The sequence below is a fragment of the Arachis ipaensis genome, chromosome B4 (genome assembly GCF_059453495.1).
Source record: "Arachis ipaensis isolate K30076 ecotype BB chromosome B4, ASM5945349v1, whole genome shotgun sequence".
NCBI classification, from domain to species: domain Eukaryota; kingdom Viridiplantae; phylum Streptophyta; class Magnoliopsida; order Fabales; family Fabaceae; genus Arachis; species Arachis ipaensis.
The window spans coordinates 38079129-38151217 of NC_142439.1; the positions used below are offsets into that span (position 1 = coordinate 38079129).

The 72089-nt window shown below is 38.0% G+C and overlaps 1 protein-coding gene and 1 non-coding gene across 2 annotated transcripts; both read left to right on the forward strand.

Moving 5' to 3' along the window:
• The first annotated feature begins 6094 nt into the window (after positions 1-6094).
• Positions 6095-6202, forward strand: LOC148567228 (small nucleolar RNA R71). Its single transcript, XR_015882240.1, has one exon. It is a non-coding gene; the product is annotated as a small nucleolar RNA R71 (small nucleolar RNA).
• Positions 6203-48317: 42115 nt separating this feature from the next.
• Positions 48318-59544, forward strand: LOC107636403 (small ribosomal subunit protein eS17x-like). The gene is made up of 3 exons (XM_021120170.2): positions 48318-48504; positions 50006-50086; positions 59378-59544. Exons 1-3 carry the CDS (start codon positions 48318-48320, stop codon positions 59542-59544), a joined length of 435 nt encoding a protein of 144 aa, XP_020975829.1.
• Positions 59545-72089: the final 12545 nt, after the last annotated feature.

The following is a 72089-nucleotide window of genomic DNA, read 5'->3' on the forward strand; positions in this document are numbered from 1 at the left end:
GCCAAAAAATATAATGCCAAAGTCAAGCCTAGAAGTTTCTGAGATGGAGACCTAGTTTTGTGGCAGGTTGATGCCGACACATCAGGAACTCAAGGAAAGTTGGCTCCAACATGGAAAGGCCCTTTCATTATTAAGAAAAATCTAAGGAAAGGAGCTTACAAGTTAGAAAATATGGATGGTACCGAGGTTCCTAGGTCATGGAATGCAATCCATTTAAAAAGGTACTACCTTTAGATAAAGCATTTCTCAGGGCTTTTTGCTTTAAGTATTCTTCGAATAAGGGGCACTATTTTACTATCAGTATAGGTTTTTAATGAGACCCCGACATGAGCTCATTGTATGAAATGAAAAAAGTTCATAATAAAATTACAATTGCCTTTAATTTCTTATTCAACCCATTTACAAATGAGAAAGTTGGCTTGACGGAAAGTTGATTAAATTCTTATCTAACTCATTTTACAACTGAGAAAGTTGTCTTAATGGAAAGCTGATTAGTATAAACTCAGCAAATGGTAAAAGCCTTAAATAACGTAGCAAAAAGCTTTGAAAGTTCAAAAAGTAACAAAGACTAAAGTTGCTTAAAACAAACGAGCATAAATAAAATGCTATCTAAGAGAGTTTCGGCCTAACTATGAGGAAATACTTAAACATTTTTACAAAGAAAAATCAAATTATGTCAATGATCTTCCCATCTACCACCTTCTTAAAGACCCTGACATTGGAGAAGTCCTAGTCGGGAGCCATAAGTTTGATTTGGTCCAGCATATTCTTCTCAATATCAAAAGCTTCACTGATGCACGAAATTATGATCATCAATGGCGCCAACAGCTTGGTACGCACAATTGTAATCTCAACTCTTTATCACAACTCCGCACAACTAACCAGCAAGTGCACTGGGTCGTCCAAGTAATACCTTACATGAGTAAGGGTCGATCCCACGGAGATTGTCGGCTTGAAGCAAGCTATGGTCACCTTGTAAATCTCAATCAGGCGGATTCAAATGGTTATGGAGGATTGATAATTAAAATATGAATAAAACATAAAATAAATATAGAGATACTTATGTAATTCATTGGTAGGAATTTCAGATAAGCGTATGAAGATGCTTTGTTCCTTCTGAACCTCTGCTTTCCTATTCCCTTCTTCCAATCATTCATACTCCTTTCCATGGCAAGATTTATGTTGGGCATCACCGTTGTCAATGGCAACTTCCCTTCCTCTCAGTGAAAATGTTCCAAATGCGCTGTCACCACACGGCTAATCATCTGTCGGTTCTCGATCATGTTAGAATAGGATCCATTGATCCTTTTGCGTCTGTCACACACCCAACACTCGCGAGTTTGAAGCTCGTCACAATCATCCCTTCCCAGATCCTACTCGGAATACCACAGACAAGGTTTAGACTTTTCGGATCTCAAGAATGACTGCCAATAATTCTAGCCTATACCACGAAGGTTCCAATCTTAGATTAGAAACCCAAGAGATACGCATTCAAGCCATTGCTAGTAGAACAGAGGTGGTTGTCAGGCACATGTTCATAGGTGAGAATGATGATGAGTGTCACGGATCATCACATTTATCAAGTTGAAGAACGAATGAATATCTTAGAGAAGAAGTAGGCGTGAATTGAATAGAAAAACAGTAGTACTTTGCATTAATTCATGAAGAACAGCAGAGCTCCACACCTTAATCTATGGTGTGTAGAAACTCCACCGTTGAAAATACATAAGAACAAGGTCTAGGCATGGCCGAATGGCCAGCCCCCAAATGTAAACATAAAGATCAAAAGGTATGTGAAAGTATGAAAATACAATAGCAAAAGGTCCTATTTATAGAAAACTAGTAGCCTAGGGTTACAGAAATAGGTAATTAATGCAGAAATATTCTTCCGGGCCCACTTGGTATGTGCTTGGGCTGAGCATTGAAGCTTCCATGTGTAGAGACTTTTCTTGGAGTTAAACGCCAGCTTTTGTGCCAGTTTGGGCGTTTAACTCCAGCTTTTATGCCAGTTCTGGCGTTTTGACGCCAGAATTTCTATGCTGACTTGGAATGCCGGTTTGGGCCATCAAATCTTGGTCAAAGTATAGACTATTATATATTGCTGGAAAGCCCAGGATGTCTACTTTCCAACGCAATTAAGAGCGCGCCGATTGGGTTTCTGTAGCTCCAGAAAATCTACTTCGAGTGCAGAGAGGTCAGAATCCAACAGCATCTGCAGTCCTTTTTCAGCCTCTGAATCAGATTTTGCTCAGGTCCCTCAATTTTAGTCAGAAAATACCTGAAATCACAGAAAAATACACAAACTCATAGTAAAGTCTAGAAATATGATTTTTATTTAAAAACTAATAAAAACATAATAAAAACTAACTAAAATATACTAAAAACATACTAAAAACAATACCAAAAAGCGTATAAATTATCCGATCATCACAACACCAAACTTAAATTGTTGCTTGTCCCCAAGCAACTGAAAATCATATAGGATAAAAAGAATAGAATGTACAATGAATTCCAAAAACATCTATGAAGATCAGTATTATAAGATGACGGGGCTTTTAGCTTTTTGCTTCTGAACAATTTTGGCATCTCACTTTATCCTTTGAAGTTCAGAATGATTGGCTTCTATAGGAACTTAGAATCCAGATAGTGTTATTGATTCTCCTAGTTAAGTATGTTGATTCTTGAACATAGCTACTTTATGAGTCTTGGCCGTGACCCTAAGCATTTTGTTTTCCAGTATTACCACCGGATACATAAATGCCATAGACACATAACTGTGTGAACCTTTTCAGATTGTGACTCAGCTTTGCTAAAGTCCCCAATTAGAGGTGTCCAGAGCTCTTAAGCACACTTTTTTTTTGCTTTGGACCACGACTTTAACCGCTCAGTCTCAAGTTTTCACTTGACACCTTCACGCCATAAGCACATGGTTAGGGACAACTTTGTTTAGCCGCTTAGGCCAGGATTTTATTCCTATGGGCTCTACTATCCACTAATGCTCAAAGCCTTGGATCCTTTTTATTTTTACCCTTGCCTTTTGGTTTAAAGGGCTATTGGCTTTTTCTGCTTGCTTTTTCTTTTTCTTTCTCTTTTTTTTTTGCCAAAATTTTTTTCTTTTTTCGCAATTTTTTTCCGCATATTTTTTTCTGCAAGCTTTTCACTGCTTTTTCTTGCTTGAAGAATTAATTTTATGATTTTTCAGATTATCAAATAATATTTCTCCTTTTCCATCATTCTTTCAAGAGCCAACAATTTTAACATCCATGAACAACAAATTCAAAAAAATATGCACTGTTCAAGCATTCATTCAGAAAGACAAAAGTATTGCCACCACATCAAAATAACTAAACTGTTTTAAAATTCAAAATTCATGCACTTCTTTTTTTTTTTCAATTAAAAACATTTTCCATTTAAGGTGATGGATTCATTTTCATAGCTTTAAGGCATAGATACTTAGACACTAGTGATCATGTAATAAAGACACAAACATAAATAAACATAAAGCATAAGAATTCAAAAAACAAAAAATAAAGAACAAGGAGATTAAAGAACGGGTCCACCTTAGTGATGGCGGCTTGTTCTTCCTCTTGAAGATCTTATGGAGTGCTTGAGCTTCTCAATGTCTCTTCCTTGCCTTTGTTGCTCCTCTCTCATGATTCTTTGATCTTCTCTAATTTCATGAAGGAGGATGGAATGCTCTTGGTGCTCCATCCTTAAGTGTCCCATATTGGAACTTAATTCTCCTAGGAGGTGTTGATTTGCTCCCAATAATTTTGTGGAGGAAAATGCATCTCTTGAGGCATCTCAGGGATTTCATGATGAGAAATTTCCTCATGCTCTTGTCCATGAGTGGGATCTCTTATTTGCTCCATCCTTTTCTTAGTGATGGGCTTGTCCTCATCAATGAGGATGTCTTGACCACAACTTCATAGAAGTGTCTTGATGGACCTTTGAGATGAATCTCTCCATCTCCCATGACTAGAAGGTGGAAGAAATTGCCTTTCCTTTCCTCTTTCTAGAGGTTTTTTCGGCCTTAGGTGCCATAAATGGTTATGGAAAAATAAAAAAGCTGAGCTTTTCCACACCAAACTTAAAAGGTTTGCTCGTCCTCGAGCAAAAGAATAAAGAAAGGGGGAGAAGAAGAAGAGATGGAGGAGATGGAGGTGTGTGAATTGTTCGGCCAAAGGGGGTTTTAGGTGGTTATGATGTGGAAAAGAAAGGAGTGATGGTTTGATTTTGAGTGGGTGGGTGTAGGTGGTTTGTATGATGATTTTGGAGGAGTAATGGAGGTGATTGGTGGAGGTTATTTGGGAAAGAGTATTATGAAAAGGTGTGAAGAAGTGAGAAAGAGTGAATTGAGGTTGGTGGGGATCCTGTGGGGTCCACAGATCCTGAGGTGTCAAGGATTTCTCATCCCTGCACCAATTAGGCATGCAAAATGCCCTTAGAGTGCAATTCTGGCGTTAAACGCCAGCTATGTGCCCCTTTCTGGCGTTAAACGCCAGTCTGGTGCCCATTTCTGGCGTTAAACGCCCAGAATGGTGCCAGACTGGGCGTTTAACGCCCATTCTGCTACCTTACTGGCGTTTAAACGCCAATAAGCTTCTCTTCTAGGGTGTGCTATTTTTAATACTATTTTTTATTCTGTTTTTGCTTTTTCAGTTATTTTTGTGACTTCACATGATCATCAACCTACAGAAAACATAAAATGACAATGAAGAACAAATAGATATAATTAAATAAAATTGGGTTGCCTCCCAACAAGCGCTTCTTTAATGTCAATAGCTTGACAGTGAGCTCTCATGGAGCCTCACAGATAATCAGAGCAGGGTTGGGACCTCTCAACACCAAACTTAGAGTTTAGTTGTGGCCTCTCAACACCAAACTTAGAGTTTGGTTGTGGCCTCCCAACACCAAACTTAGAGTTTGAATGTGGGGGTTTTGTTTGACTCTGTATTGAGAGAAGCTTTTCATGCTTCCTCTCCATAGTTACAAAAGGAGATCCTTGAGCCTTAAACACAAGGTAGTCCCCATTCAATTGAAGGACCAATTCTCCTCTATCAACATCAATCACAGCTTTTGCTGTGGCTAGGAAGGGTCTTCCAAGGTACTTAGCAACTTGCTCTTCAGTGACATCTTCATCCTCTTCAGAGGAAGAATATTCATCAGAGCTCATAAATGGTAATAGAAAGTTCAAAGGAATCTCTATGGTTTCTGTATGAGCCTCAGATTCCTTTGGTTCCCCAAAGGGGAACTCTTTACTGGTTAGTGGACGTTTCCTGAGGTCTTCCTCACTGGGAATCACTGCCTTTTCACTCTCCCCAGGTTCGGCCACACCAAGTAAGGTTATGGCCTTGCACTCTCTTTTGGGATTCTCTTCTATATTGCTTGGGAGAGTGCTAGGAGGAGTTTTAGTAATCTTCTTACTCAGCTGACCCACCTGTGCCTCCAAATTTCTAATAGAGGACCTTTCATTCATAAAACTTGGTGTGGTCTTAGATAGATCAGAGACTATGGTTGCCAGGCCAGAATGGCTCTGTTCAGAATTCTCTGTCTGTTGCTGAGAAGATGATGGAAAAGGCTTGCTATTGCTAAACCTATTTCTTCCACCATCATTGTTGAAGCCTTGTTGAGGCTTCTGTTGGTCCTTCCATGAGAGATTAGGATGATTTCTCCATGAAGGATTATAGGTGTTTCCATAGGGTTCTCCCATGTAATTCACCTCTGCCATTGCAGGATTCTCAGGATCATAAGCTTCTTCTTCAGAGGATGCTTCTTTAGTACTGTTGGATGCAGCTTGCAATCCATTCAGACTCTGAGAAATCATATTGACTTGTTGAGTCAATATTTCGTTCTAAGCTAATATGGCATTCAGAGTATCAATTTCAAGAACTCCTTTCTTCTGAGGCATCCTATTGTTCAAAGGATTCCTCTCAGAGGTGTACATGAACTGGTTATTTGCAACCATTTCAATGAGTTTCTGAGCTTCTACAGGGGTTTTTAGATGAAGAGATCCTCCTGCAGAATGGTCCAATGACATTTTTGACAACTCAGACAGACCATCATAGAATATACATATGATGCTCCATTATGGAAGCATGTCAGTAGGACACCTTTTGATCAATTGCTTATATCTTTCCCAAGCTTCATAGAGGGACTCACCTTCCTTTTGTCTGAAGGTTTGGATTTCCACTCTAAGCTTGCTCAATTTTTGAGGTGGAAAGAACTTTGCCAAGAAGTCATTGACTAGCTTTTTCCAAGAGTTCAGGCTTTCTTTGGGTTGTGAATCCAACCATGTCCTAGCTTTGTCTCTTACAGCAAAAGGAAAAAGCATAAGTCTGTAGACATCAGGGTCAACCCCATTGGTCTTGACAGTGTCACAGATTTGCAAGAATTCAGCTAAGAACTGATGAGGATCTTGCAATGGAAGTTCATGAAACTTGCAATTCTGTTGCATTAGAGAAACTAATTGAGGCTTAAGCTCAAAGTTTTTGCTCCAATGGCAGGGATTGAGATGCTTCTCCCATAGAAGTCAGGAGTAGGTGCAGTAAAGTCACCAAGCACCTTCCTTGCATTGTTGGCATTGTTGTTTTCGGCTGCCATGGTTTCTTCTTCCTTGAAAAGCTCTGTTAGGCCCTCTAAAGAGAATTGTGCTTTAGCTTCTCTTAGCTTTCTCTTCAAGGTCCTTTCAGGTTCAGGATCAGCTTGAACAAGTATGCTTTTCTCTTTGTTCCTGCTCATATGAAAGAGAAGAGAACAAAAAAGTAGAGAATCCTCTATGTCACAGTATAGAGATTTCTTGAGGTGTCAGAGGAAAAGAAGAATAGAAGGAGGAGGTAGATAGAAGATAATTCGAACATATAAAGAAGGAGGGAGTTCGAATTGCACCTTGAGGAAGAGTGTTAGTCCTTTAAATAGGAGGATGTGAGAAGAGGGGAAGAATTTTCGAAAATAAATTAAAAAGATTTTGAAATAATTAAAAAGAAATTTGAAAATTTGATTGAGATTTTCGAAAATTAAGATTAGGAAAGAAATTAAGTGAGTTTTGAAAAGATTTTTGAAATTAGAAATTAAAAAGATATGATTGAAAATTAATTTTGAAAAAAGATGTGATTGAAAAGATATGATTGAGAAGATATGATTGAAAATCAAATTAAAAAGAGAAAGTTTTTTAAAATTAAAGTTGATTACTTGACTAACAAGAAATTAAGAGATATGATTCTTAAAATTTAAAATTTGATCCTTTCTTAATAGGCAAGTAACAACTTGAAAATTTTGAAGTAAATCATTAATTTTAGCAAGGATTTTCGAAAATAGTAATAAATAAAAAAATGGAAAGAAATTGATTTTGAAGAGATATGATTGAAAAGATATGATTTGAAAAAGATTTGATTTTGAAAAATTATGAAGATTTGAAAAAAATTTGAATTAAAAACAAAATCTTACCTCTAGTGTTCTTCTGGCGTTAAACGCCCAGAATGGCATCCATTCTGGTGTTTAACGCCCAAAATGCTACCTTTTTGGGCGTTAAACGCCCAGCCAGGTACCCTGGCTGGCGTTTAAACGCCAGTTTTCCTTCTTCACTGGGCGTTTTGAACGCCCAGCTTTTTCTGTTTAATTCCTCTGCTGAATGTTCTGAATCTTCAATTCTCTGTATTATTGACTTGAAAAGACATAGTTTTGAAAATATTTTTGAATTTTTGATGATGAGAAACAACAATAAAAAATGCAACTAAGATCAAATAAACAATGCATGCAGGACACCAAACTTAAAAATTTTCATATAGGAGACACTAACAAATTGAGAATGCATATGAAAAACAACAAAACATACAAAACAAGAGAATTTAAAGATCAGGGCAATGAAATCATCAAGAACAACTTGAAGATCAACGAAGAACAATATGTATAAATTCGAAAAATGCAAGAAGAAGAAAGTCATGCAATTGACACCAAACTTAAAAATTTGTACTAGACTCAAACAAGAAACATAAAATATTTTTGGTTTTTATGGTTTTTTAAAAAAAATTTGTGATTTTCAAAACTTATATGGAAAAGAAAATAAAGGGATTCAAAACTTTTAATAAGAATTCCAGGAATCATACAATGTTAGTCTAAAGATTCAGTCTAAAAAGATTAGACATGGTTGGCCAAGCTTCAGCAGGACATTACATTCAGCAGCTAAATTGATGAGAATCAATCAGCTTTTGTGATGATAAGAACATTGCCTTGAAACTCTAGAATCCATTCTTAAAAATTATGAAAAGTACCTAATCTAAGCAACAAGATGAACCATCAGTTGTCCAAACTCGAACAATTCCCGGCAACGGCGCCAAAAACTTGGTGCACGAAATTGTGATCATCAATGGTGCCAACAGCTTGGTACGCACAATTGTAATATCAACTCTTTATCACAACTCCACACAACTAACCAGCAAGTGCACTGGGTCGTCCAAGTAATACCTTACGTGAGTAAGGGTCGATCCCACGGAGATTGTCGGCTTGAAGCAAGCTATGGTCACCTTGTAAATCTCAGTCAGGCGGATTCAAATGGTAATGGAGGATTGATAATTAAAATATGAATAAAACATAAAATAAAGATAGAGATACTTATGTAATTCATTGGTAGGAATTTCAGATAAGCGTATGAAGATGCTTTGTTCCTTCTAAACCTCTGTTTTCCTATTGCCTTCTTCCAATCATTCATACTCCTTTCCATGGCAAGCTTTATGTTGGGTATCACCGTTGTCAATGGCCACTTCCTGTCCTCTCAGTGAAAATGTTCCAAATGCGCTGTCACCACACGGCTAATCATCTGTCGGTTCTCGATCATATTGGAATAGGATCCATTGATCCTTTTGCGTCTGTCACACGCCCAACACTCGCGAGTTTGAAGCTCATCACAGTCATCCCTTCCCAGATCCTACTCGGAATACCACAGACAAGGTTTAGACTTTCCGAATCTCAAGAATGACCACCAATAATTCTAGCCTATACCACGAAGGTTCCAATCTTAGATTAGAAACCCAAGAGATACGCATTCAAGCCATTGCTAGTAGAACAGAGGTGGTTGTCAGGCACATGTTCATATGTGAGAATGATGATGAGTGTCACGGATCATCACATTCATCAAGTTGAAGAACGAATGAATATCTTAGAGAAGAAGTAGGCGTGAATTGAATAGAAAAACAGTAGTACTTTGCATTAATTCATGAAGAACAGCAGAGCTCCACACCTTAATCTATGGTGTGTAGAAACTCCACCGTTGAAAATACATAAGAACAAGGTCTAGGCATGGCCGAATGGCCAGCCCCCAAATGTAAACATAAAGATCAAAAGGTATGTGAAAGTATGAAAATACAATAGCAAAAGGTCCTATTTATAGAAAACTAGTAACCTAGGGTTACAGAAATAGGTAATTAATGCAGAAATATTCTTCCGGACCCACTTGGTATGTGCTTGGGCTGAGCACTGAAGCTTCCATGTGTAGAGACTTTTCTTGGAGTTAAACGCCAGCTTTTGTGCCAGTTTTGACGCCAGAATTTCTATGCTGACTTGGAATGCCAGTTTGGGCCATCAAATCTTGGGCAATGTATACACTATTATATATTGCTGGAAAGCCCAGGATGTCTACTTTTTAATGCAATTGAGAGCGCGCCGATTTGGCTTCTGTAGCTCCAGAAAATCCACTTCGAGTGTAGAGAGGTCAGAATCCAACAGCATCTGCAGTCCTTTTTCAGCCTCTGAATTAGATTTTGCTCAGGTCCCTCAATTTCAGTCAGAAAATACCTGAAATCACAGAAAAATACACAAACTCATAGTAAAGTCCAAAAATATTATTTTTATTTAAAAACTAATAAAAACATAATAAAAACTAACTAAAATATACTAAAAACATACTAAAAACAATACCAAAAAGCGTATAAATTATCCGCTCATCACAACACCAAACTTAAATTGTTGCTTGTCCCCAAGCAACTGAAAATCATATAGGATAAAAAGAATAGAATGTACAATGAATTCCAAAAACATCTATGAAGATCAGTATTAATTAGATGAGCAGGGCTTTTAGCTTTTTGCTTCTGAACAATTTTGGCATCTCACTTTATCCTTTGAAGTTCAGAATGATTGGCTTCTATAGGAACTCAGAATCCAGATAGTGTTATTGTTTCTCCTAGTTAAGTATGTTGATTCTTGAACACAGCTACTTTATGAGTCTTGGCCGTGACCCTAAGCATTTTGTTTTCCAGTATTACCACCGGATACATAAATGCCATAGACACATAACTGTGTGAACCTTTTCAGATTGTGACTCAGCTTTGCTAAAGTCCCTAATTAGAGGTGTCCAGAGCTCTTAAGCACACTTTTTTTTTTGTTTTGGACCACGACTTTAACCGCTCAGTCTCAAGTTTTCTCTTGACACCTTCACGCCATAAGCACATGGTTAGGGACAGCTTGGTTTAGCCGCTTAGGCCAGGATTTTATTCCTGTGGGCCCTACTTTCCACTGATGCTCAAAGCCTTGGATCCTTTTTATTTTTACCCTTGCCTCTTGGTTTAAAGGGCTATTGGCTTTTTCTGCTTGCTTTTTCTTTCTCTTTCTCTTTTTTTTTTTGCCAAAATTTTTTTCTTTTTTTGCAATTTTTTTCCGCATATTTTTTTCTGCAAGCTTTTCACTGCTTTTTCTTGCTTCAAGAATCAATTTTATGATTTTTCAGATTATCAAATAACATTTCTCCTTTTCCATCATTCTTTCAAGAGCCAACAATTTTAGCATTCATGAACAACAAATTCAAAAAAATATGCAATATTCAAGCATTCATTCAGAAAGACAAAAGTATTGCCACCACATCAAAATAACTAAATTGTTTTAAAATTCGAAATTCATGCACTTCTTTTTCTTTTTCAATTAAAAACATTTTCCATTTAATAAAGGTGATGGATTCATTTTCATAGCTTTAAGGCATAGATACTTAGACACTAGTGATCATGTAATAAAGACACAAACATAAATAAACATAAAGCATAAGAATTCGAAAAATAGAAAATAAAGAACAAGGAGATTAAAGAACGGGTCCACCTTAGTGATGGCGGCTTGTTCTTCCTCTTGAAGATCTTATGGAGTGCTTGAGCTTCTCAATGTCTCTTCCTTGCCTTTGTTGCTCCTCTCTCATGATTCTTTGATCTTCTCTAATTTCATGAAGGATGATGGAATGCTCTTGGTGTTCCACCCTTAAGTGTCCCATATTGGAGCTTAATTCTCCTAGGGAGGTGTTGATTTGCTCCCAATAATTTTGTGGAGGAAAATGCATCCCTTGAGGCATCTCAGGGATTTCATGATGAGGAAAGTATGAACTATTATATATTGCTGGAAAGCCCAGGATGTCTACTTTCCAACGCAATTGAAAGCGTGCCAATTTGGCTTCTGTAGCTCCATAAAATCTACTTCGAGTGCAGGGAGGTCAGAATCCAATAGCATTTGCAGTCCTTTTTCAGTCTCTGAATCAGATTTTGCTCAGGTCCCTCAATTTCAGTCAGAAAATACCTGAAATCATAGAAAAACACACAAACTCATAGTAAAGTCCAGAAATGTGATTTTTATTTAAAAACTAATAAAAACATAATAAAAACTATCTAAAATATACTAAAAACATACTAAAAATAATACCAAAAAGCGTATAAATTATCCGTTCATCATTCACTCACAGTAGCTTGCTCGACCTTCCTAACAGAAAGAGAAAGCTCGTCAAGTCACTGCATAAGTTCGAAAACCTGCATTTTATATCTCTCCTCCTTAACATCAGAAGCTGCATTTGCCTCTTCCAAGGTCTTGACTTTAGCCTGAAGGCTTTGTTTTTCTTCTTTAAGAGTCTTAATAGATCCATTCAAATTCTCAACCTCTAGCTTCACATCTTTCAAATCCTTTTCCTGCTTTGACACCTCAAATCAGAAGATGGAGATCGCTTTTCCGTATCTCTAATGTAAGTGGTCGAACGAAGCAGCATTCTTTGAACCCACGGAAGGTTTTCTCCAGAGGGAGTTTGGCCAATCCCGACTTAGTCTTCTCAGTAAGAAGATATTCGTCAACAAACTCGGGAGCTTGAAACTCTTTCTCCAGAATACAACCAAAAGAAGTTGGTGAGAAAATTTCAGCTGCGGGACTCTTACCCCTCTTTTATCTCTTTTTAGTTGGAGAAAGGAGGGGGAGAAACATCCCCCACGTCGTGAACCTCGTGGCCAACTCCCAAGCTGAATTTCAGAGGAGGAGGAATGTTGCTCAAAGTAGCTGAAGAAAGGACCCAATCACCACTACCCAGATTGGCGGGAAATATTCCAAGCAACATGCTCATAAACCAAAATAGTCTGAAAGGACACAGGACAGTCACTCTAAAGTTCCAAGAGCATTTGGATGCTCGTGAACTCAGAAGCGTTCACACCTTGCAGCTGGATCTTAGGAGATGACACATTAAAATTCCAATACAAATTAAACCTTTTTTCATCTTCTAAGATCATAAAAAAAGGTATGGTTCCCTCTACCCTCTCAATGTTAAAAAACTTTTCTTTAAAACTATGATAAGATTCCTTAAAGAGAGTAAAAATCTTCCTATTTGGGATACCTCGAAAAGAGATAAACCCTCAACCTTAGGAACTAAAGGGCATTGTTAAAGTGAAGAAATAAAAAAAAGACCCTATAGGTAACAGTCAGCCCCAAGAATGAGCACAGCAACTCGAAGGCCCGAATGGTAGCCCACGTGTTTGGGTACAGTTGTGAAGGAGCACAACTGGTATAACTCAAAATATCTTGTTGAAAGCTGGAGAATGGAAGACAAACTCCTAAACGACTGAATAGCACCTCGTACATCTACAACCAGTCAGGTCAGGATCCCACGTGGTGGTTAAAATGGCAAATTCGATCGTCCCGGTGAGGAATGGAAAGCACATACAAGTTTCTCATGTCAGAATCGAGAATGGCCCCAGCTATGCACATGGCCTCAAGCTCATTCTCCGTGATGGTGGAGGGAGTAGATTTTACTTCCTCGAAAACCCATGAGTATGGGTCAAAGTGTCATTGGCCAGCGCATTGGGGAGGTTAGGGAGCTGGTCTAGAAGACGACGTCCCAACCCATTCAAGAGAGGCGACCACCTTCTTCCTCAGCATCTCGGGTAAATCTACAGGGGCACCACCACTATGTCACGAAAGGAAAATTTCATCTCCATTTATAGAAAGAAGATTGTCTATCCTAAACTACCAAAAGTGCCACAAATAAGAACCTTACACACTATCCAAAGCTCAAAGCAAATAAAACTAAAACCTAACAGTGGTACCCCCCCCACTACAACAACTACCACAACAATTCAAAACTATCCGAAAACAAGCAATGGGCAATAAAAAGACACCAAATACCAAAGAAAATATCACATTCTAAGAGCAATTACACGCATCTCACTAAATTATAGGGCATAGTAGACTAAAAACAAGGGTGCGAAGAAAATGAAAAACTCTTACTTGGACACGATAGTTGTACAAGAAGAAAGAAATGAGGAATAAAGGTTGCAAGCGTCCAGAAAGATTCTAGTCGAGCAAAGGAAGAAGCAAAAAAACTCTCTCTTATCTCCAAGAGGAAAACGCGAAAATGAGAAGGATAAATAAAGTGAGGGAAAGTGAAACTAGCTACTTTATGAAAAATTAATGCTTCATTAAATTGATTGATTGATGGAGAGAGAAAAGAAAGTGGGTGACGGTTCAGGAACCAAGGAGAAGTAAAAACTGTTTGAAGAAACTGAACAGTTTTTTCAAAAGAGTTTTTTGGTGCCCAAAAAGCCTAAAAAAGAAACCCTTCAAAAGGTCTAAAAATAGGTCCGGTTCATCAAACTTGGGCATACTTGACAAATCGCAAAGTCATGAAGTTCAAGTTGGGATACTATTATGGACAATAATAGACAGCGAGATTTCGACTACAATAAATCATACGTTACCAACATTACGCTGGAAAAATAGATAGCTCAAACCACAAATGCAATGCCAGGTTTGCAAAACAGCTAGCAAGCAATATAAACTTATATTCGACAATGAATACTCAACGGATACTCGAAAAACATATAAAAACAGGGGGCTCCAAAAACAGGTAAAGACAACACATTCAATTCCTAACAAGTACACTACTGACTTAAGTTTCAGAGTGCCTTTGCAGGTTGTCCACCTAGCTTGATAAAAAACAATCCACCTCGATATCTCGGTTCTTCTTGATTACGTATCGACAGCTAGATACGAACAATGAAAAACTATCATAAACAATTAGGTTATATGTTTTTTTTTTCTTCGGATAAAATCAAATTATTCAAGCCTTATTATAAGAAATTTTTTTTTGGTAATTAAAACGGGGTTATTATAAGAAATTTAACTAACATGCTTTGAGACTATAGAACCCTATAAAATAGCTTCTTATGTAATACTAATAGGCTAATAAATAAATATTAGATGCGTGTTTTGGGTCAAGCAAAATTAGAGATTAATATTGTCACTCATCAAAAGTTTGGACACCAATTATGGGCTTTAGTTTTTTTTTTCTAAAATCTTTCGGTCAGTCTGTTCCCAAGTTTTTGTAGATTGTTGGCATTGTGCTTCAATTAAAATAATGTGGGCCAAGTTCAAAAGTAATGTATGAGATGAGGATATTACCCTGCCTCTCCCCTTTTGTGTGTTGTTCTTGCAGTCGTTGCCGCTAGGGGTGCACATGGCTTGGCCCGGCCCAAAGATCCGGCCCGGCCCCGAACACTTTAGGGGCTAATTTGGTGTGATTTCACCACGTTTAGGGTCGGGTAAGGGTCTCAAAAATAGACCTGGTCATTATTTTGGGTCGGGTCCGAGCCATAGCTTGGGTCACCCGAACTCGGTCTGGTGGCCCGGTCATTGGTGCACAAATTGTGAATCACACTTTTCACAACTCGTACCACTGACCAGCAAGTGCACTGGGTCGTCCAAGTAATACCTCACGTGAGTAAGGGTCGAATCCCACGGAGATTGTTGGTTTGAAGCAATCTATGGTTATCTTGTAAATCTTAGTCAGGAAGTCAATTATGTTTATCAGTTGAATTGCAAATAGACAATAGAGCATGGATTAAGGGTTACTTGTTATGCAGTAATGGAGAATATGTTGGAGTTTTGGAGATGCTTTGTCTTCTGAATCGCTGCTTTCCTCTGTCTTCTTGTTCACGCACGCACGTCCTCCTATGGCAAGCTGTGTGTTGGTGGATCACCGTTGTCAATGGCTACCTTCCATCCTTCCAGTGAAAACTACGCTCACGCGCTCTGTCACAGCACGGCTAATCACCGGTTGGTTCTCGATCCAGTTGGAATAGGATTTACTATCCTTTTGCGTCTGTCACTAACGCCCAGCCTTCAGGAGTTTGAAGCTCGTCACAGTCATTCAATTCTTGAATCCTACTCGGAATACCACAGACAAGGTTTAGACTTTCCGGATTCTCATGAATGCCGCCATCAGTTCTAGCTTGTACCACGGAGATTCTGATTAAGAAATCTAAGAGATACTCATTCAATCGTATATAGAACGGAGGTGGTTGTTAGGCACACGTTCATGATTTGAGGAAGGTGATGAGTGTCACAGATCATCACCTCCATCACAGTTAAGCGCGAATGAACATCTTAGATAGGAACAAGCGTGTTTGAATGGAAAACAAAAATACTTGCATTAATTCATCGAGACACAGCAGAGCTCCTCATCCCCAACAATGGGGTTTAGAGACTCATGCCGTCAGAGAATACAAAGTTTAGATCTAAAATGTCATGAGGTCCAAAATGAGTCTCTAAAAGTTATTTAAATACTAAACTAGTAGCCTAGGTTTACAAAAAATGAGTAGACTATGATGGATGATGCAGAGATCCACTTCTGGGGCCCACTTGGTGTGTGCTGGGGCTGAGATTTAAGCAAGTCACGTGCAGAGGCCATTTGTGGAGTTGAACGCCAGTTTTTGTGCCAGTTTGGGCGTTCAACTCCAGCTTTTGATCCTTTTCTGGCGCTGGACGCCAGAATTGGGCAGAGAACTGGCGTTGAACACCAGTTTACGTCGTCTATCCTTGTGCAAAGTATGGACTATTATATATTGCTGGAAAGAACTGGATGTCTACTTTCCAACGCAATTGGAAGCATGCCATTTCGAGTTTTGTAGCTCCAGAAAATCCACTTTGAGTGCAGGGAGGTCAGAATCCAACAGCATCAGCAGTCCTTTTTCAGCCTGAAGCAGATTTTTGCTCAGCTCCTTCAATTTCAGCCAGAAAAATACTTGAAATTACAGAAAAACACACAACTCATAGTAAAGTCTAGAAATATGAATTTTTCCTAAAAACTAATGAAAATAGACTAAAAACTAACTAGAACATACTCAAAACTATATGAAATTAACCCCAAAAAGCGTATAAAATATCTGCTCATCACAACACCAAACTTAAACTGTTGCTTGTCCTCAAGCAACTAGACAAATAAAATAGAAAACTAATAGGTTGAGAAGCAATAATATCTCAGAGTTTTTGAGTGAAGCTCAGATTCTAATTAGATGAGCGGGACTAGTAGCTTTTTGCTTCTGAACAGTTTTGGCATCTTGATCACAAGTCATCTTAGCCTAGTTTCACTAGCCTTTTTCTTTTGTTTTCAATTGAATTATGCACTTTCTTGAGCCATAAGCAAGCCAATTTGGTAGATTTTCATGCTTCCTTTGATTTAATCAACCATAGATGAATTAATGCAATTTCATGAGGTTTTATGCTATAATTGTCACATATTATGAAAGAATGAATATCTCATGATTTTGAGCATAGCTTTGATATGTTTGGTTTATTAATGATAGGTGAAGAAAGCTTGGAGAAAGGTTGAAGCAAGAAGGAATGGCTAGGAGGAAGAGAGGACAAAAAGTTTGAGCAAAAGTTTGCCTCAAACTTTAGCTCAAACTTTTGGAATAAGTGAAAACGAACTAGGGAGCAAAAAGCTTGACCAAAAGTTTGCCTCAAACTTTTTGGCAAACTTTTGGCATCACAAATCAACACCCTGGAGAGCAAAAGTTTGCGCCAACGTTTGCCTCAAACTTTTTGGCAAACGTTGGCGCCATGAGTGTGCAAGGGGGAGCCAACGTTTGAGCAAAAGTTTGACCCCAAACTTTGGCTCAAACGTTGGTAGCAGCAAAATGGGGTGGCTGATATGAAAAGTTTGAGTAAAAGTTTGCCTCAAACTTTTACTCAAACTTTTACTCAAGCTTACATGATTCCAAACCCGGTTCACTTCGGTTCTTCTCCAAACTCCAAGAGCAATCAACCAAGGCCTCTATCAACCCAATTCCATCAAGAGCAAAGGCCCAATTGAAGGCTTGAAGACCATTTGAAGAAAGTGTATAAATAGCATAGGATTTAAGTTTTTGGGGAGCTTTCTTTTCGGTTTTGATTAGTACACTTAGTAGAGAGCTCACTTTACATTTCTTGGCATTGTTGTTTTAATTCAAGGGAATTTGGGAGGAGAATTGATCTCTCTTCTTCCTTGTTCTTGCCCAGCACTCTTTACTTTCCTTGTCTTGGATCTTGGGTTGGAGAATTGAAGGAAATCTGTTTCAATCTCATCCTGAGATCTCTCTGTTTCATTTTACTGCATAATTGAATTTCCATTTTGGTTAATTGCTTCTGCCTTCTACTTTCTCTGCAATTTACAATTTACAATTCCTTTGCAATTGTTCTTGTTGGATCTAGGAAGGCATTGAGATCTAGACTTGGTTATCTAGTCTCTTGAGTCCTGAGATCTAAATTCTCATTTTACTTTCTCTGTTTAACGCTTTTCATGCTCATTTACAATTCTGTTTTTAGATCCGATTTAATCCAAGTTATCTTCTATTTCTCTGTTTGTTGAATTTAATTTTTTTCCTTGTTTAATTTCTGCAAATCCAATTCCCAATTCCCTTTACAATTCAAGCCATTTACATTTCTTGCACTTTAAGATTCTGCAGTTTACATTTCTTGCGTTCTAAGTTTCTGCCATTTAATTTCTTGTTCTTTAAGATTCAGCACTTTAAATTTCAGTTCTCTTTAAATTCAATGCAATTTACCCATTCCCTTTACTTTCCATGCAATCTAAATTCTGCAAATCACAAATCACTCAACCAAATCTTGATTCGCTTGACTAAATCAACCACTAAACTAAAATTGCTCAATCCTTCAATCCCTGTGGGATCGACCTCACTCCCGTGAGTTTTTATTACTTGATGCGACCCGGTGCACTTGCCGGTGAGTTTTGTGTCGGATCGTTTTCCGCACATCAAGTTTTTCGTGCCGTTGCCGGGGATTGATTAGATTGACAATGATTAAGTGAGGTGGTGATCTAGATCTAGCATTTTTATTTTCTGTTTCTTTAATCTTTGACTAACACGCTAACTGTTTGAAATTTTGCTTAAACTAAACTTCGTTCTAGCAATAGACTGAAGAGTTACTGGAGGTGTTTCTTGTGTTTTGTTTGTATGTCAGGTACAGGGAGATCCATTCCTGTTTTGTCTAAAACTGACCAGAGAACTCTTAGAAGGTTGAGAAGAGCTGAAAGAGGGAAAAATATTGTTGGAGAGGAAGAATCTGAGGAAGAATATCACGAGATGGAAGGAGATCCATCTAATCCAGGAGGAGGGGTTAACAATAACCCACAGCAGAGGAGAGTATTGGCCTCCTATACCTTTGCAAATGCTAGACATTGTGGAAGCAGCATTCTCACCCCTAATGTCAATGCAAATAACTTTGAATTGAAGCCACAACTCATTACATTGGTCCAAAACAACTGCTCGTTTGGGGGAGGACCATTGGAGGATCCAAATCAACATCTATCTATGTTCTTAAGGATTTGTGACGCTGTCAAGTCCAATGGCGTGAATCCTGAGACTTACAAGCTTCTGCTGTTCCCGTTCTCATTAAGGGACAAGGCCGCACAATGGCTTGAAACTTTTCCTCAAGGAAGCATCACTAGCTGGGATGATTTGGTGACTAAATTTCTAGCCAAATTCTATCCACCTCAAAGAGTCATCAGGCTGAAAACTGAGGTACAAACATTCACACAATTGGATGCTGAAAATCTGTATGAAGCATGGGAGAGATACAAGGCTCTGCTGAGGAAATGTCCACCAGAAATGTTCACTGAGTGGGACAAGCTACAGAACTTCTATGAAGGACTCACTCTAAAGGCTCAAGAATCACTTGACCACTCAGCTGGAGGATCATTGCAGCTGATGAAAACAGCAGAAGAAGCTCAAAATCTTATTGACATGGTGGCCAACAATCAATATTTCTTTGCTCACCAAAGAAATCGCCAACCATCACAAAGGAGAGGAGTAATGGAGCTAGAAGGAGTGGACTCAATCTTGGCTCAAAACAAGATGATGTAGCAGCAAATTCAACAACAATTTGAACAAATGGCCAAGAGGATTGATAGCCTCCAAGTTGCAGCAGTTAACACAAGCCAACCATTATCCACATGGGGGCAAAATGAAGAAACTCAAGAAGAACAACAACAAGAGCAAGTACAGTATATGCACAACCAAGGACCAAATGAAGTATATGGTGATACGTACAATCCATCCTGGAAGAACCACCCAAACCTCAGATGGGGAGATAATCACACCCAAAACCAACAACCATGGCAGAGGAACTCAAACTAAAACAACCCAAGAAGCAATCAAAACCACAACCAGCAGCAAACTAACCAGAATCCCTATAGAAAACCTCAAAACAACTACCCCAACCCCAACCAGTACCAATCCAATAACCAATCCACCAACCAAAATGCCTACCATCCACCACCCACATCTCACAACCCACCACAAGCATCACCTGAATCTCAAAGACTTACTAACTTGGAGACCTTGATAGACAAAATGTTGAAACACCAGGAAATGACAACCAAGAACCATGAAGCCTCCATAAAGAGCCTAGAGAGGCAAATTGGACAGATCTCCAAACAGATTTCTGTTGAGAGACCTTCAAGCTCACTACCGAGTGACACAATCCCAAATCCTAAGGAAGAATGCAAGGCAATACAATTAAGGAGTGGGAGAACATTGGAGAGCAGCAAAAGACCACTAGAAGAGGAAGCCAATGATAATGATGTAATGGCAAGCAAGCAAGTTTCAAAGCAAACTCCAGAAAAGGAGGAACAATAAAAAATTCCAAAAAAGGGGAATGAAGCAATTGAAGAGCCAACAAAGAATCAAAAGCAACAAGCAGAGAAGACCTTTGTACCTCCACTGCCATATCCCCAGAAGTTCAACAAAGAGGCTAAGGACCAACATTTTCATAAGTTCCTTGAGACTCTCAAGAAGCTGGAGATCAATATTCCCTTGGCTGAAGCACTTGAGCAAATGCCTCTGTATGCCAAGTTTTTGAAGGAGCTTATCAATAAAAAAAGAAGTTGGGATGAGAAAGAAACCATACTGCTTACTGAGAAATGCAGGGCCTTGATTCAAAAAGGGCTTCCTCCGAAGCTTGAGGACCCAGGGAGCTTCTTGCTGCCTTGCACCATTGGGGAATTAACCATCACTAAAGCAATGTGCGATCTAGGAGCAAGTATCAACTTAATACCATCCTCCTTGGTGAAAAATTTGCATATAGAGGAAGTTAAACTGGTACAGATATCTCTAGAGCTAGTAGATAAGTCAACGGTATACCCCAGGGGTATGATTGAAAACCTTCTGGTCAAGGTAGACAATTTCATATACCCTGCAGATTTTGTGGTTCTAGATTTAGATGGGGATGATGGTGACTCTATTATACTGGGAAGGCCATTCTTGGCCACTGCTAGAGCTATCATAGACATAGAGCAAGGAGAACTAACTCTCAGGATGCATGATAAGAGTGTCACTCTGAAGGTATTACCAGAAGCCCAGTTTAGTAATAAGAGGAGGGACTCTATGGAAATTGACAAGGTGATTCACAACAATATCCCAAGGCAGAAGATTGTGCAGAAGGATGAAAAAGTCCAAGAGGATATTGGAGTATTAGCCACTGAAGAGAGAAATCCCCAAGGTAAGTCTACAACCATAAAAGAAAGATCAACAAAAAAGGGGATGAAACACAGAAATAAAACAAAAAGGGGTTGGAAGAACAGAAAGATTCCAACAGAGGGGCTTTCCAAAGGTGACAAAGTGCAATTGATATATCAACAACTGGGAGCAAGCCAACAGACTGATGACTATTACACTGTCAGCAACATAATCTCATTGGAACATGCCGAAATTGAACACCAGAGAACAAAGAGGAGGATCACAGTCAGGGGAGACAAGTTGAGGCACTACAATCCTCAACCACCATAAAAGAAAGCTCCAATGTCAAGCTAGTGACAATAAAAGAGCGCTCCATGGGAGGCAACCCATGATTTAAGATTATTGTCATTTTAGATTCAATAAGCTATGATCACCTGAGCATGAATTTTTTTTCTTTTCATGGACGTACTTCATGAATGCATGCAAAATTATTTTTACATATGCTAAGACTTCTAAAGTTTGGTGTGCCTTCAAGCACACCAAACCAGTGTTACAAACATTTTCATACTATATGCCTAGCATATGACCAAACACTAAGTTTGGTGTTTCTCTTCTCATGAAAATTAAAAAAAAAAAAGAAAAAAAAAGGGAGAGAAAAAGGAAAATTATGATGAAAACATTTCTTATAAACATTTAACCAAGAATGACATTGGGATTTCAATTTCACTAGTTGGAGGAAGAAACACATATTTTCAACTATATGACCAAACATTAAGTTTGGTGTCCTCCAAGGAAAGTCACGGTTCAAATGGATATAAGGAATGGTTATTCATATAGTGTTAATGAAAAGAAGCACTCTTGCCACAGTTTGATAAAACTAATGCTTGTTGTCTTGTTGTGATGACTAGGTGGTCAAAGAACACTCAATGAAAAAGACAAGACAAAGGAAAGCATAGCATGAGGACAAAATCTCATCACATGCCTCAAAAGGAGAATCTGCAACTCCTTGAGAGGATCACGGCAAAGGCAATTGAAGAAGCAAGATTTGTCTTCATTCATCCTTACATGCACACCTTTGATTCACATAGTATCCAATGGCATCCTAGCCCTTCATTGTTCATTTAAATGACACACCACCTTCAAGCCATGCATATGACCGAATCCTTGCACCACAACCATTTAAACTCCAGTCCTTTCATCATTTCTCATCATAATAAGCTCAGCCTCAAATCTCTTCTTGCTCCAAATATACATCAAAATATCCAATATTCTTCACACTCCCTTAAACCTCAAGAGTCTCAAACAACCAAGTGATCATGGCCTCTTCCTCAAGAACCAAACGAAGAAGAGGGAAAGATCCCATGGTGGAGGAGAGCACCCCTGAATATGACCGATGGAGATTCAAATCTCGGTACCATCAGATGCAAATTGAATGGATGAATGAGAAGAAGATATATCTAGAAATTCCACTCTTGCTGCCGGATGATGGATGCCAAGAAATGAAGGACAAAATTCGAAAGAGGAGGTGGGAGGAACTCATATCACCAATCACCCGGATCAATGCTAATATCATAAGAGAGTTCTATGCCAATGTCTCAAGGCTTGACATGAGTGAGGCTCCAACATACAAGAGCTATGCGCGGGGAGTGGAAGTAGACTTTAGCTTGGATGCAATCAAGAAAGTCTTGGGACTAAAATCAGTCCGCTTTAGTGAACTGGGATACCACCAAAGGGTAAATGGTGATCCCGATTATGATGGGATTGCTAGAGATATTTGTATGGAGAACTCAGAGTGGGAAGGAGATGACAAGAACAAATACAAGTATCTGAAGAGAGGTAACCTTACCCCGGAAGCAAAGGGATGGTATGAGTTGTTGAAAAGATCAATTCTGGGCACAGTAAACACCTCAGAAGTTAACAGGAAGAGAGCTGTTATGTTGCATTGCATCATTGTGGGAGGAGAGGTAAAAGTTCATGAAATCCTGGCAAAAGACATTCAAAAGCTTGCTGAGAAGAACTCGGTCGGGTCTTGGTTATACTATCCAAGTACCATTTGGAGGTTGTGTGCAAAGGCCAAAGTGCCAATGGAGGAGGAGAACCCAATGTGGTTGAGCCAGGGCATGCCTATAACCATTGAAAGAATGATGATGGCTCCTGAAGCACATCAAGGCCGAAGACCACACGGAGGAAGGCAAAGAGAAGAACCAATGGAGGAAGAAGAATTACAAGAGGAGGAGGAACAGCAGCACATTCCCCTACATAACAATTTGGACATGACTCAAATGCAGGAAGCAATTGGAAGATTATCACAACAGTACATGAGAATTCAAGAAAGGCAAGAGGAATACCATTCACTATACATGAAAAACCAACAAGAACAAGAAGAACGGGAGCTAAGAATGATGAACAAACAAAGTGAATTTGAGTCAAAATTCCTTGTGATGCAAGAAGAGCATGCTTTTCAATCTCATGAATCATTTGGAAAGTTGGAACAAATGCAAGATGAAAATTTGAGGGCTCTCAAAGAGTTCACAACACTCCAAGATGCAAGATATGAAGTCCAAGCCGACTACAACATAAATAGTCAAATCAAGCTTAACTATATTGGAGAGCATCTGCACAACATGGATCCAGCTTTTCCAACTTTTGATGAATTCTTCAAAAGGAGAAGTGAGATAGAAGTAAGCAATGCAATGAAGCTTGAAGATAGAGTAGAGGAAGCGATGAATAGAGCTGGTTTCTGGCGGGATCAACAGACAACAGACATGGACACAGGGAACACCAGCAACCAGGTGTATGAAAGAAGAAAGAAAAAGCATGACAAATGAAAGGTGGACTTGCTCCTTGTTCATCACTACAAAGAAAAAGCATGCATTGTGTCTGTTTTAAGTGGTCCTTGCATCTTTAAGCAGTTATTATAATTAATAGCCTTTGCATCATGTTTGTTTCTCTTAAAATAAGTAAGCTAGTCTATGTGTGTGCTTGTGTGTTTACTTTCACTGAACAAAAAGCATGCTTTGTCCCCTTTATCTTTAATTCAATAAAAGAAATGTTTGAATGTGAAGTGAGATAGTTCTCTGTTAGATAGAAGTACAATAAAAGTAAGTGGTGGTATGTATGTGTGATTGTATGATAGCTCACTTTTAGTGAATAAGAGAACTAGGATGTCTCCCTCTAAGTAGAAAGTGGACTACTGTCTATGAATCTCAATCAAATAAAAATCCTTGGTTAGAAAGAAAAACAAAAAGAAAGAAAAAAAGGGGAGAAAAAGAAATAGCCAATGAGTGGCAGAACAAAAGAAAACAAAAAGAAACAAAGCTGGACACCAATAGCTTGAACCTTAGAATATATGCCTGTGGTGTCTTTGTATTAGGATCTGCTTGGACTACTAAGTTCTTTGGAGTGCATCAACACTCGGTGACTTGGGTTAACTAACCCGGGATCATCAGCTGAAAGTCCACTATCAAGAGTAACCTAACTACAAGGCATTTAGTAGCCCAAAGAGGTGCTGGGCATCAATGTTTTAAGAAGGAATGTGAGCCAAGTGTCTATAGTGAATAATGTGTCAAGTATAAAGAAAAGAAAATGAACTTGCTACACATGACACTCAAATAAAGCTTATGAACAAAATAATAGCCAAGGATAAAGGAATAATGAGAGGTCATAGCAGTATATTACTTGAAGCTTGAAGGAGACTTTCTAGGCTTAAGAGTCAATAAGAAGTGAGTGTTTACATATCCACATAAAACCCCATGAACTACCAATAACACTCTACTAGCATGAACATCCTCTTCCATTTCATTCTTTCTTCTCAATAAATCTTTTCTTGCTTGGGGACAAGCAAGCTTTAAGTTTGGTGTTGTGATGACAAGTCATCTTAGCCTAGTTTCACTAGCCTTTTTCTTTTGTTTTCAATTGAATTATGCACTTTCTTGAGCCATAAGCAAGCCAATTTGGTAGATTTTCATGCTTCCTTTGATTTAATCAACCATAGATGAATTAATGCAATTTCATGAGGTTTTATGCTATAATTGTCACATATTATGAAAGAATGAATATCTCATGATTTTGAGCATAGCTTTGATATGTTTGGTTTATTAATGATATGTGAAGAAAGCTTGGAGAAAGGTTGAAGCAAGAAGGAATGGCTAGGAGGAAGAGAGGACAAAAAGTTTGAGCAAAAGTTTGCCTCAAACTTTAGCTCAAACTTTTGGAATAAGTGAAAACGAACCAGGGAGCAAAAAGCTTGACCAAAAGTTTGCCTCAAACTTTTGTGCAAACTTTTGGGCAAAAAGCTTGAGCAAAAGTTTGCCTCAAACTTTTTGGCAAACTTTTGGCATCACAAATCAACACCCTGGAGAGCAAAAGTTTGCGCCAACATTTGCCTCAAACTTTTTGGCAAACGTTGGCGCCATGAACAACACACCCTGGAGAGCAAAAGCTTGCGCCAATGTTTGCCTCAAACTTTTTGGCAAACGTTGGCGCCATGAGTGTGCAAGGGGGAGCCAACGTTTGAGCAAAAGTTTGACCCCAAACTTTGGCTCAAACGTTGGTAGCAGCAAAATGGGGTGGCTGATATGAAAAGTTTGAGTAAAAGTTTGCCTCAAACTTTTACTCAAACGTTTACTCAAGCTTACATGATTCCAAACCCGGTTCACTTCGGTTCTTCTCCAAACTCCAAGAGCAATCAACCAAGGCCTCTATCAACCCAATTCCATCAAGAGCAAAGGCCCAATTGAAGGCTTGAAGACCATTTGAAGAAAGTATATAAATAGCATAGGATTTAAGTTTTTGGGGAGCTTTCTTTTCGGTTTTGATTAGTACACTTAGTAGAGAGCTCACTTTACATTTCTTGGCATTGTTGTTTTAATTCAAGGGAATTTGGGAGGAGAATTGATCTCTCTTCTTCCTTGTTCTTGCCCAGCACTCTTTACTTTCCTTGTCTTGGATCTTGGGTTGGAGAATTGAAGGAAATCTGTTTCAATCTCATCCTGAGATCTCTCTGTTTCATTTTACTGCATAATTGAATTTCCATTTTGGTTAATTGCTTCTGCCTTCTACTTTCTCTGCAATTTACAATTTACAATTCCTTTGCAATTGTTCTTGTTGGATCTAGGAAGGCATTGAGATCTAGACTTGGTTATCTAGTCTCTTGAGTCCTGAGATCTAAATTCTCATTTTACTTTCTCTGTTTAACGCTTTTCATGCTCATTTACAATTCTGTTTTTAGATCCGATTTAATCCAAGTTATCTTCTATTTCTCTGTTTATTGAATTTAATTTTTTTCCTTGTTTAATTTCTGCAAATCCAATTCCCAATTCCCTTTACAATTCAAGCCATTTACATTTCTTGCACTTTAAGATTCTGCAGTTTACATTTCTTGCGTTCTAAGTTTCTGCCATTTAATTTCTTGTTCTTTAAGATTCAGCACTTTAAATTTCAGTTCTCTTTAAATTCAATGCAATTTACCCATTCCCTTTACTTTCCATGCAATCTAAATTCTGCAAATCACAAATCACTCAACCAAATCTTGATTCGCTTGACTAAATCAACCACTAAACTAAAATTGCTCAATCCTTCAATCCCTGTGGGATCGACCTCACTCCCGTGAGTTTTTATTACTTGATGCGACCCGGTGCACTTGCCGGTGAGTTTTGTGTCGGATCGTTTTCCGCACATCACATCTCACTTTATCCATTGAAGCTCAGAGTGATTGGCATCTATAGGAACTCAGAATTCAGATAGTGTTATTGATTCTCTTAGTTCAGTGTGATGATTCTTGAACACAGCTTCTTTATGAGTCTTGGCCGTGGCCCTAAGCACTTTGTTTTCCAGTATTACCACCGGATACATAAATGCCACAGACACATAAATGGGTGAACCTTTTCAGATTGTGACTCAGCTTTGCTAAAGTCCCCAATTAGAGGTGTCCAGAGTTCTTAAGCACACTCTTCTTTTTGCCTTGGACCTTGACTTTAACCGCTCAGTCTCAAGTTTTCACTTGACACCTTCACGCCACAAGCACATGGTTAGGGACAGCTTGGTTTAGCCGCTTAGACCAGGATTTTAGTCCTTTAGGCCCTCCTATCCACTGATGCTCAAAGCCTTGGGATCCTTTTCATTTGCCCTTGCCTTTTGGTTTTAAGGGTTATTGGCTTTTTCTGCTTGCTTTTTCTCCCTTCTTTTTTTTTCTGCAAGCTTTGTTCTTTGCTGCTTTTTCTTGCTTCAAGAATCATTTTTATGATTTTTCAGATTATCAATAACATGTCTCATGTTCATCATTCTTTCAAGAGCCAACATATTTAACAGTCTTAAACAACAAATTCAAAAGACATATGCACTGTTCAAGCATTCATTCAGAAGACAGAAAGCATTGCCACCACATTTAACTAATTAGAATTTCTCTTATTAAAACTCGAAATGTTATTGCCTCTTATTCAAAAGATCTACTACTTTATTCATGTTTGCTGATGATGAGAAAAATAAACTATAGCTTAATTGGAGATAAAATCAAAATAGATACTAATTACTACTATATGACTCCTAAGGTAAACTTCTATAAGGACACTGTCACAGAGTTAAGGCAGAAATTGGAAATTAACAACCTTTATTCTGGGGGAACGGGGGTTCCTCTGATCCTTGGGGTGCCTGGTCCTACAAGAGAAGACTTTTGGCGCTTCAATTCCCTTAAGTCACGCCCTTGCTCCTCTTGTTCTTTAAACATATAGGTCAGCATTTGACTGTGTTCCTTCTGTTCTTTTATTATTTGCTCCATAGCTTCCCGTATCTTGGTAACAGACGTCTCAAGATACTCCCAGTATTCAGATTGAGGGATCTCTGGGAGGAATTCCTATGCTCTCTTCTTGATGGGATCATCCTGTGCTTGTTATTTTTCCATTGATGCTTTGGTGATTGGCTTCTCAATTGGGATATACTCAGTTATTCCCATCCTTACTCCAGCGTCCTTGCAGAGCAGAGAAATCATGCTTGGATAAGCCAACCTGGCCTCTTTAGAATTTTTGTTAGCAATTTTGTAGAGTTCAGCTGAAATCAGCTGATGAACCTCCACTTCCTTTCCCATCATGATGCAATGGATCATCACTGCTCTTTTAACTGTGACTTCAGAACGGTTGCTAGTAGGCAACAGAGAATGCCCAATGAAGTCTAGCCATCCTCTGGCGACTGGTTTGAGATCCTCTCTCTTGAGTTGATTTGGGACACCCTTTGTGTTGGTGGTCCACCTGGCTCCAGGGATACATATGTCCTCTAGAATCTTATCCAGGTCAATGTCTGCTCTCATCATCCTCCTGTTGAAGGAGTCTGGATCATCCTTTAGCTGAGGTAGCTTTAAGATCTCCCTGATTTTGTCAGGGTGGGTATGAACAATCTTTCCTCTGACCACGGTCTGATAGTCATAGAAGGCAGTTCCAGATAGTTTTTGCTTGTCAGTTTGCCACATATTAGCATAGAACTCCTGGACCATGTTCCTTCCCACTTTCGTTTCAGGATTAGCTAGGACTTCCCAGTTCCTGATTCGAATTTGCTCCTGGATCTCCGGATATTCATCTTCTTTCAGATCGAATCTAACTTCCGGGATCACTGATCTCAGACCCATTATTTTAAGATAATGGTCTGAATGTTCTTTAGATAAGAACTTCCCTTGATTCCAAAGTGGTTTTGGAACGCTCTCTTTCTTGCCTCTTGGAGTAGGTTGTTTTCCTTTAGGAGCCATGATCTTAGTGATCTCGGATAAACACACCAAACTTAGAGGTTTGCTTGTCCTCAAGCAAAAGAAAAGAAAGGAGAGGGATAGAAGGAGAGCTAGGTGCAATTGTTGATGGAGGAGGAGGGGGGCCGAACCCAAATTTAAAGGGATGGGGGGGTGGGTTTTCGAAAAATTGGAAAAGATAAGATAAAAAGATTGAGTTGAAAAAGATAAGATAGAAGATATAGTTTAATTTTGAAGAGATATGATAGATTTTTGAAAAAGATAAATCTGAATTTTGAAAAAGATAATATGGAGATTTGAAAAAGATATGGATTAGTTGAAAAGATTTTAGAGTGAAAAAGATAGATTTGTTTTCAGAAAAGATTTGAAAAGAGTTGGATTGAATTTGGAAAGAGGGATTTTTAGAAATTAAGGATTTTAGAAATCAGGGTTCTTAACATGTTCATGTAAAAATCATGCATTGAAACATAAAATTTGAAATTAGAATGGAAATACGTGTGGAAAAATGAATTTGGCTCCTCCTTGCTATCCTGGCGTTTGAACGCCCAAACACTGCCTGTTTTGGGCGTTCAGCGCCCAAATGCTGCTCTCCTGGGCGTTCAACGCCCAGCTGCTACCATTACTGGCATTCAACGCCCAGTGGGTGCCCATTTCTGGCGTTGAACGCCCAGATTGCTACCATCACTGGCGTTCAGCGCCCAGTGGATGCCCATTTTGGGCGTTGAACGCCCAAAATGCACTTTTACTGGCGTTTTCTTGCCAGTGAGCTTTTTTTCTCTATTTTGTGTGCCGAGGTCTTCTGTAAATGATTTCGTACCTTAGTGTCAGTGAACTTTATATAAACAAATAAAAATAAAAATAAAATATAGGGCAAAATGCTTGGAGGATTGTTGCCCCATGGCTGGGTTGCCTCCCAGCAAGCGCTTCTTTATTATCTTTAGCTGGACCTTGCTGAGCTTTTAATCTAGCTTCAGCCTTGAGCATTCTTGCTCAATGTTGCTTTCAAGATAATGCTTGATTCTCTGTCCATTGACAATGAACTTTTTATCAGAATCAATATCTTGAAGCTCCACATAACCATATGGTGATACACTTGTAATCACGTATGGTCCCCTCCACCGGGATTTCAGTTTCCCGGGGAATAGCCTGAGTTTAGAGTTAAACAACAGGACCTTCTGTCCTGGTTCAAAGATTCTAGATGACAGCTTTCTGTCATGCCACTTTTTTTATTTTTCTTTATAAAGCTTGGCATTTTCAAAAGCTGTGAGTTTGAATTCCTCTAGCTCATTTAGCTGGAGCAATCATTTTTCTCCCGCTAATTTGGCATCAAAGTTTAGGAATCTGGTTGCCCAGTAGGCCTTATGTTCCAGTTCCACGGGCAGGTGACATGCCTTACCATACAAGAGTTGGTATGGAGATGTTCCTATACGGGTCTTGAATGCTGTCCTGTAAGCCCACAGAGCATCATCCAAGCTCCGTGCCCAATCCTTTCTACGGGTACTTACTGTTCGTTCCAAGATTCTCTTTAATTCTCTGTTAGAGACTTCAGCTTGCCCATTGGTTTGTGGATGATATGGAGTGGCCACCTTGTGGCGAGTTCCATACCGAACCATGGCAGAGTAAAGCTGTTTATTGCAGAAGTGAGTGCCCCCATCACTGATTAGTACTCTAGGGACACCAAACCTGCTAAAGATATGTTTCTGGAGGAACTTCAGCACTATTTTAGTATCATTGTTGGGTGTGGCAATAGCCTCAACCCATTTTGATACATAATCAACTGCCACCAGAATATAAGTGTTTGAGTATGATGGTGGGAAAGGTCCCATGAAGTCAATTCCCCATACGTCAAACAACTCAATCTCCAAGATTCCTTGTTGAGGCATGGCGTAATCATGAGGCAGATTGCCAGCTCTTTGGCAACTGTCACAGTTACGTACAAACTCTCGGGAATCTTTATAGAGTGTGGGCCAATAGAAGCCACATTGGAGGACCTTGGTGGCTGTTCGCTCACCTCCGAAATGGCCTCCATATTGAGATCCATGGCAATGCCACAGGATCCTCTGTGCTTCTTCTCTAGGCACGCACCTACGGATTATTCCGTCTGCACATCTGTTAAAGAGATAAGGTTCATCCCACAAGTAATACTTTGCATCAGTAATTAATTTCTTCTTTTGTATCCTGTTGTACTCCTTGGGTATGAACCTTGCAGCTTTATAGTTTGCAATATCGGCAAACCATGGTGCTTCCTGAATGGCAAATAAATGCTCATCAGGAAACGTCTCAGAGATCTCAAGAAAGGGGAGGGACGTCCCTTCCACTGGCTCTATCCGGGACAGATGATCAGCCACTTGGTTCTCTGTCCCTTTTCTGTCTCTTATTTCTATATCAAACTCTTGCAGAAGCAATACCCATCTGATGAGCCTGGGTTTTGAATCCTGCTTTGTGAGTAGATATTTAAGAGCAGCATGGTCAGTATACACAATCACTTTTGATCCTACTAAGTATGATCTGAACTTGTCAATGGCGTAAACCACTGCAAGTAATTCTTTTTCTGTGGTTGTGTAATTTTTCTGGGCATTATTTAGAACGCGACTTGCATAATAAATGACATGCAGAAGCTTGTCATGCCTCTGTCCCAATACTGCACCAATGGCATGATCACTGGCATCACACATTAGCTCAAATGGTAACATCCAGTCTGGTGTAGAAATGACTGGTGCTGTGACCAGCTTAGCTTTCAGCGTTTCAAAGGCCTGCAGGCACTCTGTGTCAAACACAAATGGCATGTCAGCAGCTAGCAGATTGCTTAGGGGTTTTGCGATTTTTGAAAAATCCTTTATAAACCTCCTATAGAATCCTGCATGCCCCAAAAAGCTTCTGATTACCTTAACATTGGCAGGTGGTGGTAATTTTTCAATTACCTCTATTTTTGCTTGATCCACCTCTATTCCCTTGTTTGAGATTTTATGCCCAAGAACAATTCCTTCAGTCACCATGAAGTGACACTTTTCCCAGTTTAAAACTAGGTTGGTCTCTTGGCATCTTTTCAGAACAAGTTTCAGGTGATCAAGACAGGAGCTGAATGAGTCTCCATATACTGAGAAGTCATCCATGAAGACTTCCAGAAATTTTTCCACCATATCAGAGAAAATAGAGAGCATGCATCTCTGGAAGGTTGCAGGCGCATTACATAGCCCAAATGGCATCCTTCTATAAGCAAACACTCCGGATGGACATGTGAATGCTGTTTTCTCTTGATCCTGGGGATCTACTGCAATCTGGTTATAGCCTGAGTAGCCATCCAAAAAGCAGTAATAATCATGACCTGCTAGTCTTTCTAGCATCTGGTCTATGAATGGTAAAGGAAAATGATCCTTTCTGGTGGCTGTATTGAGCCTTCTGTAGTCAATACACATGCGCCACCCTGTAACTGTTCTTGTAGGAACCAGTTCATTTTTTTCATTATGAATCACTGTCATGCCTCCCTTTTTTGGGACGACTTGAACAGGGCTCACCCAGGGGCTATCAGAAATAGGATAAATAATCCCAGCTTCCAGTAATTTGGTGACCTCTTTTTGCACCACTTCTTTCATGGCTGGATTTAGCCGCCTTTGTGGTTGCACCACTGGTTTGGCATTATCCTCCAATAAGATTTTGTGCATGCATCTAGCTGGGCTTATGCCCTTAAGGTCACCTATGGACCACCCAAGAGCTGTCTTGTGTGTCCTTAGCACTTGAATAAGTGCCTCCTCTTCCTGTGAATTTAAAGCAGAGCTTATGATCACTGGAAAAGTGTCACCTTCCCCCAGAAACGCATATTTCAAGGATGGTGGTAATGGCTTAAGCTCGGGTTTAGGAGGTTTTTCCTCTTTCAGAAGAAAGTTCAGAGGCTCTTTAATGTCCTCTGAATCCTCCAAATCAGGCTGAACATCTTTAAAGATGTCTTCCAACTCTGATTCGAGACTCTCAGCCATGTTGATCTCTTCTACCAAAGAGTCAATAAGATCAACCTTCATGCATTCTTTTGATGTGTCTGGATGCTGCATGGCTTTGACAGCGTTCAACTTAAACTCATCATCATTTACTCTCAGGGTTATTTCCCCCTGTTGGACGTCAATGAGGGATCGTCCAGTTGCTAGGAAGGGTCTTCCTAGAATGAGAGTAGCACTCTTGTGCTCCTCCATTTCCAGCACAACAAAGTCAGTGGGAAAGGCGAATGGCCCAACTCTGACAATCATGTCTTCAATCACGCCTGATGGGTATTTAGTAGAACCATCAGCAAGTTGGAGACATATCCGGGTTGGTTTAACTTCTTCAGTTAAGCCAAGCTTTCTGATAGTGGATGCAGGTATTAGGTTGATGCTTGCCCCAAGATCGCATAAAGCTGTCTTGGTGCAATTACCTTCTAATATGCATGGTATCAGAAAATTCCCAGGATCTTTAAGCTTTTCAAGAAAGCTTTTCAGAATGACTGCACTGCATTCTTCAGTGAGGAGAACTCTTTATGTTTCTCTCCAATCCTTCTTATGACTCAAGATCTCTTTCATGAACTTGGCATAAGAAGGTATTTGCTCAAGTGCTTTTGCAAATGGAATCTTTATTTCAAGAGTCCCGAGATAATCTGCAAAGCGAGCAAATTGCTTATCCTGCTCCTCTTTCCGGAGTTTTTGAGGATAAGGTATCTTGGCTTTATATTTTTCAACCTTAGTTGCTACAGGTTTATTGCCTACAGAAGTGGTTGAAGAAGCCTTTTTAGAGGGGTTGTTATCAGCATTTGTGTGTGTCTGATCCCTCACTGGCAATTGAGTGCCAGAGTTAGAAGCTGGAGTGAAACTGGACGCCAGCTCCTTGTCTGCTCCTGGCATCTGAACGCCAGAATTGTGCCCATTTTGGGCGTTCAGCGCCAGATCTTGCCCATTTTGGGCGTTCAACGCCAGATCCTTGCCCATTTCTGGCGTTGAACGCCAGTCCTGAGCATGGTCTGGGCGTTCAGCGCCAGCCTTCCACTAATTTTCTGGCGTTTCAGTTCCAGAATTACTTTTCCCTGGGCTCTTACTGTCCTCAGGTGAATTTTGGGTTGTGATGACAAGTCATCTTAGCCTATTTTAACTAGTCTTTTTCTTTTGTTTTCATTAGAATTATGCACTTTCTTGAGCTACAAGCAAGCCAATTAGGTAGATTTTCATGTTTCCTTTGATTGAATCAACCATGTATGAATTCATGCTATTTCATGAGGTTTTATACTATAATTGTCACATATTATGAAAGAATGAATATCTCATGATTTTAAGCATAGCTTTGATGTGTTTGGTTGATTAATGATAGGTGAAGAAAGCTTGGAGAAAGGTTGAAGCAAGAAGGAATAGCTAGGAGTAAAGAGAAGACAATGGAATAAGTGAAATTGAACCAGGAAGCAAAAAGCTGGACCTAAAGTTAGCCTCAAACTTTTGCACAAACTTTTGGGTGAAAAGTTAGCCCCAACGTTAGCCCCTAACTTTTGGGCTAACGTTGGAACTTGAAAATCACTCCCTGGGTACCAAAAGTTTGCGCCAACGTTAGCCCCTAACTTTGAGGCTAACGTTGGCACATGAAAATCACCCCTGGGCACTAAAAGTTTGCGCCAACGTTAGCCCCTAACTTTGAGGCTAACGTTGGCATGAGAAAAACACTCCCTGGGCACCAAAAGTTTGCGCCAACGTTAGCCCCTAACTTTGAGGCTAACGTTGGCACATGAAAACTACAAGGGGAGGAGAAAAAGTTTGCGCCAACGTTAGCCCCTAACTTTTGGGCTAACGTTGGCGCCACAAGTGCACCAAGGAAGGCCAACGTTGGTGCAAAAGTTAGACCCCTAACTTTTGCACCAACGTGAGTATCAGCAAGTTATGTTGGCTGATATGAAAAGTTGGACCAAAAGTTAGGCCCTAACTTTTGCTCCAACTTTTGGTCCAACTTTTGCAAAACTCCAACCCGGTTCAATTGGTTCACTTTGGTTCTTCTCCAAACTTCAAGAGCAATCAACCAAGGCCTCTTTCAACCCAATTCCACCAAGAGCAAAGGCCCAACTCAAGGCTTGAAGATCATTTGAAGAAAGTGTATAAATAGGATAGAATTCAAGTTCTTCGGGGAGCTTTTCCTTTGAATTTTCATAATAGTTTTCGGAGAGCTTTGGATATTGAGTGATCTTTAATTTCTTAGTCTTGGGGAAGGAGAATTCACTTCTCTTCCTCTTAGTTTTATTGCTTTCAATTTCATTTACAATTGTCTTGGATCTTGGGTTGGAGAATTGAAGAAATTCTGTTTTAATCTCATCCTTGATTCTCTTGCTTTATTCACTGCTTAATTGAATTTAATTTCTGTTAATTGTTCTTCATCTATTTTCCTTGCAATTTACAATTCCCTTGTAATTGTTCTTGTTGGATCTAGGAAGGCATTGAGATCTAGACTTGGTTTTCTAGTCTCTGGGTCCTGAGATCTAATTTCCCAATTTTACATTCTCTGTTACTGTTTTCCATGTTCATTTACTTTTCTGCTCTGAGATCCAATTTGATCCCACTCCTCTTCTACTTCTCTGCTTGATGCAATTTACTTTTCCTTATTTAAATTCTGCAAATCCAATCCCCAATCCCCTTTACATTTCAAGCCATTTACATTTCTTGCACTTTAAGATTCTGCAATTTACATTTCTTGCAATCTAAGTTTCTGCAATTTATGTTTCTTGTACTTTAAGATTCAGCAATTTAATTCTTGTTCTCTTTAATTTCATGCCAATCACCCGTTCCCTTTACTTTCCCTGCAATTTAAATTCTGCAAATCACCAATCAATCAACCAAATCTTGATTCGCTTGACTAAATCAACCACTAAACTAAAATTGCTCAATCCTTCAATCCCTGTGGGATCGACCTCACTCCCGTGAGTTTTTATTACTTGATGCGACCCGGTGCACTTGCCGGTTAGATTTGTGTGTTTTGGGAGAAATTTATTTTTCCAACAAAATACTCATCAAGTTTTTGGCGCCGTTGCCGGGGATTGATTAGATTGACAATGATTAAGTGAAGTGGTAATCTAGATCAAGTACTTTGTCTTCAATTTTGATTAACCTACTAACTGTTTGATTTTTTGCTTAAACTAACTAACACTTCAATCTAGCAGTGGATTGAAGTGTCACTGGTTTTGTGCATTTCTCATGCTATGCTTGTATGTCAGGCACAAGAAGAACCACACCCAATTTTCATGAACAAGACGAAAGAACTCTCAGGAGGTTAAGAAGAGCTGAAAGAGGGAAAAACATTGTTGGAGAAGAGGAATCAGACGAAGAATTCCAAGAGATGGAGGAACATTCAACCAATCCACCAGGTGGAGCAGACAACAACAATGACAACGCACCCTAGAGGAGAGTTTTGGCTTCCTATACCTTTGCAAATCCTAGACATTGTGGGAGCAGCATCTTGGCTCCAAATGTCAATGCTAACAATTTTGAACCCAAGCCACAACTCATCACTTTGGTTCAGAACAATTGCTCTTTTGGTGGAGGACCACTTGAAGACCCACACCAACATTTGTCCACTTTCTTGAGGATATGCAACACTGTCAAAACTAATGGAGTGCCTCCTGACAGTTACAAACTGATGCTATTCCCATTTTCTCTCAGGGACAAGGCCACTCAATGGTTGGAATCTTTTCCAAGGGACAGCATCAACAACTGGGATGATTTGGTAACCAAGTTTCTTGCCAAGTTTTACCCACCTCAGAGGATTATAAGGTTGAAGGCTGAGGTACAAACATTTACACAAATAGAGGCTGAACCCATCTATGAGGCATGGGAGAAGTACAAGGCTCTAATCAGGAAATGTCCCCTTGCCATGTTTAATGAGTGGGAGAAGCTGCAGAACTTCTATGAAGGCTTAACACTGAAATCCCAGAAAGCTTTGGATCATTCAGCTGGAGGTTCCTTGCAACTCATGAAAACTGCAGAGGAGGCTCAAGAACTCATTGATATGGTGGCCAACAACCAATATTTCTTTGCTCATCAAAGAGGCCGCCAACCATCACAAAGGAGAGGAGTAATGGAGCTAGAAGGAGTGGATTCAATCCTGGCTCAAAACAAATTAATGCAGCAGCAAATTCAACAACAATTTGAGCAAATGACCAAGAGGATTGATGGCCTCCAAGTTGCAGCAGTTAACACCAGCCAACCATCAGCCACATGGAGGCAAAATGAAGAAATCCAAGAGGAGCAACAGCAGGAACAAGTCCAGTACATGCATTCAAGCCCAAATGAATTCTATGGTGATACCTACAACCCCTCATGGAAAAATCACCCCAACCTCAGATGGGGAGACACTCACAACCAGAACCAACACCCATGGCAGAGGAACTCAAACCAAAACAACCCAAGAAACAACCAAAACTACAACCAGCAGCAGACTAACCAAAACACATACAGAAAACCTCAAAACAACTACCCTAATCTCAACCAGTACCAATCCAATAACCAACCCACCAACCAAAATGTCTATCATCCACCACCCACATCTCACAACCCACCACAAGCACCACCTGAACCTCAAAGACTCACCAATTTAGAGACCTTGATAGAAAAAATGATGAAACACCAGGAAATAACAAACAAAAACCATGAAGCATCATTAAAGAGCCTAGAGAGGCAGATTGGGCAACTCTCTAAGCAAGTATCTGTTAAGAGACCTTCAAACTCACTGCCCAGTGACACAATCCCAAATCCCAAGGAGGAATGCAAGGCAATACAATTAAGGAGTGGGAGAACATTGATAAGCAACAATGACACTACAAAGAAACAAGCAGAGAGCATCAAAGAACCAACAGAGGATGAGAAGCAAGCAAAGGACGATGAAGCTAAGGAGCAAGTTGTGATGCCAAACAAAAGCACTGAGAAACTTAAAGAGAAGGACAACCAGCCACATAGCTCAAAGAAAGTAACCCAGGGACAGCAGCAAATAGGAAAAAGCATCACACCCCCACTGCCTTATCCCCAGAGGTTCAACAAAGAGGTTAAAGACCAGCATTTTCACAAGTTCCTTGAGATTTTTAAGAAGCTGGAAATCAATATTCCCTTGGCTGAAGCACTTGAGCAAATGCCTCTGTATGCCAAATTCTTGAAGGAGCTTGTCAACAAGAAAAGAAGCTGGGATGAGAAAGAAACCATAGTGATTACTGAGGAATGCAGGGCCTTGATTCAAAAGGGGCTTCCTCCCAAGCTTGAGGACCCAGGGAGCTTCCTGTTGCCTTGCACCATTGGGGAATTGACTATCACTAAAGCAATGTGCGATCTCGGAGCAAGTATTAACTTAATACCATCCTCCCTGGTAAAAAAGCTGCATATAGAGGAGGTCAAACCAGTACAAATGTCTCTGGAGCTGGTAGATAAGTCAATGGTATACCCCAGGGGTGTAATTGAAAATCTTTTGGTCAAGGTGGACAGTTTTATATACCCTGCTGATTTTGTGGTTCTAGAATCAAACAATGATGATGGTGACTCTGTTATACTGGGAAGGCCATTCTTGGCCACTGCTACAGCTATCATAGACGTAGAGGAAGGGGAGTTAACTCTCAGGATGCATGACCAGAGTGTCACTCTAAAAGTATTACCAGAGGCACAATTTAGCAAGGAGAAGAAAGATTATATGAAAAATGACCAGGAAGGTCACAGCAACATCCCAATGCTAAGGATTGTGCAGACTGATGAAGAAGCCCAAGAGGATATTAGAGTATTAGCCACTGAAAAGAGAGGTCCTCAAGGAAAGCCTATGGCCAGAAAAGAAAGATCAACAAAAGGAAAGATGAAACGCAGAAACAAAGCAAAAAGGTGTTGGAAGAACAGAAAGATTCCAACAGAGGGGCTTTCCAAAGGTGACAAAGTGCAACTGATATATCAACAGCTGGGGGCAAACCAACAAACTGAGGACTACTACACTGTCAGTAACATACTCTCATTAGAGCATGCTGAAATTGAACACTAGGGAACAAAGAAGAGGATCACAGTCAGGGGAGACAAATTGAGGCTCTACAAGCACCAACCACCATAAAAGAAAGCCTCAATGTCAAGCTAATGACAATAAAAGAGCGCTCCATGGGAGGCAACCCATGATTTAAGATTCATGTCATTTTAAATTCAATAAGTTATGATCATTTGAGCATGAATTCTTTCCTCTTTTCATGAACATGTCCATTACCTGCATGCACTGTTTGGAAACATATGCTGAGAATTCTAAGTTTGGTGTGCCTTCAAGCACACTAAACCAACGTTACAAATAAATTCCGTTTTGCAAGCTTAAAAGCATATGGCCAAACACTAAAGTTTGGTGTCCACATAGCTTCATGAAAATTTGAAATTCATGCATCAATAATCATACAATTATTGTTTTCCAAAATCTTATAAATGGAAAAATTCTTATTCGGTAATGAAGGCATCAATTGTGATGTACCCTTTGACAAGAAACAAGTTTGGTGTTCATCAAAACTTGATGAACCGATTTAGGGACACAATTGACCCTTCATAAAAAAAAAAGAGAGAGAAAAAGAAAATTAGGATGAAAGCAATTCTTATAAACATTTAACTAAGAGTGACATTGGGATTTCACTAATTGGAGGAAGAGACACAATTTCTTCATGCATGACCAAACATTAAGTTTGGTGTCCTCCAAAGATGAGTCACGGTTCATTTGGATATAAGAATTGATGATTCATATAAAAGGAATACTCTTGCCATAGTTGGACAAAACTAATGCATGTTGTGATGACTAGGTGGTCAAAGAATCTTCAATGAAAGAGACAAGACAAAGAAAAGCATAGCATGAGGACAAAATCTCATCACATGCTTCGAAAAAGAAATCTGCCACTCCTTGAGAATGATCACGGCAAAGGCAAGTGAAGAAGCAAGCCTTGTCTTCATTCATCCTTACATGCACACCTTTGATCCCCATAATGTCTAGTTGCATCTTAGCCTTTCATTGCTCAAACGTACCACCTCAAGTCATGCACATGACCGAATCACTCCAACCTTGGAAACTTCATTCCCTTCGTCACTCCTCAACATAACAAGCTCTGTTCAACATTTCTCTTACTTTAAACTCCAACCATTTAAACTTTCCTTCATCATTTCTTGTCATAACAAGTTCGGTCTCAATTTCTTCTTACTCCAAACACACATCAAATTCTCCAACATTCTTCACACTCTCTCTAACTTCACAAAACTCAACCAACCAAGTGATCATGGCCTCTTCCTCAAGAACCAAACGAAGAAAAGGGAAAGACCCCATGGTGGAGGAAGACACACATGGATATGACCAATGGAGATTCAAGTCTCGGTACCATCAAATGCAAATTGAATGGATGAACGAGAAAAGGATCTATCCTGAAATTCCACTCTTGTTGCCGGATGATGGATGCCAAGAAATGAAGGACAAAATTCAAAAGAGGAGGTGGGAGGAACTTGCATCACCAGCCACCCGAATCAATACCAATATCATAAGAGAGTTCTATGCAAATGTCTCAAGGCTTGACATGCGTGAGCCCCCAACATACAAGAGCTATGTGCGGGGGGTGGAAGTAGACTTTAGCCCAGATGCAATCAAGAAAGTCTTGAAACTAAAGTCAGTCCGCTTTAGTGAACCGGGATACCAACAAAGATTGAATGAGGATCAGGATTATGATGAGATTGCGAGAGACATTTGTATGGAGAACTCAGAATGGGAAGGAGATGACAAGAACAAATATAAGTATCTGAAGAGATGTAACCTCACCCCGGAAGCAAAAGGATGGTATGAGTTGATGAAAAGATCAATTCTGGGCACAGTGAACACCTCAGAAGTGAACAGGGAGAGAGCCGTGATGTTGCATTGCATCATTGTGGGAGGAGAGATAAGAGTTCATGAAATCCTTGCAAAAGACATTCAAAAGCTGGCTGAAAAGAATTCGGCCGGATCTTGGTTGTACTATCCGAGTACCATTTGGAGGTTGTGTGCAAAGGCTAAAGTTCCAATGGAAGAGGAGAATCCAATGTGGTTAAGCCAAGGCATGCCCATAACCATTGAACGAATGATGATGCCCCTTGAAGCACATCAAGGCCGAAGACCACATGGAAGAAGGGAAAGAGAAGAACCAATAGAAGAAGATGAGCCACACATAGAAGAAGAGCCACAAGAGGAGGAGGAACAGCCACACTTTTTCCCACATGGCAATATGGATATGACTCAAATGCAAGAAGCAATAGGAAGATTGTCACAACAGTACATGAGAATTCAAGAAAGGCAAGAGGAATACCATTCTCTATACATGAAAAACCAACAAGCACAAGAAGAAAGGGAGCTAAGAATGTTGAACAAACAAAGTGAATTCGAGTCAAGATTCCTTGTGATGCAAGAAGAACATGCTTTTCAATCTCATGAATCTTTTGGAAAGTTGGAACAAATGCAAGCTGAAAATTTGAGGGCTCTCAAAGAGTTCACAACACTCCAAGATGCAAGGTATGGAGTACAAGCCGATTACAACATCAATAGCCAAATCAAACTGAACTATATTGGAGAACATTTGCACAACATGGATCCAGCTTTCCCAACTTTTGATGAATTCTTCAAAAAGAGAAGTGAGGTAGAGGTAAGCAATGCTATGAGACTTGAAGATAGAGTAGAGGAGGCTATGAATAAGGCTGGATTCTGGCGAGGCCAAGAGACAACAAACTCGGATGGTGGAAACACTAGCAACCAAGTGTATGAAAGGAGAAAGAAAAAGCATGACAAATGAAAGGTGGACTTGCTCCTTGTTCATCACTACAAAGAAAAAAAACATGCATTCTATCTGTTCTAAGTTGTCTTTGCATCTTTAAGTAGTTCTTTTTAATTAATAGTCTTTGCATTATGATTGTTTCTTTTAAAATAAGTAAGCTAGTCTATGTGTGTGCTTGTGTGTTTACTTTCACTTGACAAGAAGCATGTTTTGTCCCCTGCATCTTTAAGTTCAATAAAAAAAATGTTTGAATGTGAAGCAAGATGATCTCTGTTAGATAGAAGTAGAATAAAAGTAAGTGGTGGTATGTGTGTGATTATATGATAGCTCACTTTTAGTGAATAAAGAGCCAGGATATCTCCTTCTAAGTAAAGAGTGGCCTACTGTCTTTGAATCTCAATTAAATAAAAAAAAATTCCTTGGTTAGAAAGAAAAACAAAAAGAAAGAAAGAAAAGAGATAGCCAAAAAGTGGCAGAACAAAAGGAAACAAAAAGAAACAAAGCTGGACACCAATAGCTTGAACTTTAAAATATATGCCTGTGGTGTCTTTGTACTAGGATCTGCTTGGATTAGTAAGCTCTTAGGAGTGCATCAACACTCGGTGACTTGGGTTAACTAATCCGGGATCATCAGCTGAAAGTCCACTATCAAGAGCAACCTAACTACAAGGCATTTAGTAACCCAAAGAGGTGTTGGGCATCAATGTTTTAAGAAGGAATGTGAGCCAAGTGTCTATGGTGAATAATGTGTCAAGTATAAAGAAAAGGAAATGAACTTGCTACACATGACACTCAAATAAAGCTTATAAACAAAGTAATAGCCAAGGATAAAGGAATAATGAGAGGTCATAGCAGTATGTTACTTGAAGCTTGAAGGAGACTTTTTAGGCCTAGGAGTCAATAAGAAGTGAGTATTTACATATCCACACAAAATCCCATGAACTATCAATAATACTCTGCTAGCATGAACATCCTCTTCCATTTCATTCTTTCTTCTCAATAAATCTTTTCTTGCTTGGGGACAAGCAAGCTTTAAGTTTGGTGTTGTGATGACAAGTCATCTTAGCCTATTTTAACTAGTCTTTTTCTTTTGTTTTCATTAGAATTATGCACTTTCTTGAGCTACAAGCAAGCCAATTAGGTAGATTTTCATGTTTCCTTTGATTGAATCAACCATGTATGAATTCATGCTATTTCATGAGGTTTTATACTATAATTGTCACATATTATGAAAGAATGAATATCTCATGATTTTATGCATAGCTTTGATGTGTTTGGTTGATTAATGATAGGTGAAGAAAGCTTGGAGAAAGGTTGAAGCAAGAAGGAATAGCTAGGAGTAAAGAGAAGACAATGGAATAAGTGAAATTGAACCAGGAAGCAAAAAGCTAGACCTAAAGTTAGCCTCAAACTTTTGCACAAACTTTTGGGTGAAAAGTTAGCCCCAACGTTAGCCCCTAACTTTTGGGCTAACGTTGGAACTTGAAAATCACTCCATGGGTACCAAAAGTTTGCGCCAACGTTAGCCCCTAACTTTGAGGCTAACGTTGACACATGAAAATCACCCCTGGGCACCAAAAGTTTGCGCCAACGTTAGCCCCTAACTTTGAGGCTAACGTTGGCATGAGAAAAACACTCCCTGGGCACCAAAAGTTTGCACCAACGTTAGCCCCTAACTTTGAGGCTAACGTTGGCACATGAAAACTACAAGGGGAGGAGCAAAAGTTTGCGCCAACGTTAGCCCCTAACTTTTGGGCTAACGTTGGCGCCACAAGTGCACCAAGGAAGGCCAACGTTGGTGCAAAAGTTAGACCCCTAACTTTTGCACCAACGTGAGTATCAGCAAGTTATGTTGGCTGATATGAAAAGTTGGACCAAAAGTTAGACCCTAACTTTTGCTCCAACTTTTGGTCCAACTTTTGCAAAACTCCAACCCGGTTCAATTGGTTCACTTTGGTTCTTCTCCAAACTTCAAGAGCAATCAACCAAGGCCTCTTTCAACCCAATTCCACCAAGAGCAAAGGCCCAACTCAAGGCTTGAAGATCATTTGAAGAAAGTGTATAAATAGGATAGAATTCAAGTTCTTCGGGGAGCTTTTCTTTTGAATTTTCATAATAGTTTTCGGAGAGCTTTGGATATTGAGTGATCTTTAATTTCTTAGTCTTGGGGAAGGAGAATTCACTTCTCTTCCTCTTAGTTTTATTGCTTTCAATTTCATTTACAATTGTCTTGGATCTTGGGTTGGAGAATTGAAGAAATTCTGTTTCAATCTCATCCTTGATTCTCTTGCTTTATTCACTGCTTAATTGAATTTAATTTCTGTTAATTGTTCTTCATCTATTTTCCTTGCAATTTACAATTCCCTTGCAATTGTTCTTGTTGGATCTAGGAAGGCATTGAGATCTAGACTTGGTTTTCTAGTCTCTGGGTCCTGAGATCTAATTTCCCAATTTTACATTCTCTGTTACTGTTTTCCATGTTCATTTACTTTTCTGCTCTGAGATCCAATTTGATCCCACTCCTCTTCTACTTCTCTGCTTGATGCAATTTACTTTTCCTTGTTTAAATTCTGCAAATCCAATCCCCAATCCCCTTTACATTTCAAGCCATTTACATTTCTTGCACTTTAAGATTCTGCAATTTACATTTCTTGCAATCTAAGTTTCTGCAATTTATGTTTCTTGTACTTTAAGATTCAGCAATTTAATTCTTGTTCTCTTTAATTTCATGCCAATCACCCGTTCCCTTTACTTTCCTTGCAATTTAAATTCTGCAAATCACCAATCAATCAACCAAATCTTGATTCGCTTGACTAAATCAACCACTAAACTAAAATTGCTCAATCCTTCAATCCCTGTGGGATCGACCTCACTCCCGTGAGTTTTTATTACTTGATGCGACCCGGTGCACTTGCCGGTTAGATTTGTGTGTTTTGGAAGAAATTTATTTTTCCAACAAAATACTCATCAGGTGGTTTGCTCATTTCTTAGCTTTTTGCTGCCTTGAGGTGGGGTATTTAATGTTTTCCCACTTCTTAGTTGAACTGCTTGGCATTCTTCTGCTATTTGCCTTGACAGCTGCTGCTTTGTTTGCTTAAACTATTCGTCCATATGTATATTAGCCATCCTTGTCTCTTGTTACCTGTCTTTAAATTCGGCTAGCTGCTTTGTTAGAAAGTCCAATTGCTGATTGAATTCAGCAGCTTGTTTTACAGGACTGAGTTCAGCAATTACTGTTTTAACCTCTTCATTCATGGAAGGGTTGCTGCTTAGGTACAGATGCTGATTCCTGGCAACTGTATCAATGAGCTCTTGAGCCTCTTCAATTGTCTTTCTCATGTGGATAGATCCACCAGCTGAGTAATCTAGAGACATCTGAGCTCCTTCTGCAAGCCCATAGTAGAAGATGTCTAACTGAACCCACTCTGAAAACATTTCAGAGGGACATTTTCGTAGCATCTCTCTGTATCTCTCCCAGACATCATAAAGAGATTCATTATCTCCTTGTTTAAAGCCTTGGATATCCAGCCTTAGCTGTGTCATCCTTTTTGGAGGGAAATATTGATTCAGGAATTTTTCTGTCAGCTGTTTCCATGTCTTTATGCTGGCCTTAGGTTGGTTATTTAACCACCTCTTAGCTTGATCTTTTACAGCAAATGGAAACAGTAATAGTCTGTAGACATCCTTATCTATTTTTTTATCATGTACTGTGTCAGCAATTTGTAAAAAATGTGCCAGAAACTCTGTAGGTTCTTCCTGTGGAAGACCGGAATACTGGCAACTTTGCTGCACCATGATAATGAGCTGAGGATTCAACTCAAAGCTACTGACTCCAATGGAGGGTATGCAGATACTACTCCCATATGAAGCAGTAGAGGGGTTAGAATATGACCCCAGAGTCCTCCTGGACTGTTCATTTCCGCTTAGGTCCATGATGGAGAAAGGGAGATGATGTAAAATAGAAAAAATATTTTTATTTATTTATTTATATATTTATTTCGAAAATGAAATAAATTAAAATAAAATAAATAAAAATTGAGTGAAGATTTTCGAAAAACTGAGGAGAGAGAAAGTGGTTAGGAAGTTTTGAAAAGGATATGATGATTTTGAAAAAAAAGTTTTAAATTTTAAAATAAAAATCTGAATTTTAGAAATATATTTCGAAAATTTGTTTTTAAAATAGAGAGAAAAGATATTTTTGATTTTTAAGAGGAAAGAGAAAAACAATAAGATAGCACAAGATTTAAAATTTTTAGATCTAATGCTCCTTATTTTCGAAAATTTTGGAGGGAAAACACCAAGGAACACCAAACTAAAAAATTTTAAGATCAATACACAAGAAAAACTCAAGAACACTAGAACATGAAGGAAGAATACCAAACTTAAAATTTTTTTGAAAACCAAAATAAATTTTTCGAAAATCAAGGGAAATCAACAGGAAAACACCAAACTTAAAGTTTGGCACAAAATTTAATAGAGAAAATATTATTTTTGAAAAAGATTTTAAAAAGAGTGTACCAAACTGCCACGGGCTTAGACTAACGCTCTAGCCAATTGGGCAGTAAAATGTAACACTTGTTTTAAAGAAGGATATTTTTAAGCAAGAACAATAATAAGAGACTCTAAACCAAAAAAGAAAAATTTTCCTAATCTAAGCAACAAAATAAACCGTCAGTTGTTCAAACACGAACAATCCCCGGCAACGGCGCCAAAAACTTGGTGCACAAATTGTGAATCACACTTTTCACAACTCGTACCACTGACCAGCAAGTGCACTGGGTCGTCCAAGTAATACCTTACGTGAGTAAGGGTCAAATCCCACGGAGATTGTTGGTTTGAAGCAATCTATGGTTATCTTGTAAATCTTAGTCAGGAAGTCAATTATGTTTATCAGTTGAATTGCAAATAAACAATAGAGCATGGATTAAGGGTTACTTGTTATGCAGTAATGGAGAATATGTTGGAGTTTTGGAGATGCTTTGTCTTCTGAATCGCTGCTTTCCTCTGTCTTCTTGTTCACGCACGCACGTCCTCCTATGGCAAGCTGTGTGTTGGTGGATCACCGTTGTCAATGGCTACCTTCCATCCTTCCAGTGAAAACTACGCTCACGCGCTCTGTCACAGCACGGCTAATCACCGGTTGGTTCTCGATCCGGTTGGAATAGGATTTACTATCCTTTTGCGTCTGTCACTAACGCCCAGCCTTCAGGAGTTTGAAGCTCGTCACAGTCATTCAATCCTTGAATCCTACTCGGAATACCACAGACAAGGTTTAGACTTTCCGGATTCTCATGAATGCCGCCATCAGTTCTAGCTTGTACCACGGAGATTCTGATTAAGGAATCTAAGAGATACTCATTCAATCGTATATAGAACGGAGGTGGTTGTCAGGCACACGTTCATGATTTGAGGAAGGTGATGAGTGTCACAGATCATCACCTCCATCACAGTTAAGCGCGAATGAACATCTTAGATAGGAACAAGCGTGTTTGAATGGAAAACAGAAATACTTGCATTAATTCATCGAGACACAGCAGAGCTCCTCACCCCCAACAATGGGGTTTAGAGACTCATGCCGTCAGAGAATACAAAGTTTAGATCTAAAATGTCATGAGGTCCAAAATGAGTCTCTAAAAGTTATTTAAATACTAAACTAGTAGCCTAGGTTTACAAAAAATGAGTAGACTATGATGGATGATGCAGAGATCCACTTCTGGGGCCCACTTGGTGTGTGCTGGGGCTGAGATTTAAGCAAGTCACGTGCAGAGGCCATTTGTGGAGTTGAACGCCAGTTTTTGTGCCAGTTTGGGCGTTCAACTCCAGCTTTTGATCCTTTTCTGGCGCTGGACGCCAGAATTGGGCAGAGAACTGGCGTTGAATGCCAGTTTACGTCGTCTATCCTTGTGCAAAGTATGGATTATTATATATTGCTGGAAAGCCCTGGATGTCTACTTTCCAACGCAATTAAAATCATGCCATTTAGAGTTATGTAGCTCCAGAAAATCTACTTTGAGTGCAGGGAGGTCAGAATCCAACAGCATCAGCAGTCCTTTTTCAACCTGAAGCAGATTTTTGCTCAGCTCCTTCAATTTCAGCCAGAAAAATACCTGAAATTACAGAAAAACACACAACTCATAGTAAAGTCCAGAAATATGAATTTTTCCTAAAAACTAATGAAAATAGACTAAAAACTAACTAGAACATACTCAAAACTATATGAAATTAACCCCAAAAAGCGTATAAAATATCCGCTCATCAGTCATCATACACAATTAATATTTTGTGTTATTAGTGATGGATCATGGCTATTCTTATGTGGAATTTAAGTATTGTAAACCTTAATATTTTGTGTTATTAGTCATTATAAGACTACAAGTTAATGTTTTATGTTTAGAATGCATAAGACTTTACACTAATGTGTAGTATTGTGTTATTTGTATTGATTTAAATATTTGGTATTATTAAACAATATTAGTATTGATTGTGGTTATGCTTTAAATTTGAAGAAGGGTTGGTTCTTGTTATATTTTTCAAAGTGAATTTTACCATGTCAAATAATGGATGGAGTCTTGGAAATTTGGATACTTTTACATGCTAACTTACAAGAAGATATCAATGTAATGTAATGTTAACGGCCCAGTTTTCACCCGGTATAATTGTGGCCCAAAAGTGTGTTGGTTTCATCGGGTATAGGGTCGGGTCTAATAAATAGACTCTGTGTATATTTCAGGTCGGGTCTGGGTCACATCAAATCCGGCTTCATCCGGCCCATGTGCACCCCTAGTTGCCGCTCCCACACTGAGAGAGAAGAGAGAGAATGGGGCACGTGAGAACTAAGACGGTGAAGAAATCTTCATGCCAAGTCATCGAGAGGTACTACTCTTGCATCACCCTTGAATTCCACACCACCAAGAAGGTTCTAGAAGAAGTCACACTCATCCCTTCCAAGAGGCTCCGCAACAAGATCGCAGGCTTCTCCACTCACTTCATGAAGCGAATCCAGAAGGGACTTACGTGGCGGAAATTGGCGGATTAAGAAATTAATATAAGAGATACGTTGCAAGTACAGTTCTTAACCAACAAAAATCCGCTTATCAATTTAGAAGGGTTGTCACAAAAATTAGAATTAAAATACTGGGAGTATGAATCCCAAGTCGTCTCCCAACGAGTTACAGAAAGGTGTGCTATTTTATTAATCAGATGTTTTCAAAAATGGTTTTTAGTTTGATAACAGGAAATTAAATCAAAGAATTTATGTAATTTAAATAAAAATCTTGACCGGGAGTAGATTAGTCGGAGGTCGTATCCTTGTTGGAGTTCTCCCAAGATTAATCGATAATTGAAGGTTGTTCTGCTTAGTTATCCTTTACCAGGTAGAGGAAAGTCAAGCAAGTTAGAAGTCTATTTTTATTCACAAGTTCTAAGCCTCTCCCTTGGGAAGGATCAGTGTCAGTAATTAGAGGGCGATCCAACAATAAACCCAATTACAATTTTACTTTTGAGCATTCCAACTCAAGGTTCTCCTTTCAATCAACTCCCAATCAAGTTATGGAACTACTCGCTCATTATGAATGAAAACTTCACAAAATAAGAAAGGGAAATAAAGAAAGACATGATAAATAATAATCAAAAGGATCAATTAAAAATAAAAATAGTTCTTGTATTAATAAATTCTAAAAATAATCCAATAGTAACTCTAAATAAATTAAGGATATGAAAGAGTAAGTGACAAGTAAGGAAACAAACTAGAATGATGAAGTCTTGGCGGAGGTAATAACTCTTCTCAATATCCCAATCCAAAAAGCAATAAAAACAAAATTTTAAGAACTATGAATGTGTAGAGAGAAAACCTAGAGGAGGAGTAAAGTCAGATCTCAAACTAAAAATTATGCGGAATGAATCTCTCTTCTCGTCTCTGCATGTGTCCCTGGCTCTAATCTGCTTTTCTGGACCGAAAACTAGGTCAAAACATGGCCCAAAATCGCCCCCAGCGAATTCTGCATATTCTGCAGATCACGCACGTCACGCGATCGCGTCATCCACGCATTCGCGTTATCCAGCGTTTTGCCTTGCCACGCGTGCGCGTCATCCACGCATTCGTGTCACTTGTGCAGTTTCCAATCCATGCGTTCGCGTCAGGCACGCGAGCGCGTCACTGCAATTTTCTCTATTTCGCGCGGTCGCGTGAGCCGTGCGTCCGCGTCGCTTCTCGCTGGTCATCTCCTTAATTTCTTATGTTCCTTCCATTTTTGCAAGCCTCCTCTCCAATTTCCAAGTCATTCATGCCCTATAAAGCCTGAAACACTTAACACACAGATCACGGCATCGAATGGAATAAAGGAGAATTAAAATACATAATTAAAAGTCTCTAAGAAGCAAGTTTTCAACCATGGAGTAATTTTTGGAAGGAGTTGTAAATACATGCTAATCATATGAATAAGTGGATAAATATTTGATAAAACCACACAATTAAACACAATATAGACCATAAAATAATGGTTTATCAGGGACCGGTCAGAGGCATCTCCCTCAAGCTTCAAGAAGAGGAGAGGGAGCATCGCATGGACTTCGTTCCTGATGTGTCTGCTGATAAACCCCATTTTTAGGGTTTATCCTATGCTTAATCTAGTGGATTTTATTCATTATTCTCACACTTATTCATACAATTCACATGTTTTACGTTTTTCTTCCTGATTTTGTGCTATGATTGAAAACATGCTTCTTTGACCTTATATTTGCTAATATTAATCCTCTCTTATTACCATTCGATGTCGTGATATGTGAGTTAAGTAATTTCAGGGATTACAGGGCAGGAATGGCTTGGAGGATGGAAAGAAAGCATGCAAAAGTGAAAGGAATACAAGAAGTTGAAGAAATTGCTAAGTTGTCCAGCCTGACCTCTTCGTACTAATTCAACCATAACTTGAGCTACATAGGTCCAAATGAGGCGGTTCCAGTTGCATTGGAAAGCTAACATGCGAGGCTTCGCAACGATATATAATTTCCCATATCTGCCTGATGAACCCCATATTTAGGGTTTATCTTGTGTTGAATTTAGAGAGTTTTGTCAACCTTTCTCCCATTTATCCAATGAAATAGCATGATTTTGTAAATTCTCCTTTAATTGTGCTTAAGAGTGAAAACATGCTTTTTAAGTCCTTAATTGTTTAATATTAACTTACCTTTGATTCCATTAGATGCCTTGATATGTTTGTTAAGTGATTTCATATTTAGGAGGCAAAGAATGGATCAAGGGAATGAAGGAAAAGCATGTAAAAATGGAGAACTCATGAAGAAATGAAGGAATCGCAAAAACTGTCAAGCCGACCTCTTCGCACTTAAATGACCATAACTTGAGTTACAGAGGTCCAAATGATGTGGTTCCAGTTGCGTTGGAAAGCTAACATCTGGGACTTCGAAATGATATAATATTTTCCATAGTTTCTATATGTATGGTGACGCGTACGCACACTGTACACGCATTCATCGTTGCTGCCATATGATCCACTTAAAGCAATACGTGGCCAGCGAATTCTAAAGCCTTGTGGGCCCAATCCAACTCATTTCTAATGCTATTTGACCTAAGGATTGAAGAGGGATGAGACATCTAGTCATTAGTTTAGTTTTATTTTAGTTTTATCATGCTTTTAGTTAGTTTCTAGAGAGAGAAGCTCTTTCTTCTCTCTAGAATTAGGAGTAGGTTAGATCTAGATTAGGAATTCTTAGATCTATGTTTAATTCATGCTTTGATTTACTTTTCCTTTACAATTTCTAGTTCCTCTTCTTCTCCTCTCTCTAATTTTGTATTTCATTCTTGTGATTCTCTACTTTTATGTTCATGCACTTTTGTTTCTTCTATTTTCATTTCAATGCAATTTATGTTTTCATGTTCCTTTATTGTTCATTTGATTTGTTGTTGTTTGATTTCTTGCAATTGAGTAGTGTAGATTTACTTTCCTTGCACTTTTTACTATGCTTTCCTTTTATGCCTTCCAAGTATTTAATAAAATGCTTGGTTGGATTTTAGTATAGATTTTGTTCCTCTTGGCCTAGGTAGAGTAATTAGTGACGCTTGAGTTATCTAATTCCTTTGTTGATTGATAATTAGAAGTTGCTAATTGATTTGGATAACACTAAAGCTAGTCTTTCCCTTGGGAGTAGACTAGGACTTGTGGAATCAAGTTGATTCATCCACTTGACTTTCCTCCATGGTTAGAGGTTAACTAAGTGGTAGCAATGGATAATTTGTGGTCACAATTGAGGAGGATAACTAGGATAGGACTTCTAGTTCTCATACCTTGCCAAGAACTTTGTTAGTTGTTAGTTTATTTTTTATTGCCATTTACATTTCATGTCTCTATTCAAAAACCCCAAAACATACCTCATAACCAATAACAAGGCACTTTATTTCAATTCCTAGGGAGAACGACTCGAGGTTTCAATACTTCGGTTTATAGATTTTAGGGGTTTATACTTGTGACAAACAAATTTTTGTATGAAAGAATTATTGTTGGTTTAGAAACTATACTTTACAACGAGATTTTATTTGTGAAATTCTAAACCACACAAAAGTCTAATCATCACTGCCCCGAAGATAGGCGACAGCACGTGTGGATCAAGCGCACACATGACCTGGAGAAAATTCAATCCATGCGTACGCGTGGATGACGCGTACGCATGACTTTGCCGCGTGCTGGACGTATCAGAAATCGCTCGGGGTGATTTCTGGGCTATTTTGACCCAGTTTTTTACCTAGAAAATACAAATTAGAGGCTATAAAGTGGGGGAATCAATTCATTCATAAAGAGAACATTCATAATTCACAATTTTAGGTTTTTAGATGTAGTTTCTAGAGAGAGAGGCTCTCTCCTCTCTCTTAGGTTTTAGGATTTAGGATTTCTCTTAATTTTAGGATTGCTTCTTCATTCCAGGTTCAATATTCCTTTAATTTATGTTCTCTTCTACTTTTATTTATTCTATTACTTTAGTTTGTTTATTTTCCCAATTTGATTTATGAATTTCATGTTAGAATTGATTTTCTTTATTTAATGCAATTTGAGGTATTTCAGAGTTATGATTGCCTTCTTCTATTTAGGATATAAATAATTTGGATTTTTCCCCTTTTGGCTATGGTTGAGTAATTGGTGACACTTGAATTGTCAAACTCAGCTGTTGATTGAAAATTGGAAATTGCTGATTGATTTGGATCCCTCTAAAGCAATTTTTTCCATAGGAGTTGACTAGGACTTGAGGAATCAAATTGATTAGTCCACTTGACTTTTCTTTATTTAGTATGGGTTAACTAAGTGGGAGCAATAACAATTCTCTTCACACCTGATAAGGATAACTAGGATGGGATTTCCAGTTCTCATACCTTGCCAAGAGTTTTTATAGTTAGTTTGTTTCCATTGCCATTTACTATTGTTGCTTCTTATCTTAAAAAAACCCAAAAAGATAATTTTTCCATAACCAATAATAAATCATACTTCCCTACAATTTTTTGAGAGACGACCCGAGGTTTAAATACTTCAGTTATAAACTTTATTGGGTTTTGTTACTTGTGACAACCAAGTTTTTGTGTGAAGGGATTCTTTGTTGGTTTAGAAACTATTCTAGCAATGAGAACTTATTTATTTGCAAAATTCTTTACTAGTAGAAATCCGTTCATTAAAATGGCGCCCTTGCCAGGGAATTGCAAACGTGTGCTTTATTATTGGTTATTGTAAATATTTGCTTTTTCGTTTCTTTGTTAGTGTTTCTAGTTTTAGGAGTTTATTTTCATTAATTTCTATTAGTTTTTATTTCTTTTGCTACTATGAATTCTCACCCCTCTGGCTTTAAGTTTGGTTCCAATGTTGTTGTAAGGAATGGAAGCTATAATAAGAACAGGCATCAAGGTTGGAAGAATCAAAGATGGGAGGAGCCACAAGGGTTTGATCAACCCTCTTGGCAACAACCCCCTCCAATGCGCTATAACCAACAACCATTCTGTGATGCATACCAAGACAATAGTTATGGTGGACCCTTTCGTGACAAACCACCTCCACCAAATTACTATGGTCAAGATCCATTCCAAGGAGCGTACCAAGATGATGAATATGGTGGACCCCCTTGTAGTTACTAACAAGCCCCACCATATGCTTATGAACCCCCTCCTCAACATAACTCTGAACCACCATACTCACAAGCACCTTTACACCATTTACCTCCATATGACCCCAACCCTTATCCACCATACCAACCACCCTATGAACCGTATGAACCAAACATAGAGCCACCCCAATTCCAACCCAATTACTCCCAAGAACCACTACCTCCATATACACCATGTCCATATCCATCAATCCAAGAGCACTATGATCCTATTTATGATAGCCGAGTGCAACAAGAATCACAGGATCGTCTCAAGGAAATAGTGGATCAATTTTATGCAACCCTTCATCAACTGGAGCAAGCAATAAATCAATTAGCTTCCCAACGTTCGGACACTCAAGGAACCCCCATGGCTTCATGTGGAGAATCTAATAAAGAACGTAGCATGAAGGAGACACTAGAAACTCCGGTGGACAGTAAGGAGCATGACTTTGTATTGGAACAAGTGGAGGAAGCCGGAATTATCGAAGAAGAAGAATTGGTTAAAGACTTAGGAGATGCGGAATGTCCATGGGAGAGCCCAGTCATAGAGCCCCCTTTTAAGGAGTTTGAATTTGATATTGAGGAGGGTGTACAACCTCCAAGGCATATCATGGTTGAAGACTTTGAAGGGGATGATCAAGAGATGGATTCAATCATTGATGAATTCTTATCTACATTTGAATCCTCTCCCATTGGACTTGACATGGAGATTAAAGAAGAAGAAGCACAACCTCCCATGCCCTTAGTGAACAATGAAGAAGAGATCGAATTAGAAGAAAGCTACCAAGAGGAAGAGGTTGAAACTGAAGAAGCTTGCAAAGAGGTGGAAGTTGTCAAGGAAGAGCTCAAGGGAATGGAGCTGGAAAACACCTTGCCAAAGTTGTTGGAGACCTCTCCCCCAAAGCCATCACCATCTGTTCCTTCATTCAAGTGGGTAAATCTCTCATCTCTAAACATAATTAGCCCACCTGAATATGCTTTGCTTGAGACGGATGGGCAACTTAGAGCTTTTTGTGGCTATAAGAGTAAGAGGGAGATGGTTAGTGGTAAGAGTTGTAATACAAGGTTCAATATGGTTGCATGCTCCAAATTGAAGTATAAGAGCTGGTATAATTCTCAATTGAATGGGTCTAGGAAATTGTTTGGATGTCTCCGTGAGAATTCCAATTGTTCACCACCCAAGTGGAAAAATGATGATCAATAAGAAGATGGGTGCAAAAGCAAGGTTTGGGACCCCGGAATTCATTTTAGCAATCAACACTCTTGGGGCCTTGTCACTTGCTTTAACTTGCTTGAAGGATTTATGCAACTAGTGTGGGATCCCAGAGGATATTGGAATTGCAAACATTGGTGGGGATTCCTGGATGAGTTCAAGCACAAGCCACCATAACAGGGAGCTCATCAAATGTCCAACTTAAGGACTATAACTAAAAGTGTTGGGTGGGAGACAACCCACCATGGTATAATCGTTTCTTTTTATTTTTAATCTTATTTTATTTTATTTTTACTAGTGTTCATTCATAATTTCTGCATATTCACCTGCATTCTGCATTTTGCATTCTGCATACACATAAAAAAAGAGAGAAAGAGAAAAACGTGGCAGAAAGTTGTGTGGGAGTAATGCAAAAAGTGTGCCAATCGCACAAGCATCACCACGCGCACGCGTCCCTCACGCGTGCATGTCATTTTGAACATTTGGCACTTCACGTGTGCACGTCACCCATGCGTACGCGTGACCTTGCAAAATCGACATAAACAAGGTTTGGGCAGAGAGTTGAGATGCCTTGATGCTGGAATAGTGCTAGGAGCACGAGCAAAATTATGCGTGCGCGTCCCATATGCGAACGCGTCATTTTCCCTTCCAGGCCATCCACGCGTGTGCGTCCCTCACGCGCACGCGTCGGTTCAATTTTTGGCAAATATGCGAATTGAACAGAGAGTTGTGCATGCGCGAGGCTGCTCTCACGCCAATAGCACAATTTATTTCACGCGTACGCGTCCCCCACGCGTACGAGTCACTTGAAAACAGCACAACTCACACGAATGCGTGATGCACGCATCCGCGTCACATGCAACGCACAGTTTCACTAGATCTGCACCAGAATTCTTATCTTTTCTCCCCTAATCCTAATTCTTTCTTCTCCCTTCTTATTCTTTCTTTTTCCTTTCTTACTTCCTTCTTCTTCATTTCTTTGACTTTCCCTCCTTATTCTCTTTCATTCTATTTTACTTAATCTAATTGTATATTTTCGTTCATTACATTTTAACTGTATACATGTTTTTATTTTCTTTTCTATGTTTATTATTTTTCTATTGGTGTTAAATGTCCTTATTCTACTGTTGCATTTCTCTTGCTTTCTTTTGGTGCTTCGTGACTTGTTTCCATCGTTGGGTAATATTATTTATAGGTCAATGCTAATTTTTTTATGATACTTGTATTCCATTTACATTGACATGAACCTATATTGTCTTTCATTACCCACACTCTCTCCCCTATTATTGTACTTTTTTGCACTATTGATATGCCATTTGCTTCTATTGCTTTCTCACTTGCATGTTGTAGCTACCATGTAATTGAGACTCTCATCATTTGGCATTAACCCAACCATATTTTAAATTGTTTCCTATCTTTGTTTTTGGGTTACTTTTCTTCTTTTTCCTCTTCTTTCAGGATGGCCACCGAGGAAGGGAAACAGAAAATGTTTACATGGGGCAACAGACAAGTACATCTGCACAATCATTGGAGAAAAGCGTCAGTTGGAGCCACCCATCCACTTGCACATCTTAGCATGCACCGAGGACGGTGCAATCTTTAAGTGTGGGAAGGTCGATACCGACTTCCGTGGGTTAGTTATTTTCTTCTCAACACCAATGTTTTATTTTCTTTGTTTGTTCATTGTTGCATTTGCATGTTTGATTGCATATTTGTTTGATTTTGTGCATATTTTACCACCACTTGGTTAAAGTAATATTTTCTTTATCAAGAAACTTTTTATAACATTTCACTAATTTGAATTAAATTTTTTGAAAAACTTGTTTGAAGAAATTTTAATTTGGAACATGGTTTTAGAGCTCGAACACACAAAACCAGTGAGATTTTGAGCCTACTTGATTGGTTGCATCTTATCAACCAATATTTTATTTTTTTGGTGTGTGTTGTTCTCTCTAAAATTGTGATCTTTGTCTTGCTTGATTCTATATTTCCATTGTTTAATGTATGCATGAACTTATGTGATTGAGGCCTTGTTTCACTAAGCTTACATACCCATATGACCTTAATCTTTCATTATCCTTTCCAAACCAATTTGAGCCTATTTTACCCCTTTTATTATTTACTTTAGCACATCATTAACTCTAAGAAGAAAACAATAATGTCCTTAATTTGAATCCTTGGTTAGCTTAGACTAGTGAGAGTGCTTATGATTTAAGTGTGGGGAAATTGGGTTTGGAAAAATTTGGTTTGAAAATCGAGTATGTTAGAATTTTCTGAAAATGTGAAAGAATATTGAGAATATGTTCATGCATTCAATACCTTAATCATATGCCTTGAGAAAAGAAAAAGAAAGAAAAATTATGAAAAAAAAAAGAGAGAAAAGAAAAGAAAAGAAAAAAGAGCAAACAACAAAAAGGGGACAAAATGCCCCAAAGTAAATAGTGAAAGCAATGCATATGAGTTTTACTCAAATTCGGATGCATGAATATGTGGAAAACATAATTAATGGGTAGTTAGGCTTTATATTATGATTACATGGATTGTCCTAAGTTAGGTGAGAAGTTTAGGTTAATTAAGGATTCGAATTTTAGTCCACTTAACCAAATACAATCCTACCTTGACCCTAACCCCATTACAACCCTTAAAAGACCTCTTGATATGTGTATTTGTGCATTAAATTGATGTTGATTGGTAGAAGAAGAGAAAGTCTTAGAAAGCAAGATTAGTAGAGAACCGAGAGAATCGAACCTTAAACACTTGAGTAATTAGAGTGTATACACTTCCAGTGAGGGTTCGATGCTCGATTCTTTGTTCCTGGCTCTCATGAGCTATTTTCTTCTGCAAGTCTACTTGTACTTCATTTTTATGATTTGAATTAGTGAAATCAAGTTCATATTTGTTCTTGAAGGATTTGTTTACTTTTAACCAAGTAGGTAGAAACATTTTGCATGTAGTTGCATTTACATAGATAGGTTGCATTTCATACTCTCTACCATTCCTCTTCACTCTTTTAGTTCTCTTGAGCTTAGCATGAGGACATGCTAATGTTTAAGTGTGGGGAGGTTGATAAACTCCATTTTTAGGGTTTATCCTGTGCTTAATCTAGTGAATTTTATCATTATTCTCACACTTATTCTTACAATTCACATGTTTTACGTTTTCCTTCCTAATTTTGTGCTATGATTGAAAACATGCTTCTTTGACCGTATATTTACTAATATTAATCCTCTTTTATTACCATTCGATGCCGTGATATGTACGTTAAGTGATTTCAGGGATTACAGGCAGGAATGGCTTGGAGGATGGAAAGGAAGCACGCAAAAGTGGAAGGAATACAAGAAGTTGAAGAAATTGCTAAGTTGTCCAGCCTGACCTCTTCATAGTAATTCGACCATAACTTGAGCTACAGAAGTCCAAATGAGGCGGTTCTAGTTGTGTTGGAAAGCTAACATCTGAGACTTCACAATGATATATAATTTGCCATAGCTTCCTTCAAGATAAGTGACACGCACGCATGGACAACGCGTACGCTTGACTTTGCCACGTGCTGGACGTATCAGAAATCGCTGGGGGCGATTTCTGGGCTATTTTTGACCCAGTTTTTGGCCCAAAAAATACATATTAGAGGCTATAAAGTGGGGAAATCAATTCATTCATAAAGAGAACATTCATAATTCACAATTTTAGGTTTTTAGATGTAGTTTCTAGAGAGAGAGGCTCTCTCCTCTCTCTTAGGTTTTAGGATTTAGGATTTCTCTTAATTTTAGAATTGCTTCTTCATTCCAGGTTCAATGTTCCTTTAATTTATGTTCTCTTCTACTTTTATTTATTCTATTTCTTTAGTTTATTTATTTTTCCAATTTGATTTATGAATTCCATGTTAGAATTGATTTTCTTTATTTAATATAATTTGAGGTATTTCAGAGTTATGATTGCTTTCTTCTATTTAGGATATAAATTATTTGGATTTTTTCCCTTTTGGCTATGGTTGAGTAATTGGTGACACTTGAGTTGTGAAATTCAGCTGTTGATTGAAAATTGGAAATTGCTGATTGATTTGGATCCCTCTAAAGCTAGTCTTTCCATAGGAGTTGACTAGGACTTGAGGAATCAAATTGATTAGTCCACTTGACTTTCCTTTATTTAGTAAGGGTTAACTAAGTGGGAACAATAACAATTCTCATCACACCTGATAAGGATAACTTGGATGGAATTTCCAGTTCTCATACCTTACCAAGAATTTTTATAGTTAGTTTGTTTCTATTGCCATTTACTATTGTTGCTTCTTATCTTAGAAAAACCCAAAAAGATATTTTTTCCATAACCAATAATAAATCATACTTCCCTGCAATTCCTTGAGAGACGACCCGAGGTTTAAATACTTCGGTTATAAATTTTATTGGATTTTGTTACTTGTGACAACCAAGTTTTTGTATGAAGGGATTCTTTGTTGGTTTAGAAACTATACTAGCAACGAGAACTTATTTATTTGCAAGATTCTTTACTAGCAGAAATCCGTTCGTCATCCACCATTGACATTCAGCATATCGAGGTTGATAAGGAAACTATCGACATGCTTCAATCTCTAGGTATGTCTGACATCCCTGGAATCACTCAGGTCAATCCTGCTCCTGTTCAGCAGATTCTGTTTGGCCACCCTGGCGCTGGATTCAGCGGTGCTCAGCAGAGGTACTGAGAAACAGAATTTTTCAATGTTTTGGTATCCTCTTATCGATATTAGGGTTCTTAATTTGGGTGAAAAGTAATGTGTTTTGCTTGAACCGTTTTGGTTTTTGTTTTTTTATTATTGTCCTTTGAAATTAATACGGTGGTGGTGACTGGTGACTTGTTAGTTAAATTCTGCGATTTGTTTTTTTATATTTGATGATTATGATTTTGTTATGTGGCATTTGATTCGAGAAATTTTTCATATTTACGCGTAATAGTAGTTTAGATTTGTTATGAACTTATAATTAGAGGCAATATATTGGTGATATTGTGATCAAACTAAAATATATACGATTAGATTTTGTTACTTGAATTTGTAGAAGCTTCACAAGTTTTGTGGGGTGTGTTATGCTTGAAACTTATAATTGGTGGATGTTGAGATGCCAAACTGTTTGCTTCAAAGTATATATTTTTGTTTAAACCACGAGAGGGTTATTCTTTGTGACGTTTTGCTGGAAACTTAGTGGAATCATAATAGGTTGAGTTATACCATTAATCGCGGTTGTGATTAATTCGTTCATAAATGATATGGATTCAAAGTAGCTGCACAGTTCGAACTAATACTCCATACTTTCGTTAGAAGTCTGAACTCGATTTCAAAGAAAAAGTAATCATGTTTTGTCAATCAAACGAGATGACTTACACCCTAATACCCTATAAATCATCATATAATTCATCATAATTAACAAAAGCTAATCTGTACATCAATGTGATTTCACGTGATAGCAAAATTTGGTAATTAAAATCCAATCTTTTGCGTTTGCCATAAGTTTTTTTAAGATGTTATTAGGATAGCAAATGTAATGACCTTCACTGTTTTTATTTTAGAAAAAAAATCATTTGTATTAATGAATTTTGCAAATACTTATAAAAGTACTCATTAAATAAGAAAATTAACATTATATCTATGAAAGATGAATTTTGTGTGATAAAAATACTAAAATTTTAATTTTTTGTTAACTTTTTAATAAAATTCTTAAATTATTCTCACCCTTTATTTTCAACTTCAATTTCATGCCTTTTTTGTTTTTTCCAAAATTCCAAACTTTTAATATGAATTCCTAATAAACACTATTACTACTTTCTCTCTCCATCAACCACTATCCACTACTGCGGCCACCTGTCATCGCCACTACCACGACCACCACCTTTCACACTCATTATCGCCCTATGCTATCCTTTCAAACCCTCACATCTTATACTACCCTCACCCTTGATACCATCATAGAGTTGTCCCCTTCTTATAATCATCGTAACATTATTTGAAACTCAACTTATCACCTCCACCCAACTCTCGTCACACACCATACTTCTGTTATCAACCCCTTTACTCACCACCACCTCCTTTAAAAATTCTTTTCACTCTTACAACCCATCACTACCAAGAACAACAATGATACCAATGACAATAACCACCACCACCACTCAACACAAATTTCTGCAATAGATTTAATAAAAGAAAAAAAATAGAAGTGGATGGCAAAGAAGTCAATGACAACAAGCGAAATAGTGGAATACACAGAGGTTGTTACTACGAGTGATGAAAGAGACAAAGGTGGTTGTGGCAGCGACGAATGGTGGAGGAGGGAGACTCGGGGGTGGAAAATGGTGGATGAGGTCGATACATGCGTGGATAATGGTGATAAGAACAAATATAAACAAGAAGATAAGAATTCAAATTGAATAAAAAAGAAACATTGAAATTAAAATAGAAATAAAAGGGATACATTGAAATTGGATACAAGGAGAATCACTCTACTTTTTATCCAATTTCTTGATCTAACAAGAAAGAGACTACTCAACCTAACTTGTTCACACTATAGTTTGGGAATTGAATCAAAGGGACTCCTCAACCTTCTATCCAATTTTCCATGCAACAAGAGATAGACTCATTCAACCTCACTTGTTTACACCATGATTTCATCACGAAACCAAAAAAAAGTGCTTTGGCACCTCTAATCACTCAATACTATGACTAAAATAGTTTATGAGGTATTTATAACCTCTTATTAGGTTAAAACAAAGAAACTCTAAACCCACAAACACAAATCCCAATCTAGTAACTAAATAAACAAAATTAAAATACATCAAATTAAATTCAACATTCTAAAAATATAAACTAATAACTTCTAAATAATATTTGAACTCTTCATATCAGGAACATTTGAAGCATGTATCAAATAGTCACGACGAGAAAGGTGGAAAAAGCCGAGGTGATTGTAGTGACAGACCGACAGCAAATAGTGGAGGAGCTAGATGCGGTGGCAGTGCATGGTGCATGAAAGAGGCAAAGTAGAGATGATGGTGGCGGTGGCCGGGGATTGAAAAAAAGGTTGGAAGAGAGAAATCAAGGGAGTGTGAGAAAAAAGTCAAAATTCAATTGAGGTTACAAGAGTCCATATTAAGATAAGACAAACCAAATATGCCAATTCTAAGATGAAAAATTTTTGCAATGAAAGAGAAGGCTTAATTTATGTACAAAAATGTGTAATATGTGAAATATTTATCAATATATGCAATGTGTCATATCTCGGGTATGGCGAGTATATAGCCTCTTTATAGCTATATCTCAGCTGGTGTGCACCCGAGCTAAGTAATATGAATCGTTTATCACATCGTGAGTGCACTTGGAATATATGTCAAGCAGCATTCTCAGGTGTTGTGCATCCGATATATGGGCACAGAGTTGCTCCATCCACAACATTCGAGATATGCGAATGACACTTATATATAGGTGCAGTCGAGATCTTTGATGCAATTGTGAGATTTGGAGGCAGCCTGACAACCAATGCGCTCGAAGAATATTAACCGATTAAACAACGTAGCATGTAGTGGGACATTAAATTTTGAGGTTGGTTTCTTTGTCTTTGATGATCGGATTTTTGACGGTTTAGAATTTCACAAATAAACTCTCGTTGCTAGTATAGTTTCTAAACCAACAAAGAATCCTTTCATACAAAATTTGTTTGTCACTAAAGCAAACCCAGTAAAATTAAACCGAAATATTTAAACATCGGGTCGTCTCTCAAGGAATTGCAGGGAGGTGTATTTATTATTGGTTATGGAAAAGTATCTTTTTGGGTTTTTGAAAGGTTGAACAAGGAATGTAAATGATAAAAAAATAAACTAATAGCTAAGAAAGCTCTTGGCAAGGTATGAGAATTAGAAGTCCTATCCTAGCTATCCTTATCAATTGTGACATCAATTGTCCATTGCTCCCACTTAGTTAACCTCTAACTATGAAGGAAAGTCAAGTGGATGAATCAATTTAATTCTTCAAGTCCTAGTAAACTCCTAAGGAAATACTAGCTTTAGAGGGATCCAAATCAACTAGCAACTTTTAATTATCAATCAACAAGGGAGTTTGATAACTCAAGAGTCTCCAATTACTCAACCAAAGCCAAGAGGAAAGAAATCTACACTAAAATCCAATCAAGTATTTTATCAAATACTTGGTAGGCACAAAATAAAAGCATAGAAAAGTAATAATAGAATATAAGATCTAAAACCAATAATTGCAAGATCAATGATAACAAATAAAAGAAGAAGCAATAAACATGAAATACCTCAAATTGCATTAAATAGGGGAAATCAAATCTAACATGAAAATTCATAAACCAAATTGTCAACATAAAGTAATCAACAAGGAAAATAAATAAACTAGAATGCTAGAACAAATAAAAGTAGAAGAGAAACTAAATTAAAGGAACATTGAACCTTGAATTGAGAAGAAATAAACCTAAAACTAAGAGAAATCCTAAAACCTAGAGAGGTCCTCTCTCTCTCTCTCTGGAAACTACATCTAAAACCTAAATTGTGAATAATGAGAAATTGTATCCATGATTACCCCACTCTGCAGCCTCTAATCAGTATTTTTGGGCTTGAAACTGGGCCAAAAACAGCCCAGAAATCGCCCCTAGCGATTTCTGATATGCTGAAATTTTGCACAATTCATGCATACGCGTGATGCACGTGTGCGCATCTCTAAACACTAGGCAACTATAGCAAATTTTATATCATTTTGAAGCCCCGGATGTTAGCTTTTCAACGCAACTAGAACCACCTCATTTGAACCCCTATAGCTCAAGTTATGGTCGATTTAGTACGAAGAGGTCAGGCTTGACAGCTTAACAATTCCTTCAATTTCTTGTATTCCTTCCACTTTTGCATGCTTTCTTTCCATCCTCTAAGCCATTCCTGCCCTATAAATCCTGAAAATACTTAACACACATATCACGGCATCGAATGGTAATAAGAGAGGATTAAACATAGCAAATTGAAGGCCAAAGAAGCATGTTTTCAATCATAGCACAAAATTAGGAAGGAAAATATAAAACATGCGAATTATATGAATAAGTGTGAGTTTAGTGGATAAAAATTCACTCAATTAAGTACAAAATATACTACGAAATAGTGGTGCATCAGTCTTTTTTTATGTATGTATTATTTTATTTTTTAGTTAGACTTACGAAGTTAATACTTACTTTGGCCCATGAAATTTGATGTTACACTCAAATTTACTCATAAAATTACAATTGACTTAATTTGGATCCTAAAATTTACAACATTAACCCGCGTTAGTCCCTGAACTAATTTTTGTAAACGACATGTTGATTTTGCACGTTAACTTGCCAAGATTTGGACTATTCGCCTAGGTTTGATGTGATTGAGATCTACTTGACCTCCTACAAACTTGATTGGCTCCCCAACATTCTGATGAAGATGACAATAATAAGTTGAATTTGGAAAATTTAGAGCTATGAGAACAATAGTCAAGCTTTTAAAAGCTTTAATAGGTCTCGATCGCATGGAACCTGGGGAGAAATCAAAATCGTAGCAAGTTAATGTATCAAATCAACACGTCATTAACAAAAATCAGTTCAAGGGTTAATACAAGCTAAGATTATAAGTTTCGGGATCCAATTTGAGTCTATTAAAATTTTGAGGATCAAATTAAGTTCAACCTCAAATTTCAAGAGTCAAATTGAGTATTAATTCTCGTCATGTAAAATTTATTTAAGATACTATTAAATTAATTAATTAAGAAGACACTTTAAGATATTTTTATTTAATTGGTTATAAAACTATTGTATTGAGAAGTCTACTAAATTAACAATTTTATTTTATTATACTTTAAATCAACAATACACCTCCTTTATTTGCCATACAAATGTGTCCTATCAACCTGGCTACAATCGCAGTTAAGATTCTAAAAATCAAATAGGTCATCAAACCTCTTTAATAATTGGTTCACTAGTTTATTTGTTCAACCAGTTTAATCGTAAATTAACCAGAATAATCATTTTATAAAAAAATATATAAATATAAATAAACACACAAAATATAATTATATTTAAATATAAATCGTAGGATCTTATCCCAATTAAAAATTCTACATCAATCAAAGTGTAATAATTTTATCTAAGTTTAATACAAAAGTCAAATAATAAAAGAAATATTCAAATAAAATAAGAATAAAATAACAAAAAAATTATCCAGATAAGATATTTAATTATATAGTGATTCTAAAATCTTTTGGCAATTTATCTTTTAATTAGGATTAAATTTATTAATATTTTGGAAATTTTAGTGATTGGAAAATTATTTTTTCTTTTAAATACAAATATATATTTTTAACATATACTTATTTTAGATTATAATTATAATCTTGTACTAATGGCAGCCACCACCGTAAAATCAAAAAAAGAAAAGAGTAGATATTTATTTTCCTTAAGAAGGAGAATATTAAACGCGTGTTGCTGTTTCATATCAGATTTATCATGGTCACTCATCATTGTTGGTGCTTCGCCGTTCTGTCATTGTCATCGCCTCACCTTGCTGCCATTGCTATTAGTTGGCCGTGACTATAAGGATCTGATTTTCATAACTGAGACTCTTAATTACATTATATAACTTGGATGTCGTTATAATTTCTTGTTTGTAATTGAAATTTTGAGGCAAAATTTCTTTTAGGGGGTAGAATGTAAAGACTTGGTTTTTAGTAAACTGACTTTTTAGGCTATTTTATAACTTATTTTAGAAAATCCCGGCTCATAATCCATCAAAAATTAGTGAGGCGGACCCAATGATGACAAAACGAAAATAATTAAGTAAAAGTAGTAATTAATAAGTCAAACTAGACTTTACGAGGGTAATTAATTTCTTTAGTCAAATTTGACTAGTAAAAAGTAAAATACTCACTTGTCATTGATATATTTTTTTCACTAGAGAATTTTTAAGACAGGATTCACTTTTAATGACGGTTTTGCGCGTGCCGGAAAAAGGTTAACACCCGAAAACCTTAGAATCAGTGGTAAAAGTAATTTCTACTACGGTAATCGTGTCCTAAAATTAATTCTAACCATTCATTCTTGATTTATTCCTTTAAGAATAAATTTCAGTCATTCATTATTTTACCCGTGGTAAAAATTAATCCGAAGCAAACTTTTGATTTGTATTCTGCAAACACCTAGAGATCCCGAATTCTCTTACTTGCTCTCCAAGTAACACGTCTCTCTCTCTCTCTCCCTCTCTCTCTCTCTCTCTCTCTCACATGTGGCCGAGACTTTTCTTTGCCTTTATTCTCTCTGCAGTGGTTTTAACCCCAAGTAACTAATTGTGGTTAACTATGGATGAACACGTCATTATGAGGTATGACTCGCTTCCAAGGAATCACGTCCCTTCCCCTCTTTTTTTCATCCATTCAACTATGAATTTATTTACTCTTTTAGAGAAACTGTCGTGCTTTTAGAGAGTGGAAGAGAGGATTTCTAGCCTTGTTCTTTATAATTCCAGCACATATTCAAGTACTTCTTCCATAGTTTTTCACTTGTTCCCCAAGGATTCAAGCCATTCAAGCCCAATTCCTTGCTCTTTCTTGCTATTTTTTGCACTTCCATACAAATTCCAGCAAGATAAGCCTTTGTTCTTTTCCTCTTCTTTTTGGTTTTTTAGCCTTAAATTAAGAAAAAATATTACTCTCTTATATGTTTAGAAAATTACTCTTAAAGGACCTATAGAGCATGCCTAAGAAGCCTAAAAAAATCAAACTCAAATAGGTTGAAATTCATGACTTTTTCAGCACACCATTCGGCCAAAGAAGCACAAAAATCCATTAATCGTCTTCCTTCATTTGTTTAGGTAATTTCTGATATTTAAAGTATTTAAAGGCTGGGTTAAATAAGAAGTAAAGGTTAGAATTAGTTAGATTATCATTGTGCTTGATTATGTGTTCATATGAGCCATTTTATTATGACTTTGTGCATAAAATGTAATTTTGAAAACTGTATGACGCACCTCTATTTTTGATTTGATATATATGTAAAATATGAAGTTTTAATGTCTATGATTTTTGTATGAAAGGAAAAAAATATTTTAGTACTTGGAGTTTAAGTTTCAAGCCATAAAAGTCACTAAAAAGTGGAAAATATTATGCAAATATATCCCTCGAAAATTAGCCACACAAGGGTGTAAAATGATGCAACAAATTGTACATTTTACTACAACCTTCACAGGTTGAATTTCGAAGTGAAACTAATTTTATTTGGAAGTTATTCAATCTAGTTTATCACCTTCAAATTTCATATTTTTAGAAGCTGGGGATTGGAAGATATAAATTTTAAAAAATCACTACCCAGAATAGAGAAAATCGGATTTCATCATTTGCTGTAGCGACTTCTAGTGCTCATAACTCCTAGAACTAGATAGTTATTGGGGTGAAACAATGCACAATTGTTACTGGGTGAGTTAAGAGTCTCCGGTCCAAAATTCAAATTAATTGAGACTTTGTGGTGAGAGTTATGCTAATTGGAAGCAACTATGTCTGCTGAATTGAAAAACAGCAGTTGTCATACTTTTTACTCAAATTTCAAAAGGCATATCACCCACCTTAGGATAGCATTGAATCTGAAACTAGTAGAGTTTGAAAGAAGGATTTGTTTATATGAGTCTCACCAATTTTGGTGGTTAAAAATGTTAAGTTAGATTTTTACTGATTTTCTTAAAATAAGGTGTAGGCGGTTGTTATGCTGCCAAAGAAGCCTTGATTTTTTTCCTCACCTCTGGAGCTGTAGTAGTTAGAAAATTATGGTTATTAGCTTGTTAGAAATCTTAGTTTAAGATGGTCACATGGATATAAAGTTTGCATGATTCCAATGTCGTTTAATATTTTTAAGATAGAAAAGAAACTAAGTCACCACAGTTGTTTTGTCAAAAGACTTGGTATGGAACTTGGAATAGTTAATTAATAAATACTTAGGGATCAAATAGTCTTTTGCATAAATTATAAGGATAAAGTAGCAACTCTATGGATAAAAGTGTCTTTATAAAACATAAAAATGATAGCTAAAGAGATATTTAATGGAAGAAGGAAAAACGAGAAACTTATAAAGTACAGAAAGGTTAACATAAAGGAGAAAAGAAAGAAAACCTTACTAGGAATCCGAGGGCAGCCCTCACCGACAGAGAAAAAGATTAAATTCTTAAGAGCTCAAAGACATAATGAAATCGGTAACTGAATATTCACCTGGCAAGGTCGAGGGTTTTATTCCTGTTTGCCCAGTGCACAGACTGTATATAAGGTTGTATTTTATTCCACTAATAGAGGTTGTTTGGAGGCTAGGATGCCCACTGACTGCTAAAATTCTGTTTTCCATTTGTGCATATATCATGATATCAAGTTCTGCGATGATTGCATGTTGTCATGGACTGGTAGATTTTAACCACATGACACATATACACGAACTGACGCAATTGGGATATCTTATCTAGGACTAGTTCCTAGGTAATATCAGGGTGCAGGATGTAAACCGACACGTGAGCTCATGACCTACATTAAGAATAGGCACGCATCATATTTGGTTGTGCATTTTATCTGTGTTTGTACTCTATGCATTTTCCCTGTCCTGATAGTTGTTAGAACCGAACCAGTGATCAAACCGATTAGGCTACTGGATCACTGGGTTATTGGTTCAACTAGTGGGTCACTGGTTGAACCGATTGATCTAGTCCTATGTAAATAAAAAAAAAGTAAAAAATTTAAAATTAAAATTTAAACTACATACTTTCATTAATATTTTAAGAATATTTAGCTATTCTAAAACAATATAGAACAGGAACAACAAGTATTTTATTATTTTTACTCTATCATAAATATTTTTATTTTGTTTTTATATTAAAATAACTATTATTTTCAAATTTTAATAATTTATTAATTAGTTTATATCTATTATACTATTATATACTACAAGTATTTATTGAAAAATAATATTAAAAGATATTATATAGTTATGAAAATAAAAAGAAGTGAGTTTATAATTATTGTTAAATAAAAATATAATTAATTTAAGAATGAGTGAGTTTATAACTAAAATTAAAATAAATTAAATAGAAGTAAACTATTTGATGAAAGATATCTATATCTATTATAATTTGCATATATGTTAACAAGGAGCATGATAGCTTGCTAGTTGTGAATGGCATCTCTCTAATTGAGGAGAGGGGTTCAAACCCCACCCTAAGCATTTTGAGAAACTTTTAAACTTCAAGCGGTTTGGTCTTCACCGACTTTGATCGATTTTTATTGATTCACTCTGGGTTTGACCGGTTTGTATCGATTCTTTACCTTACACGGTCCAAGCATCGGATTGGACCGGTATAGAGTCCGATCATCAATTTTTTGGTTGAACCGATCGGTTCGATTTTAATAACTATGTCTAGTTTATGCTATCCTTACCCTTAGAGCTAATACAACGAAACATGCAATGATCCAAATCGCTAGAGCAGTACCCTACCTAATTATTACCTTCCCCTTCTACAAGTGGAGGACTTGTTGTGCTGGTTTATGCTATCCTTACCCTTAGAGCTAATACAACGAAACATGCAATGATCCAAATTGCTAGAGCAGGGACCTCTGCTACCACCCATTCTACTAAGTACATGGAGTACGTAGTGGAAGATGTTCACCACTATATGCCACCATGGAGACTAGAACATATTCCCCTATATTCATTAGTATTTTAGAGGGATAAGCCTCTATTATTTTCTGCTAGTACTAAGTTCCAGTCTAGAAGCTTCCTAAATGGGCAAGAACTTGGGATTCCTTATATTCTCAGTTGTCTTTATTGTATTTATACATATGTATATATAATATACTGAAAAATCTTATCTTGAGCTATCCTTTGCTGTGAACAAGTGCTGTTATGCCATATGTTTATCATTTCTGTGCCTATGATTACTGTTTTTCTATTCGTACTACTAACTCGCACATACGATATAATGAGCGCGATATGGTCAATATTATATAACACTATACAAAGTCTAAAGCCCCATAAGTTGACCGATGGCTAACGCCTAACGATTGCTATTTAACGGAAGATGCCAAAAGTTGGATCGTTACTGTGACAATCCAGACCGTCATTGTTGTTATGCACGCATTATAAATCTGCCGTTGTCGCACCATTCCCCTTGTTATGCTTTGCTTTTCCATTCCATTTTCACTTTCTTCCCCTTCTTCCTTTTTGCCTGATGATTTCTTCCCTGGTTATTTTTTTGAAAATATCGAAGAATTGTTTGTTTTTTTCATTTCTTTTCTAGTATGTTTTGTTGCCTCTAACGAAAAAATGACATTATTTTTTGAAGGTTTCAAAAAGCAGATGAATTTTGTTTCAGTTTGATCAGCCAATTCTTAACCAATTCTTCACCGACTTTGATCGATTTTTATCGGTTCACTCTGGGTTTGACCGGTTTGTGTCGATTCTTTACCTTACATAGTCCAAGCATCGGATTGGACCGGTATAGAGTCCGATCATTAATTTTCTGGTTGAACCGATCCGTCTGATTTTAATAACTATGTCTGGTTTATGCTATCCTTACCCTTAGAGCTAATACAACGAAATATGCAATGATCCAAATCGCTAGAGCAGTACCCTACCCGACTATTACCTTCCGCCACTACAGGTGGAGAACTTGTTGTGCTGGTTTATGCTATCCTTACCCTTATAGCTAATACAACGAAACATTCAATGATCCAAATCGCTAGAGCAAGGACCTCTGCTACCACCCATTCTACTAAGTACATGGAGTACGTAGTGGAAGATGTTCACCACTATATGCCACCATGGAGACTAGAACATATTTCCCTATATTTATTAGTATTTTAGAGGGATAAGCCTGGTGCACGAAAATTACTTCACACTATGTAATTCCGCACAACTAACCAGCAAGTGCACTGGGTCGTCCAAGTAATACCTTACGTGAGTAAGGGTCGATCCCACGGAGATTGTTGGCTTGCAGCAAGCTATGGTTATCTTGCAACTCTTAGTCAGGATATTAATTAGTGGTTATCAATTGACTTGCAAATGAACAAGAGAGCATGAATTAAAGGTTACTTGTTATGCAGTAAATGAGAATATGTTGGAGTTTTGGAGATGCTTTGCCTTTTGAATCTCTGCTTTCTCTCTATCTTCTTCTTCACGCACGCACGTCTTTCCTATGGCAAGCTGTGTGTTGGAGGATCACCGTTGTCAATGGCTACCATCCTTCCTTTCAGTGAAAATGGTCCAGGTGCGCTGTCACCGCACGGCTAATCATCTCTAGGTTCTCGATCATACCGGAATAGGATTCGCTATCCTTTTGCGTCTGTCACTACGCCCAACACTCGCGAGTTTGAAGCTCGTCACAGTCATCCAATCCCAGAATCCTACTAGGAATACCACAGACAAGGTTTAGACTTTCCGGATTCTCAAGGATGCTGCCAATAGATTCTAGCTTATACCACGGAGATTCCAATTAAGGAATCTAAGAGATACTCATTCAATCTAATGTAGAATGGAGGTGGTTGTCAGGCACACGTTCATAGGTTGAGAATGGTGATGAGTGTCACGGATCATCACATTCATCATAATAAGGCGCAAATGAATATCTTAGATAGGAACAAACATGATTGAATAGATAACAGAAATACTGGCATTAACTCATCGAGGCACAGTAGAGCTCCTCACCCCCAACAATGGAGTTTAGAGACTCATGCCATCAAAAAGGTACAAAGTTTAGATCTAAAATGTCATGAGATGCAAAACAAGTCTCTAAAAGTTGTTTAAATACTAGACTAGTAAACTAGGTTTACAGTAAATGAGTAAACTATGATGGATGGTGCAGAAATCCACTTCTGGGGCCCACTTGGTGTGTGCTGGGGCTGAGACTTAAGTTAATCACGTGCATAGGGCTGTTTTGGGCATTCAACGCCAGCTTTGGATCCTTTTCTGGCGTTGAACTCCACTTTGTAACTTGTTTCTGGCGCTGGACGCCAGACAGCAGCATGGAACTGGCGTTGAACGCTAGTTTACGTCATCTATCCTTGAGCAAAGTATGAACTATTATATATTGCTAGAAAGCCCTGGATGTCTACTTTCCAACGCAATTAGAAGGGCGCCATTTGGAGTTCTGTAGCTCCAGAAAATCCATTTTGAGTAAAGAGAGGTCAGAATCCAACAACATCAGCAGTCCTTTTTCAGC

Excerpts from the sequence above, each read along its gene's own strand:
- LOC107636403 (XM_021120170.2), top strand. The coding sequence starts at position 48,318 with ATGGGGCACGTGAGAACTAAGACGGTGAAGAAATCTTCATGCCAAGTC. Across the intron at positions 48,505-50,005 it reads CTTCATGAAGCGAATCCAGA|AGGGACCGGTCAGAGGCATC; the intron begins AGGGACTTACGT and ends TAATGGTTTATC. Across the intron at positions 50,087-59,377 it reads CTTCGTTCCTGATGTGTCTG|CCATTGACATTCAGCATATC; the intron begins CTGATAAACCCC and ends GTTCGTCATCCA.